Genomic DNA, 72,089 nt, shown 5'->3' with positions numbered 1-72,089 from the left:
TGGAGGTGGGTCAACGACAGGGTAATCCATAGAAATTGTATCTGTGTGCATATTACTCTAGGAAACTGTCCACTGCAGAGAGGAATTATGACATCAGTGATCAAGAGCTCCTGGCGGTGAAGTTGGCATTAGAGGAGTGGAGACACTGGCTGGAGGGCGCCAAGTAACCATTCGTCATCCTCACCGACCATCGGAACCTGGAGTACATACGGACAGCGAGGAGGCTGAATTCATGCCAAGCAAGGTGGGCCCTTTTCTTCACAAGGTTCGACTTCACGCTGACCTATCGCCCAGTTTCAAAGAACACCAAGGCCGATGACCCGTCTACGATTCGGGAGAGGGTCCTAAGTAAGGGGGGGGGGGGGGTGTACTGTCACATATATTGCCGGTATACTAACCACTGGTCCTGGGATCCATCATTACGCGCACCTGCACGTCATCATGAGGCACACCTGGACTCCATTAACTCACTTATTACCTCCCCTATATCTGGCACTCCCTTAGGTTCATTCCCCAGTCAGTATTATTCCTGTGGTTATGCTTAGACGCTACTGCTATGTTGTCTCGTTCCATGTTTGTTGTTTTATTAAACGTTTCACCTGCACCTGCTTCTCGACTCACAGCGTCTTCGTTACAGGATTTATGTAGTACACTGTAGTATACTGTAGGGAATACTATTCTACACACTGTATTGATATGCTAATATTTAATTTGCATATACCCTGCCCATTCCTCTCCCCCTATCCCAATTTGTCCTACCCATGAGTGAGAAACATACATGCCAAGTATATAGACCATATATTGTGTTCCCTACAGGTTATAGAAATGAGTAGAAGCTGAACCTATCCATACAACCCCCAGTCCTACCTACTTAAAAGTTATGGAAAATGTGCTCTTTTAATATTTGTCCAGTAGGTTTCCTCAAGGACAAAGCCCCCACTTCTATGTCAAAGATAATAAAACTAAAACATAATAGTAAATACTACAGTCATGTCTGCAAAAACACTACAGTAAATACTACAATATTCTACAGTAAAGTCCACAAAAACACTACAGTGAATATTATAGTATGTAAACATAGTAATACTACAGCATTTATACCATAGTTTACTATAGTATTTTTTTCATGTGGGAAAGCTCTCACAGATCTCTTCATAATATGGATTAGTCAGTCAAAGTTTTCATTATTCATGAATCCATTAAGTGCTGGCTTTGTGAATGTCTATGGGTGACCAAGTTGTCTCGTAGCAGCAGCTGACTATAAAATGCCGGTGTGGGATAATTTTGTCCTACTTTTTATAGTGAGGTTGCGTCCCAAATGTCACCCTATTCCCTATTTAGTACATTAACTTTGACCAGGGCCCATAGGGCTCTGGTCAAAAGTAGTGCACTATACAGGGAATAGGGTGCCTTTTGGGATGTATCATGAGCATGCCAAGAAACCACCATTGTAACTTATGGTACCCACTCAAGGCAGAAAGCAGCAGCTCCCAAAGACCATATGGGTGAATTGGAGGAACTGTAACCCCTGGGGCTTAATGCTATATTAATGGCGTACAGAATTAAGACATCCTGCTTAAAAAATAGGATTATCTCGATCAATACACTGCAAGGTAACCTGCTACTTTCAAGGGGGTCAGAGTAGGGGTGATAATAGGCTAGTGCACTAAGCTAATGTTATCCCCCTTAGTAATGTAGTCCCCTGTAGCTCAGTTGGTAGAGCATGGCGCTTGCAATGCCAGGGTTATGGGTTCGTTTCCCACGGGTGGCCAGTATGAAAATGTATGCACTCACTAATTGTAAGTCGCTCTGGATAAGAGCGTCTGCTAAATTACTAAAATGTAAACAATATATTTCTTAGTAAGTGTTATTTGGTTTGTTAGTCATTCAGCATTATTACAAGTTAATAAAAACACTAAATTACCTCTGAATTAAAACTTTGTAGTCAGCAAGATATTGGAAGGCCACTATAGAGTGATAATCAAATCGTTGCCTCCTTTACTTTGCCAGAGCTGCAAGTGACAAGGTATATATGGTGGCAAGTTACTCACTGTGCTTTAATGATTTTATTTAGGTAAACCCTCGTGAACTTTGACTGCTTATTTTTGACAAATCCATCATTCATTTTGTGTCTCATGACAAGGTGCTGGGATATTTATGCATTTAACACTATATTTTTCTCAATATGAGTGATTAATATTTAATTTCAAGCTCTACAATAACTGAAAGTTCATTTTCTGATATTGCCAAACTGTGTGCATTAACGAATGACAATGACATCACCGGGGCAACATTCTCATTGAGGGGTGACATATCTCATCAAAGGATAAAATACAGCTGTCAGATTTTGCGCCTCAGGACTCACACTGAGTGACAGTATGAGAAAGTACATCTGAAACTGGGAGGGGAGGGTACATTTGAATTAATGTGGTGTTACAGCACAGCAGATGACATTGCACAAATGGCCGTGCGCATGTGGTTCATCTTCAGTCGCCCGCTGGCTCAAACAACTGTAGCCTATCTACTGACTCTATGGACACCAAAGTTATTTTGGGCATAGCTGGTGGCTTGTTTCCAGTGCCAGAAGGAGTAGCTAAGTCATTCATTTTGTGGGGGGAGCACAGAGCACATTCCTTTCAAATGCATGTTTCAACATGTGACTGTTTTTTCGAAGCTTTGGTGCATTGTTTGACCTGAATGTAACAAATATAATTGGAAGAGTAGATTCTGTTTACGTTAAATATTTTTTTTGAAACCTAGCTATTTCCTATAAACATTTGTTTTGAACCAAAACACTTCGCAAATGAACAATTAAGTTAAATGTTATACTGGCGTCCATTCAATCTCTCCCTTCTCAAAGCTTGTGGATGTTAACGTCATTTGGAAGTGGGGGCTATGCATGTTCCCTAGGGGAAAATGGCAACTTGAAGTCTGCAAGTTTTGATGACAAGATGCAAGATGAACTTCCTCAAATTACTTTCGGTGACCCAACTCTTCCTCTACATTAGACACTGTAGACAATTAGACAATGTAGTTTCCCCCACAAGTTTCATCATTATGAAGCAAAACACAAAGTACCCACAATAGAGGGTAAAGGGAAGTTGTAAAATGTGTGTGGTTTAACATGCTTACTCACCTTATCCCAAAGCTGAGTTCTCCTCTGCTCCCCTGTTTTTTCATGTAATGTGGATGGGCTAACACATGGTGGTGCTTGAGTGTTATTTTACATACTCAACATATCAATAATGACATTTAATGATGATGACAGTGCCTTGTAGTGTATGGTTCACTTACAGTACAATAAGTGATGATTAACTGAAATACTGTTTTTCATTGTATTTTTGTATTATCATTGTATTTCACAATTTCTAGTCCTCTGATTCACTGTATGTAAGTGAACCTGTGTGTATCAGGTTCAGTAAAGTCAAAATATCAGCCAAAAAGCAATCCTAATTCATGGTAACACTAATGAGTCATGGTGTATAATATGAAGAAGACATATGGTGATTTTAATTTCCTTAATCTCTGACAGGAGTAGTTACTGCCCACTCAAAATAAGTATTGCGTAAGGCGTTATAGGCGTTATAGGGTAGTAGGCTACCCGTCGGCCATGAATCGGTTGAATCACCATTATTTACCCTCCTTGTTTTCCTCCTTACTTCTACTGATGTTGCATTCATTTGGTAGTTGGTTGAATTTGTAAAAAGTATACTGACTTGACACCCTCAGCAAGGTTTGAATGTGTCAAGTAAGTCGGTATACAATGAGGTCCATTGAAAAACAAACACGTCTACAGTATTCATGTATTGAGTTGTATGACCTGACACCTTCAGAATGTGTTTTATGAACATACTTTTTTTTGTGTGTAAGAAAGAGGTATTTTTCTTCTGTTGTGTTACAAGGGCAGAGTTACTCTGCTGATCCATGGAGATAGTTACAAATTATCGCCAGCTGCCTTCCCCCCATGAATTATGGATCGCAGTTACAGTGTGTGTGTGTGTGTAGCATGCTTGTTCCAATGGATCCCAGGGTGTCCCAGCCACCCTGCCCCTGTGTTTAAATGATTGGCCTACCTTTCAGATAGATACTGATCCCCACCTGATAGCATCTAGACTAGAACACTACTTAGCACCCATTCTTGTTCCACATCCACTTGTTTTTGACACAATAGTGTTACAAGCGTGGCAAGCAACCCTGGACAACACCTGTGATGTTCGTGTACACAAAGTAAATTAACAAGCCCCAGGTTCACATATTTTTCTCACACTGGATTCCTATCTTATTACTAAGAACAGGTACACCACATCACCTAATACTGTTTCCCACTGCAAGGCACTAGTATATATAGTCATAGTGAGAGTGGTGTCATTACCTAAGACAGAATAACATTATTCGCAAACGTATTATATCAGCAATGTAATTTGGTGACATTTACTATGATAGTGTAACATGTTGGCATTCAAAGTATGACATATGCCCACTGAAAAAGGAAAACACATTCACTAAAGGAAAATATGGGGAGGAACATAGAGATAAGATTGTTTTATCTCTATGAGAAATATGGCTCATTACTAACATGGAGTAACACTGTCCTTTTGTGTGTTAGGAATGCACATGACGCGTGTGACACACAATACAATGAAAAACATCACTGCAATAAACAGGTTAAAGGACATTTCGTGTCCCAGAGATACGTGACCCTTTTGTTAGGTCCTCTGACTTGACAAAAAGGACTATCAGGGGAAAAGGAGATTAGAATGAAGCTGCGTTCTTCCTGTCTTGATTCACCTAACACTGTGGCTGATGAAAAATGTATAAGTGTCAATACCAGACATCACCCCAGTGGTTTGAAATGGAACCCTGTTGGAGGTGATACATGACCTTATTTTGTCGTTAACAGCTGTCAACTCTGAAACTAAATATAGACTGGTTACCCATTTTCTTGTTTGTTTGTTCTATGAGGCTACAAACACTTTGGGTCATTGAAAGGAACTAGCTATAGTATAGATAATTAGCTGTTATCACTAATGTGTCCTGCTGTAGGCTTACAATGTTTCATAACACCTTTATTATAACGTAACAGTAGGTGGATCCAGCAAGTTCAACATTTTACAAAAATGCTATCAGTAGCAAAGACCAAGCATAAAAAACAAGCAAAAAACCATGTACCTTTCATTACATTTTACATTTCTGGTTTGTTTAATAAAATGTGGTAGTTTAATTGAGAAAATTATAAAAGTAAAAAATAGTAAAATTAAAAATGTTCCTCGAATTACTGAAGTCTGTAAAATTATCAACCTATAAACCATACAGTAAATAGAAGGAAAGAAATTAAGTGTTACATAATTTTTGTAACTGTAATAAGTGATTTGCTTCTAGATTTGCCTTCGTAGGGTTAGTCCTCCGAGAGGGATCTGGTTCTGCATCCCAATTCTCTACCCACCTACCCTAAGTGTGCATATGTTCACTTCCCTTCATGGATTTAAAAAGAAAGGGCATGTAGGCCTATGATGGCAATTCCCTCTAGTCTAAACCATGCTTAAACCAATAATTTGCTTTTGAATATGTAGGGAAGAGTGCACGCTTTGGGAGAATGATAGAGGATTGGTTTCCAATGGTAGACTTAAGACCTTCTCCTCTTCGACTGAGGCCTTTAGCATTGTTCTAGTTTAGAAGGACTTCCACCTGATGGCCGAAAAGATGGTGTGGATGAAGTAGAGGAGTGTGGCCACGTAAGAGAACACCTGGGAGAGTAAGAACATATATCAGCTACAATCGGGGGTGATACTGCACAGATAAAGATATTGTAGCAAATTCAGGGGGTATCCCCGACTGGGACTCCAAGTCTGGTCCAGTGACTGTCAACCCAACACCTAGCCATTAGGTCAAGAGATCCATACTCCTTGACAAGGTCACTAGGTGATTAATTGAAATCGCAACAATATCTTCCACCTTTGGATGGGTAACAAACACACAATGAACAGGCACAAGTTTGGGGTACTCAGTACATAATCTAGCCTACAGTTGAATGCCCACAACCCCTACTTAATAAGCAAGAGTACCAAAATGAGTTCAAGCAGTTTAGGAGTGAACAATTCTAGTTAAATATTACCGTATGTAATAGGAAATTATTCTGTGGTCGAATCTGTGACTAATTGAAGAGGATGAAATGCTTTCAATCATTCCTATTACTTTGGGATTGAGGCCTCCTAATGCATTGAGTAAGATATACACTGAGTGTACAAAACATTAAGAACAAAACTGTTCTTTCCATGACATCGACTGACCAGGTGAAAGCTATGATCCCTTATTGATGTCACTTGTTAAATCCACTTCAATCAGTGTAGATGAAGGGGAGGAGACAGGTTAAAGAAGGATTTTTAAGCCTTGAAACGATTGAGACATGGTTTGTGTATGTGTGCCATTCAGAGGGTGAATGGGCAAGACAAAATATTTGTGTCTTTGAACGGGGTAGTAGGTGCTAGGTGTGCCGGATTGTGTCAAGAACTGCAACGCTGCTGGATTTTTCACACTCAACAGTTTCCCGTGTGTATCAAGAATGGTCCACCACCCAACGGACATCCAGCCAACTTGACACAACTATGGGAAGCATTGGAGTCAACATGGGCCAACATCCCTGTGGAACGCTTTCGACACCTTGTAGAGTCCACGCCCCGACGAATTGAGGCTATTCTGAGGGCAAAAAGGGGTGCAACTCAATATTAGGAAGGTGTTCTTAATGTTTTGTCCACTTAGTGTACATAACCAATGGTGTGGATTATGGACTCAACTCGAACCCAGACCACTTTTGAGTTGTGAAAACATCTGACAAATTTTGATTTAGGGACATAACACTCCAAAATCTAGAGACGTTTTCAGACGTCAAAAGAATCCACCCCACATACCATCAGTTGTGTTGATCCAGCTATATGCCTCAAACTAATATGAATGGTGGGAAAATAAGCACAGAATAAAACCTAGAAATTATATGGTGCTTTTTCCCCATTCATTTTGGATTGAGGCATGTAGCTTGATCTACACAACAGATGGCCTGGGAGTCTGGGACCAGGGGTGTAGTGTTGCCAGAGCACGTGGGAGCGGCGCTCCCTCACATTTTTCGATTTGAGAATACACGGAGCAGGTAAATCTATTGCTGGAAAATGTATTCTGATAAATTCTAAATCAATTATATTTAATTACCACTAAAACTGTCATTCTATAGTTTTTCATGTAAACCAAATAAATATGTATAGCAGCCTAGAGGTAAGTAAATGGTGGTTTCTTCCCTGTCTTCTCTCTGGTGGTGGCGAGAATGATGAAGAACTGTAGGCTACGTCTGTGCACTGGAGAGGCCCATCGGAGGCTTGACCACTTTGGCCAATCAGACTGTTAAAAGAAAATATGCAGCTTGGCAGAGTGTGAGAGGGGGTTTAGCCAAATGAAACTTAGCACACCAACAAGCTCTAGGTCCAAATTCATCGTGTGTCTGCCTTGACGTTCACCAAACTCCACAGACCCCCTCTTGTGCAGTGGAACCTAGAACAATATGTGACTACTTGGTTACGGTGACACTGTTCTGCCGAGGACACCCAAACCAGAGTGGCCACGGCAAAGCCCAAGCAGCCTGACCCTCTCTGGAAGTTGCTGCAGCCCTGCTTGGGATATTTAGCCTATAGGCTATTGGTTGAGACGCAGTGCCCGTTCTAGCTTGGTATGTCAGGGTGGGCAATTGGGCCAAGTTGGAGGTAATAATGTATTTATATTATAGTTTATTGAGATGCATGAATACACCACACCAAAAGCTTGATTTAATAGCTTTTTTCAAACGAATTTCCTGCAATTCTACGTAGTAATGATTTGACTTGGTCAATTGATTTGATAGCATGTTTAATCTATGAAAATAAATTATCTGTTTTCTTTTATTATGTTATAGAGTATATTGTAACCATGTGTTCAAGATAATCAAATCAAAGTTTATTTATGATACAGCGTAGCGTAAGCTACACAATACAATGAAATGCCTACTCGCAACTAAAGCTCTTCTAGCAAGCAGTGCAATGACATTAAGCTATATGTATTTGTATTTACATTAGGCTATAGTCCACAAATAGCTATACCACGTAGTCCTTGGGCTTTTAGGCTATAATGTAAATGATTGTTGTTTGTTCCTGAACTGGCCGAATGGCAGAGCTATCCTTCAGCTATCCTTCAACACCACAAGTTAGTTCAACTTCTTTAACATCATTGTGCGATCCTGGCATTGTCCTTTAGGCAGGATATATGCTTTGATTGAAACAAAATACAAAAAAGGCTAATTGTTTGTTAACACCATCTGCTCTAATTCGCTCACGAAACAGTAAGAAGATCTAAATACATATTCCCATTAAACTGCTGATTGAGATTAATCAAATGATTGGCTTGCAGATGCAGTTTGAACATTTCATCGGTAAAAAGTAAAGAATTGTCATTCAAGATTGACAGTGATGATGGCCTATTTTGAAAACAGGTAGGCCTATACCTAACTTGGTGGTTGAGGGTATTAAACATATAACATGTTCGTGAGACAATATGTGTGGGCATAGGCAGAGATTGCAATTGGAGGATGCATTTTATGCATATTCGTTAATGATAGGCTATTCAATAGGTTACATCTGTCAGTACAAAAGGAAATGATGACGTCATTTACATTTTTTGGATGCTCCCTCACCCCCCAAAAAATAGCACTACACCACTGTCTGGGATGTGGACTTATCTCAAAGTAAGACCACTTTTGAGGTCTGAAAACACCTGACACACTTGGATTTGGGAGTGTAATTTCCCTTTAACATGAAAAGTAATGTATTGAAATTGAAATGGATGATATTTGATACTAAGCTGTACAGGACATGTTACAGTGGGAAAGACGTGAACATTTTAGATTGTTTTTGGCATCCCTATATATTTCCTAAGATTTGCTGTTATGGAAGACTTACCACTGCAGAAATGTCAAGTCGATAGTTATAGAGGGTTCCAGCTTTGATATCCAGGGTCACTTTGGCGAGAGCAACAGAGGCGCTGAGGTAGAAGAAAGCTGCCAGGCCGTGGTATGCAAAATCCTGAGTGAGATAGAAAGGGAAGGATGAGGAAATGATTTTCCCTGCGTTTGATTGGATCATGGAAAATGATCTGGGGTGAAACTTAACCAACAATGCAGTGTGACTGCTTTTTAGAGCCAGATGATTATCTTACAGCTAAGAGCACAGGCATGAGAGTGAAGTCTGCTTAAGGCGGCGCTTCATTTCCTTTCCCTAGACCAGTGTTTCCCAATCCATTCCTGGCCGGCCTCCATGGTGTGCACATTTTAGTTCTAGCCCAGCACTAGCACACCTGATTCAACTAATTAAATAATCACCACCCCCTTGATTAGTTGAATTAGGTGTGTTAGTGTGGAAATTAAAATGGGTACACCCTGGGGAGTCCGCTAGGAATGGATTGGGAAACACTAACTTATGAGATCTAGTATTTTCTGAAGAAGTACACTTTTCTTCATCAATACATACATATCTTTATTTTCAGTGGTGATGATGGGTATTGAATATAGTGGACCTCCTCCAAAGAGAGCCATCATAATAACTTTGATTTCATACTCAAGTGCTTCTGGTGCTTTTCCTTCTCTTTCTAGGTCTAGTACGCCAACTATCATGTAATTCATATTAAGTGCAGATTATTTCTCAATTTTGACAAAGCCAGATTCCTGGCTAATTCATTGTGAAAAGTTCCCAGGATTGCCCCCTCAATATGACTTGATTTTTAAAATTAAATATACATGCAATATGACTATTTGTGTGTGTTCCTTGAACTTATCCTTCGTCTGGTTGGTCTATAAACAAAATCGTTCCATGTTGCTTACGTCCCCCCCAAAAAAACTCACAGCGGCTGCCCATCTCCCGCTGTTGCGATGCACTCCGAAGGCGAAGATGCACATCCAGATGAAGGTCATGGTGAAACAGAAGACTGACACGAACATCACCCAGCCCTGTGGGTTGGCGGGCACCACCAGTGTACATGCCACCAGGATCCATACTAGACCTCCAAAGATCTGAAACACAGCATTGGAGTAGAGTAAATGGTTTTATGGTCCATTCAATTAACATTTAAACGAGAAGTAAATTGTTCCACTCAATTAGATTTGCACCTATGGTAATACTGAAAAAACTAAATGTGAATTTCAAATATACAGCACATCCCAAAATAATAGTGGGGAATCCCCTACAGCCAGGGTAAGTGGAAAAATCATGTTAGGTTGTATTTTCAGTGGAACATCCCATTTAGCCAGTGGCCTTGGTAGTAAGGGATACAGTGTATTCCTACAATTATTTTGTTTAATTGGTTTGAAAATGTTGGAGTCTACAGCTTCTGGTGGTTTTTTAGGGCCTGAAATATTAAAGGAATACCTTGCAGATGTTTGACACCCTAGGAACATTCACTTGAACTAATTTGGTGTTGTCAGTGAGTTTGGGGAGAAAACAAAGTTGACATTCCTCAAGCTAAAATGACTACTATAATATCACTTATTTAATTGTTGTAATCAATTATATAACATAGTGAATTAGACAGACTATCATTTACCAGACCTACCTTAGAAAACCAACAATGGCCTGTCCTTCCCTCATCCCTATGACATCAGGTTTATGAAATGTACAATTAGTTGTTTTTCATAATGTCACACCCTTTCTATTATGTCACCCTGACAAGCTCCAGCAATCAATCTGTTGCCTGGTAATGAAAAAGAAGGGTGTGTCTGCATGTTTGTGTTAGAATCCACCTGCCAGGGAACAGCTTATCTTGGAATTAATGCATAGCTTGCGTGCAGGCCAAGTAACTACTAATGTTTATTTGTCTTGTTCATGTAGACTATCTTGTCAGTAGCCTAGGTACCAGTCTGATTGTGCCATCATGCCACTCCTATGACAAGGAGTTGACATGACAGCACAGACAGATCTGTGACCAGGCTATCTTATCAGGGCCAGGCAATGGTAAAGATAGGTATACAACATTCCACCAGTGGTCTGAGATATCAGCATGAATGTGGATACTTGAGGTGATTGTGAAATGTCAGGTAGTTTATCATGGAGAAACACAAACTAATACCAGGACATCTTGAAATCTTCACACATTTTCTAAACTAGATGTGATGGTTTGGTACAAGTACTACTCAGTCATAACAACTGCAAGGCGCACAATTCTTCTGAAAACAACCTGCATTTTACATTATATCAAATAAGTGTTTTAACTGAATGATGACTAGTAGAAAATGCACCCTATACAGTCCTTACAAAACGGCTATGCTCCTCCCCAAATCATGTACTACATTTACACAGGCAGCCCAATTCTGATCTTTTTTTCACTCGTTGGTCTTTTGACCAATCAGATCAGCTCTGAAAAATATCTGATGTGATTGGTCAAAAGACCAATTAGTGGGAAAAAATATCAGAATTGTGCGGTCTGTGTAGACGCAGCCAAACTGGGAAAATTGGTTTGATCAACTTTGTTTCCATTTCATTTAAATGAAATGAAGGCAACGTGGAATAGACATCTGTGCCCAGTGGGTAGAGGCTATATTTTGTTGCAAATTGGAACACACATAAAATGTTCTAGAGGTGCAAGACCATGGGAAGTGCGTCAATTGACATCATTAAAATACTATCACGTTTGTGTACAATATATGCCAAGCAAAAACAGTAAGTAACTGTAACTCACAAGCTCCGGTAGGTAGAGAATGTCTGGAATAGTTGTGCATATTCCTAATCCACTGGGCAAATTTCCCATAGTCTCTGTAGTTGATGCCATGGTTGCTCTCGTTCAGTTTCGCAGACCTCGAATGTAGTAATGGTAGAACAGGTGCAGGTGCTCGTCTTAAGAGAGGCGCAGACTTGAAAAACCTGCTTTCCCATCCTGATACCTAACTGACACACCTGACCAAATAAAGACCCGTTTCGTAGTTTGCATTCACGTGAATTGTAGGCTAACCTACTCAATTGGTCATATCAATGATATATTCAAGAAGTTTGTCTGAACTTGTGGAACCCGCGCTATACATTTTTTTTTACAAGGTTGACTCATTCGTCACAAAAACGGTGGACAAATCAACACGAGTGAGCAACAAGTGATTAACTCCTAATTTTTTAACTAGAGATCGAAAAAAAATGGAGTTTTACAATAGATGCTTTAGTCATTATGTGTGAGAATGAGACAATTGTCCTAAAAAAAAAAGTTGTTAAAATGCCTGATCTATTTAGTCAGTTATCCACAGAAAGGCATAATTATTGTCTATAAAACGGGTAGTTCCTGAAAAACTATATTCCGTTCTATTCAGACTTTTTCCAATATAATAGAATACAATCGCTTTATTTTTCTCAGAGGGATATGTGGTCCGGTTTGTCTACTAGTACAATTAAGATAAATTAAATTGCAGTTTGTCAATTTATCATGCTATAACTGCCAAAATAAAGGAAATACCAACATAACGTTTCTTAATAGAGCGTTGGGCCACCAGGAGCCACCAGAACAGCTTAAATGGGCCCTGGCATAGATTCAAGTGTCTGGAACTCTATTGGAGGGATGCGACACCATACTTTCACGAGAAATTCCATCATTTTGTGTATTTGATGGTGGTAGAAAACGCTGTCTCATGCGCAGCTCCAGAATCTCCCATAAATGTTCAATTGGGTTGAGATCTGGTGACTCACACACACACACACACACACACACACACACACACACACACACACACACACACACACACACACACACACACCTTTAAGCCCCCTGAGATCTCTTCTTCTAGCCATGGTAGCCAAAATAATAGGCAACTGGGCATTTTTATACATGACCCTAAGCATGGGATCTTAATTGCTTAATTAACTCAGTGTGGAAGGACCAGCTTTCAATATACTTTATATCCCTCATTTACTCAAGTGTTTCCTATATTTTGGCAGTTATTATCCATTAAAATGATCCATGGTTTTGTAGGTTTTGTAGGCTATTTATAAACCTAACACTAACAACGTGTAGAATAATGTAGCTGGGATCCTATAAGACAATATCCAATGTCTAATAACTTCAGATTGTGTTCTTGCTGATTTTGGCATGACATTTCATACAATGAAAATAATCTAGTCAAAACAGATTAAAGGGTGTGTTTCAGTTTCTACCTTCATGCAGTAACTGCATCATATGTGGTCTTAACAACCCATGTCATCCTCCATCCCCCCAGCCCATTCTTGCAGGAATTGCTCATGTCCAACCTCTCACTTTCGTGTCTCACAAGCGTCCTCTACAGATGCCCAGATATTTGGTCTATTTTCTCTAGGACTGGTTTGGGAAAGCGGATACCTAGTCAATTGCAGTCAACCGAAATGTGTCTTACGCATTTAACCCAACCCTCAATTAGAGAGGTGCGGAGGGCTGCCTTAATGGATGTCATCGGTGCCCAGGGAGCAGTTGGGTTTAACTGCCTTGCTCAAGGGCAGAACTGTAGATTTTTACGCCTTGCTGGCTCGTGGTTTCGAACTTTCGGTTACTGGCCCAACGCCCTTAACCACTAGGCTACCTGACACCCCATGTTTGTTTGGTGGCCAAACAAGTGGTTTCAACACAATAAAATCAGTTGATAAGGGGTAGCAACACAATAAAATCAGTCAACAAGTCTGGGTTTCAACAAACTTTCACAATCTAAGATTTGTCATCTCTCATTCAGATTATTTAAACTAATGAATATAGCCCTTTGGTTTTTGAAGATTATTACTTATATTAAAGCTGCAATATGTAACTTTTTGGGTGACCCGACCATATTCACATAGAAATGTGAGTTATAGATCTGTTATTCTCGTTGAAAGCAAGTCTAAGAAGCAGTAGATCTGTTCTATGTGTGCTAATTCTATGCTTCCCATTCTTAAATTTAGTTTTTGCGTCTTTTACTTTCGGTTTTGTACACCAGCTTCAAACAGCTGAAAATACAATATTTTGGGTTGTTGAAAATATATTTTCACAGCAGTTTAAATGGTGCAATGATTCTCTACATAAACTGTCACATAAACACATAAACTGAAATTAGGCGAACTATTAGAATTTTAGCAACCAGGAAATGGCAGAGTGATTTCTGTATATTGCACCTTTAACAATGATTGCTGGGAGAAATGGGTGGTTTGGTTTAAGATTCATAGATGAAGCTATGGATGCAAGGACTCAACATCAACTGTCAGATTTTTTTGGGGAAGCTGCAAAGCCATACCAACTGTACAATACACCAGGCATATTAGATAGTTACTCCTGTATGTCTATGGTTGGCCAATAATGCCAGCACAGACAGTGTAAACAGGACTGCCATGGAAACAAGTTACAGTAATAGCTATTTCCTTGTTACTCACCAGAATATATCTCAATCTTATTCCTATAGCTTGGCTCAAAAAGTTATATGTAGTTTGTTTTAATATAAATATTACTTACAGTACCACTGTAGTGTACTGTAGTAATACTACTAGTTATGTCATACAAGAGCCCCAATTTACCCTATATTTTAGATCAAAGGTCAAATAATATAAATTCAAACAACTTTATCCTTTCAAGTTCTCTCTCCCTGTTGCAGGGAGCACAAGTAGTATCCTTTCTGTAACCGAGGAGAGGAGAAGAGGTCACATTCCACCCCTCTCTTTGTGTCACCAGACCAGGACACTAGTAGTCTGCCTATCAACTGTTTCTAGGGGGATCTGGTTTCCAGCAAAGTGATGTAACCAGATCCCTGAAAATTACTCATTTTTATTTCCTATTGTTCTTCTTCCAGATGTGATGATTCAACAATGGCTTTATCGCGTGGGCTTTTCTTCTTGGATTTCATGTTTTTTTGTGTTTTTGTATTTTTATGAATGGGGTCCAAGTAGAGATGAGCAGTAGGTAGAGTAGATGCTCGGTCACATTTATTCTCTGGGAAATGCTTCATGGCTCATTTAGTTTAGCTGATGATTGACCTTGTGACCTTAGAATTATGAGATTCTATCTAACAAAAGGATGATTCAGAGATAATTTGTATACCATATGAGCCTGGGTACTAGTCTGTTTGTGCCATCATGCCACTCTTTGCCATCTTTGTCATACAAAACATGTTTGTCAAGAGAAGGAGTTGACATGACATGAGTCCTTGCCTACCTCCTTTTGCCAAAGATGCACAGGAGTATCCTTTGCGGAAGCATTTTTGGCGATAACCTTAAGATAATGACATGGTTTGACAGTTTAAAATAATTTAGGGACATTCTCTAAAATGTTTGCTTAACACGATTAAATGCCACTAAATCATCATTAAAGTGGGTTTGTTCAATTCATATGGATTAATACATCCTTAAAATGTAACTTAATTCATTCTTTATATTTCAGTATAGTGACAGAGTGAGAGAGGAGTGAATGAGGATGGCCGGATTCATTCAAACACTATGCTCTTCTTGCTTTTTTATTTCCTTTATGACATTTCCTCCCTTCTTTACCTTGAACTCTGTGACGTTTTCAAACGAGGCCAAGGAAAAGTTATAGGAAAGGAAAAAGTCCACATCTCATAAACAATCCGAATGTACCCCAGGTCTGGAGCTAAAGCCTGGATCATAGAGATCCTATTAATTTACTAGAGGTGCTATGTCATTAACCATGAATGTTCCAGAATGGTTGAAAAAGGCAGCTATTTTGGTCAGGGAGAAATCCAAACCAGTCTAATTGGAATGAATGGCAGTAGAGGCATAGGTGATGCACTTTCTGCTTTTACTTATGTAGGAAAATAAAAGTAAGGCATGTGATATATCAGAAATTGTGTAATAAGATTATTGTCAACCTTAAAGATTTCCATATAATTATACAGTTTATCCGGGTTTTATACCACTTTCTGTATAAATATATATAAACAGGCCATAAATGTCTCCATTTTTTTTTCTTGAAAAGCTGTGAGTGTTATTATATGATACAATATCAGTACTTGTTGCATTTACAACTTGTTTAAGTCCTATCATCAATTGATTTCAGCCAGTGTATGGCTGTGGATTGACTGCATTGTTTGAATGGAATATTGGCATATTGGCAGTTATTCAGAATAATTTATAGAATCATTCATCTAAAACTGGCTGGCTGGCTAGCTAATAAACATACATTGCAGATAATCTTCAAAAATGCATTTTTACACAATATCAAGGCGTGACAAAGCATTTTAATCACTTTGTCTGTCATTCTCAGGCCTGAAGGCTGATTGTTGCCTGGTGAAAAATGTGTAGAGTTGACACCAACCTCCCCATTGATCTAACTGGGGAATGATGCAAAACATGATTATTTTTGTTCTGAGGTTTAATAGTGAGTGCATCCCAAATGTTAGCTTGTGCCCTATTTAGTGCACTGCTTTTGAACAGGGCCCATACGGCTTTGAACAAAAGTTGTGCACTATAGGGAATAGGGTGCCAGTTGGGACGAAGCCTGAGTGCATTTGTGTGTGATGTTTGTATGGGCATGTCTCCAGACTAGACACGACACACCAACTTCTCCAGACACGCCACTCTCCAACTGACAAATATACAGTTTGAGGGAACTATTATCCTTTCACACTATCGTGCTGACCCAGCTCAGTTCCACAGTGACTATGGTGGAGGCATAACCAGGCCAACCCAGTACAGTTCAACTTGGCTCAGCCCAGTAGTGTGAAAAGGATATACAGTTGAAGTTAGAAGTTTACATACACCTTAGCCAAATACATTTAAACTCAGTTTTTCACAATTCCTGACATTTAATCCTAGAAAAAAATCCCTGTTTTAGGTCAGTTAGGATCACCACTTTAATTTAAGAATGTGAAATGTCAGAATAATAGTAGAGAGAATGATTTATTTCAGCTTTTATTTCTTTCATCACATTCCCAGTGGGTCAGAAGTTTACATACACTCAATTAGTATTTGGTAGCATTGCCTTTACATTGTTTAACTTGGGTCAAACGTTTCGGGTAGCCTTCCACAAGCTTCCCACAATAAGTTGGGTGAATTTTAGGCCATTCCTCCTGACAGAGCTGGTGTAACTGAGTCAGGTTTGTAGGCCTCCTTGCTCGCACACACTTTTTCAGTTCTGCCCACACATTTTCTATAGGATTGAGGTCAGGGCATTGTGATGGCCACTCCAATACCTTGAGTTTGTTGTCCTTAAGCCATTTTGCCACAACTTTGGAAGTATGCTTGGGGTCATTGTTCATTTGTAAGACCCATTTGCGACCAAGCTTTAACTTCCTGACTGGTGTATTGAGATGTTGCTTCACATAATTTTCCTTCCTCATGATGCCATCTATTTTGTGAAGTGCACCAGTCCCTCCTGCAGCAAAGCACCCCCACAGCATGATGCTGCCACCCTCGTGCTTCACGGTTGGGATGGTGTTCTTCGGCTTGCAAGAGTACCCCCTTTTTCCTCCAAACCAGAGCATATGAGCGGAGTGGAGCGGTGAGAATCTCAGCTCCTCGCTCACGGAGCTGTTCACCCCTCCGCTCCCCCCGCTCAAAGCCACATTAGGCCAGTCCGCTCATTATCGCTCAGCGCTCAACGCAGTTTGCATCGCGCTCCAATCAAATCGCCCCCGCTCACTCCAAAAAAGGAACAAAATCTGCATGTATTTCACTTTTAGCTTAAACCACAGCCTTACTTTATCTCCCCGAATTTGTTTCATACAGACTCATCTCGGATTATCCATTCTGTCTTGAAACGGGGATCTAACACTGACGCTAAAATGAGATGTTAATCAGTATAGTATATTCCATAGCGAATTGACACGTTGTTTGCCAATGTTTCTGCAAAAGCAGCGATGCCCATTGGAAGTGCAGCGTGAGTGTAATCGGTGAGCAGGGATTTGATTTCTGTGACAGCAGGGCGGATCATCCCCAGGTTCCCCAGCTCCTTCTGCATTTTGTCTGTGAGGTCTGCTAGTGGTGTCAGCACACTGACAAGGTGCATTAGCTGCCGTACTTGATTCAGGGTGATGTTAGCAACATTAGACTTGAGTTTGTTTTGCCATAACGGGTCTTTTTGGAACAACCGGATGAACGACTGAATCATCCGCAGCTGGCTGCTCCATCGAATGGTGCAGGCATTTGTGGGGCGGACACCTAATTGGTCGGTTTCCTCTGTGCTCTTGCGTACACTTTTCACCAGGTGCCCGACTTTCACTAACAGCCTATTAATGTTGTCGGGCTTGTTAACGGCGTTTTTGATCGCCAGCTGAAGCATGTGAATGGGGCATCTCAGATGTAAATTTGACAAAGTAAAGTACTGATTTATCATAGTTTCTTGGGGGGGTGTAGCCCGGTTGAGCTGCGCTGGCGAAGTGTTGCATCCCTTCGCGTTCTGGGTCAGGCTTGAGCATGCTTGAGCATGCTTCAGACTCGTGGTGTGAGCGAGCGAAATTTGAGCGGGACATAGGGCGACGCTCCGTCCTTTTAAAAATGCGGCTCTGCGCTCTGTTCAAAATCCGTCCGCTCACGCTCCACGCTCGCTCCCGCTCCACTCCGCTCATATGCTCTGCTCCAAACATAACAATGGTCATTATGGCCAAACAGTTCTATTTTTGTTTCATCAGACCAGAGGACATTTCTCCAAAAAGTACGATCTTTGTCCCCATGTGCAGTTGCAAACCGTAGTCTGGATTTTTTATGGTGGTTTTGGAGCAGTGGCTTCTTCCTTGCTGAGCGGCCTTTCAGGTTATGTCGATATAGGACTCGTTTTACTGTGGATATAGATACTTTTGTACCTGTTTCCTCCAGCATCTTCACAAGGTCCTTTGCTGTTGTTCTGGGATTGATTTGCACTTTTTGCACCAAAGTACGTTAATCTCTAGGAGACAGAACGCATCTCCTTCTTGAGCGGTATGACGGCTGCGTGGTCCCATGGTGTTTATACTTGCGTACTATTGTTTGTACAGATGAACGTGGTACCTTCAGGTATTTGGAAATTGCTCCCAAGGATGAACCAGACATGTGGAGGTCTACAAAACAAATTCTGAGGTCTTGGCTGATTTCTTTTGATTTTCCCATGATGTCAAGCAAAGAGGCACTGAGTTTGAAGGTAGGCCTTGAAATACATCCACAGGTACACCTCCAATTGACTCAAATGATGTCAATTAGCCTATCAGAAGCTTCTAAAGCCATGACATCATTTTCTGGAATTTCCCAAGCTGTTTAAAGGCACAGTCAACTTAGTGTATGTAAACTTCTGACCCACTGGAATTGTGATAGAGTGAATTATAAGTGAAATAATCTGTCTGTAAACAATTATTGGAAAAATTACTTGTGTCATGCACAAAGTAGATGTCCTAACCGACTTGCCAAAACGATAGTTTGTTAACAAGAAATTTGTGGAGTGGTTGAAAAACGAGTTTTAATGACTCCAACCTAAGTGTATGTAAACTTCCGACTTCAACTGTAACTTAACTGGAACCTTTTGGATGACAGTGCTATGTTGTAATATGGTTATTATTAGTCTTATGGAAAATGTTAAACTGGTAATACAAGTAAGATAATTTGCTGTGCAAACACTCCCTTATTAATGTATGGTTTTGTGAATGTGAAGAAAGAAGGTGGGTTGAACTTTTTCATGTTGTGTGTCCATCCCATGTATAGGAAATTATGAGTGACATGGGTTTGGTTAAGGATGTTTTCAATCAAAGTCTAGTTTGACAACCAATGGTCACTGTCAACCTATTGCAACCTATTCTAAAGTCAGCACAACATGTATAGCTAGCCATTGCTCTCATTTGCTTCCATGAAGAACATATAAAAATGGTTTCATAACATGCCCTGGGTATACATTGCCACCTAGTGGTTATTTTTTAGCTTACTTAAGAGGTGTCCCATCTTGTTCAAGCCTTATGGTAAATTGGTGAGCTTCTTCAGAGAGATAGAGTCCCAACTCGGCAGGAAAATCTGTCTCCCTCCAGCAGGTAGCGTTTTTTCGTTGTTTCACCCACCAAGCAAGGAGTTTTTGTATGGAGGTCAATGAGAATGAATGGCTTATTTGCTCTGTGAGGTTTATTTGATCGAATATAAGTTTTACATTTTACATTTTAGTCATTTAGCAGACGCTCTTATCGAGAGCGACTTACAGTTAGTGAGTGCATACATTTTCATATTCCTGTTATGAGTTTACTGATATAAGTAGGACACGTGACATCCTGGCAACTTGAAAAAAATATATATATATATCGGCTATGCATATTCATTATGCATATTCATGATATGAGGCTAGTAGCATAGCATCTCTCTCCATTGAATATTTACATTTACGTCATTTAGCAGACGGTCTTATCCAGAGCGACTTACAAATTGGTGCATTCAACTTATGATAGCCAGTGGGACAACCACCCTATTTTCTTTTTTCTTTTTATATTTTACTTTTATACTATTCCAGGTATTCCTTAAAGAGGTAGGGTTTCAAGTGTCTCCGGAAGGTGGTCAGTGACTCCGCTGTCCTGGCGCCGTGGGGGAGCTTGTTCCACCATTGGGTTGCCAGAGCAGCGAATAGTTTTGACTGGGCTGAGCGGGAACTGTGCTTCCGTAGAGGTAGGGGGGCTAGCAGGCCAGAGGTGGATGAACGTAGTGCCCTCGTTTGGGTGTAGGGTCTGATCAGAGCCTGAAGGTCAGGAAGTGCCGTTCCCCTCACAGCTCCGTAGGCAAGCACCATGGTTTTGTAGTAGATGCAAGCTTCAACTGGAAGCCAGTGGAGTGTGCGGAGGAGCGGGGTGACATGAGAGAACTTGGGAAGGTTGAACACCAGACGGGCTGCAGCGTTCTGGATAAGTTGTAGGGGTTTAATGGCACAGGCAGGGAGCCCTGCCAACAGCAAGTTGCAGTAATCCAGACGGAAGATGACAAGTGCCTGGATTAGGACCTGTGCCGCTTTCTGTGTAAGGTAGGGTCGTACTCTGCGAATGCTGTAGAGCATGAACCTGCAGGATCGGGTCACCGCTTTGATGTTAGCGGAGAACGACAGGGTGTTGTCCAGGGTCACACCAAGGTTCTTTGCACTCTGGGAGGAGGACGCAATGGAGTTGTCAACCGTGATGGCGAGATCATGGAGCGGGCAGTCCTTCCCCGGGAGGAAGAGCAGATCCGTCTTGCCGAGGTTCAGCTTGAGGTGGTGATCCGACATCCACACTGATATGTCTGCCAGACATGCAGAGATGCGATTTGCCACCTGGTTATCAGAAGGGGGAAAGGAGAAAATGAATTGTGTGTCGTCTGCGTAGCAATGATAGGAGAGTCCATGTGAGGATATGACAGAGCCAAGTGACTTGGTGTATAGAGAGAATAGGAGAGGGCCTAGAACTGAGCCCTGGGGGACACCAGTGGTGAGAGCACGGGGTGCGAAGAAAGATTCTCGCCACGCCACCTGGTAGGAGCGACCTGTCAGGTAGGACGCAATCCAAGAGTGAGCAGCGCCGGAGATGCCCAACTCGGAGAGGGTGGAGAGGAGGATCTGATGGTACACAGTATCAAAGGCGTTTGATGTCAATACAGGCGTTTTACGTCAACAACCCTAATCGAATATTCAAAATGAGATAACAATAATTAAGCAATAATGCATGAGGGGGTGAATGCCTTAAAAACGTCTACATGTGTTATGTGTCACGTGTTAGTTTAACTTACTGTTTAGTTTATTATTAAAGATCTCACCACGAACACCTTACAAACGTCTACATGTACATGATTTTGTAAAACATATTTTTCATTGCCAGAGTAATCTAATCAATTTCATTTGTCGATTTAGCTCAAATAGGCATATCACCTCAATACAAAAATTATTAGGCTAGTTGATGTCGCAGCCAGCCACCATTACTGTGTAGATATGCCCATTTCTCACATCAATACAACGGCTTCTTTGTTGGAGGTAGCCCTAATCAGAAATAAGAGGTAGCCTAGGGCTCTAGTGGTGCATTTAAAACAACTTGGAACTCGGCAATCTATGACTTCCGACTTAAGTGCATTCAAAACAACAGGGAACTCTGAAAAAAATTAGCTCAGACTGGGATTTATTTTTATTTCTTTACAGTTATCCAACTCGGAATTCCAATTCAGAAACTCTGGCATCTTTCACTGACCTGAAAATCACTGATCACTGTCATGATTTTACCTCGTTTTTCCCCCAGACTTCCCAGTTTACCGGTTTAACAGACACAATTACTGTAATCATGCAATCCTTAGGCTATACATTTCTGTGGAGATGTCTTATGGTTAAAAGCAGGGCTCGAATTGAGGAGGTATGTGAGGATATAGGCTTAACCCTTGTTATAGAGACGGGCAAAAAGCATATGCTACCACTTGTTTGCTTAACCTTAGAAAAAACAACGGTCCAGATTATATGTAAAACCATCTAGGCTATAAGAATGATTAACTCCACGATTATTTCCGCATTGTCCACTAGTCTATAGAAGGTCTTGCGCCGCCACAACATCACAGGAAAATGTGGTTGGTTTATTAAATGCTCCGCAATTTGGAATATTAGTGGTAGGCTATGGCTACCACAAAATACCAAAAAGATAAACAGTTAGACCCATACCGATTCTAACAGATAAACACTTTTTTATTCGAGAATCGCATTGAATCAGGCTATTCATTTCAGTGCAGTTGCGTTCTTACGCAGAACCTTAGTCTATACGGAACCAAAAACACCCCAGCCTGTTTTGATCACAGATCATGATGAAACATGAACATTCCAGAAGTTTGTCATTGATTTAGCCCACAATCGCCTACAGATTTGATACACATGAAGACCTACAGTGCCTTGCAAAAGTATTCATCCCCCTTGCCGTTTTTCCTATTTTGTTGCATTACAACCTGGATTTTAAATGGATTTTTATTTGGATTTCATGTAATGGACATACAGTGGGGAAAAAAAGTATTTAGTCAGCCACCAATTGTGCAAGTTCTCCCACTTAAAAAGATGAGAGAGGCCTGTAATTTTCATCATAGGTACATGTCAACTATGACAGACAAATTGAGAATTTTTTTCTCCAGAAAATCACATTGTAGGATTTTTAATTAATTTATTTGCAAATTATGGTGGAAAATAAGTATTTGGTCACCTACAAGAGATTTCTGGTTCTCACAGACCTGTAACTTCTTCTTTAAGAGGCTCCTCTGTCCTCCACTCGTTACCTGTATTAATGGCACCTGTTTGAACTTGTTATCAGTATAAAAGACACCTGTCCACAACCTCAAACAGTCACACTCCAAACTCCACTATGGCCAAGACCAAAGAGCTGTCAAAGGACACCAGAAACAAAATTGTAGACCTGCACCAGGCTGGGAAGACTGAATCTGCAATAGGTAAGCAGCTTGGTTTGAAGAAATCAACTGTGGGAGCAATTATTAGGAAATGGAAGACATACAAGACCACTGATCTAATCTCCCTCGATCTGGGGCTCCACGCAAGATCTCACCCCGTGCGGTCAAAATGATCACAAGAACGGTGAGCAAAAATCCCAGAACCACACGGGGGGACCTAGTGAATGACCTGCAGAGAGCTGGGACCAAAGTAACAAAGCCTACCATCAGTAACACATTATGCCGCCAGGGACTCAAATCCTGCAGTGCCAGACGTGTCCCCCTGCTTAAGCCAGTACATGTCCAGGCCCATCTGAAGTTTGCTAGAGTGCATTTGGATGATCCAGAAGAGGATTGGGAGAATGTCATATGGTCAGATGAAACCAAAATAGAACTTTTTGGTCAAAACTCAACTCGTCGTGTTTGGAGGACAAAGAATGCTGAGTTGCATCCAAAGAACACCATACCTACTGTGAAGCATGGGGGTGGAAACATCATGCTTTGGGGCTGTTTTTCTGCAAAGGGACCAGGACGACTGATCCGTTTAAAGGAAAGAATGAATGGGGCCATGTATCGTGAGATTTTGAGTGAAAACCTCCTTCCATCAGCAAGGGCATTGAAGATGAAACGTGGCTGGGTCTTTCAGCATGACAATGATCCCAAACACACCGCCCGGGCAACGAAGGAGTGGCTTCGTAAGAAGCATTTCAAGGTCCTGGAGTGGCCTAGCCAGTCTCCAGATCTCAACCCCATAGAAAATCTTTGGAGGGAGTTGAAAGTCCGTGTTGCCCAGCGACAGCCCCAAAACATCACTGCTCTAGAGGAGATCTGCATGGAGGAATGGGCCAAAATACCAGCAACAGTGTGTGAAAACCTTGTGAAGACTTACAGAAAACGTTTGACCTGTGTCATTGCCAACAAAGGGTATATAACAAAGTATTGAGAAACTTTTGTTATTGACCAAATACTTATTTTCCACCATAATTTGCAAATAAATTCATTACAAATCCTATTTTTGGAAAATTTCTGGATTCTTTTTTCTCATTTTGTCTGTCATAGTTGACGTGTACCTATGAAGAAAATTACAGGCCTCTCTCATCTTTTTAAGTGGGAGAACTTGCACAATTGGTGGCTGACTAAATACTTTTTTCCCCCACTGTACACAAAATAACAGAAAAGTGGTGCGTGCATATGTATTCACCCCCTTTGCTATGAAGCCCCTAAATAAGATCTGGTGCAACCAATTACCTTCAGAAGTCACATAATTAATTAAATAAAGTCCACCTGTGTGCAATCTAAGTGTCACATGATCTGAATATATATACACCTGTCCTGAAAGGCCCCAGAGTCTGCAACACCACTAAGCAAGAGGCACCATGAAGACCAAGGAGCTCTCCAAACAGGTCAGGGACAAAGTTGTGGAGAAGTACAGATCAGGGTTGGGTTACAAAAAAATATCAGAAACTTTGAACATCCCACGGAGCACCATTAAATCCATTATTTTTAAAAATGGAAAGAATATGGCACCACAACAAACCTGCCAAGAGAGGGCCGACAACCAAAACCCACAGACTAGGCAAGGAGGGTATTAATCAGAGAGGCAACAAAGAGACCAAAGATAATCCTGAAGGAGCTGCAAAACTCCACAGCGGAGATTTGAGTATCTGTCCATAGGACCACTTTAAGCCGTACACTCCACAGAGCTGGGCTTTACAGAAGAGTGGCCAGAAAGAAGCCATTGCTGTCAAAGGCGACGAGTATGCGGTGAGCGAAGTCAAGCGCATGACACAGAGCTACTGGCAGACGTACTTTACTAGTCAGTAAAGGACATACAAAACAAAACCTCCTAACAGGGAGGAAAACGAATACACGCATACGACAACAGCAATGCCGACCTAACGAGACACAAAACAATAACACACAATTACCAAACGAGAGACATGGGTAAATATAGGGACTACAATCAAACATAATAGCATACAGGTGTAACCACTCAAGACAGAACAAGACAAACACCGAAACATCGATCGGCAGCAGCTAGTACTCCGGGGACGACGAACGCCGAAGCCTGCCCGAGCAAGGAGGAGGAGCAGCCTCGGCAGAATCCGTGACAGTACCCCCCCCCTTGACGCGCGGCACCAGCCGTGCGCCGACCCCGGCCTCGGGGATGGCCAGGAAGACGCGGAGCAGGGCGAGTCGGATGACTCCGGTGGAAATCCGTCAACAGGGAGGGATCTAGGATGTCCCTCCTAGGGACCCAGCACCGTTCCTCCGGACCGTACCCCTCCCACACCACGAGATACTGCAGACCCCCCATCCGACGCCTCAAATCCACGATGGAACGGACTGAGTACGCCGGAGCCCCTTCGATGTCTAGTGGGGGCGGAGGAGCCTCTCGTATCTCATTCTCCTGGAGTGGACCAGCTACCACCGGCCTGAGGAGAGACACATGGAACGAGGGGTTAATGCAGTAATTTATGGGCAGTTGTAACCTATAACATACCTTGTTCAATCTCCTCAGGACTTTAAATGGCCCCACAAACCGCCGACCCAGCTTCCGGCAGAGCAGGCGAAGGGGCAGGTTTCGGGTCGAGAGCCAGACCCGATCTCCAGGTGCATAAACCGGACCCTCACTGCGGTGGCGCTCGGCGCTCGCCTTTTGCCTACTGATAGCCCGCTGCAGATGGACATGCGCAGCGTTCCATGTTTCCTCCGAGCGCCGAAACCACTCATCCACCGCAGGAGCCTCGATCTGGCTCTGATGCCAGGGTGCCAGGACCGGCTGATAACCCAACACACACTGGAAAGGCGTAAGATTAGTGGAGGAGTGGCGAAGTGAGTTTTGGGCTATCTCTGCCCAGGGGATATAACCCGACCACTCCTCCTGCCGGTCCTGGCAATAGGACCTCAGAAACGTACCCACATCCTGGTTTACTCTCTCCACCTGCCCATTACTCTCAGGGTGAAAACCCGAGGTAAGGCTAATCGAGACCCCCAAACGTTCCATAAACGCCCTCCAGACTCTAGAGGTGAACTGGGGACCCCGATCAGACACTATATCCTCAGGCACCCCGTAGTGCCGGAAGACGTGAGTAAACAAGGCGTCGGCCGTTTGTAGGGCTGTAGGGAGACCTGGCATCGGAATGAGACGGCAGGCCTTAGAAAACCGATCCACAACGACCAAGATCGTGGTATTCCCCTGGGAGGGGGGAAGGTCCGTGACAAAATCCACCGATAGGTGAGACCACGGCCGTTGTGGAACGGGTAGAGGTTGTAACTTCCCTCTGGGCAGGTGTCTAGGTGCCTTACACTGAGCGCACACCGAGCAGGAAGAAACGTAAACCCTCACGTCCTTAGCCAAGGTGGGCCACCAGTACTTCCCGCTAAGGCAGTGCACCGTTCGACCAATACCCGGATGACCAGAGGAGGGTGACGCGTGAGCCCAATATATCAGTCGATCACGGACCTCGAGCGGCACGTACTTCCGCCCATCTGGACACTCTGGGGGAGTAGGGTCGGTACGTAACGCCCGCTCGATCTCCGCATAGACCTCCCACACCACCGGTGCCACTAGACAAGACTCCGGAAGTATGGGAGTGGGCTCAATGGACCTCTCCTCTGTGTCATATCGCCGGGACAGGGCGTCTGCCTTAGCGTTCTGTGACCCTGGTATATACGTGAGCTTAAATACGAACCGGGCAAGAAACATGGCCCACCTAGCCTGACGAGGGTTCAGTCTCCTCGCTGCCCGGATGTACTCCAGGTTATGATGGTCAGTCAGAATGAGGAAAGGGTGTTTAGCCCCCTCAAGCCAATGCCTCCACACCTTCAGGGCTTGAACCACCGCTAGCAGCTCCCTGTCCCCCACGTCATAATTGCGTTCCGCCGGACTGAGCTTCTTGGAATAAAAAGCACAGGGGCGGAGTTTTGGAGGCGTGCCCGAGCGTTGAGACAGTACAGCACCGATCCCCGCCTCGGACGCATCCACCTCAACTTGGAACGCCAAAGAGGGGTCCGGATGTGCCAGCACCGGAACCGAGGTGAACAGGTCCTTCAGATGTCTAAACGCCCTGTCCGCCTCAGCCGACCACTGCAAACGCACCGGGCCCCCCTTTAGCAGGGAGGTGATGGGAGCTGCTACCTGTCCAAAACCCCGGATAAACCTCCGGTAGTAATTGGCAAAACCCAAAAACCGCTGCACCTCCTTAACCGTGGTGGGAGTCTGCCAATTACGCACGGCTGAAACGCGGTCAATCTCCATCTCCACCCCTGACGTAGACAACCGATGTCCCAGGAAGGAGATGGACTCCTGGAAAAACAGGCATTTCTCCGCCTTCACATACAAGTCATGCTCCAACAGTCTACCCAGCACCCGACGCACCAGGGACACATGCTCGGCTCGTGTAGCGGAGTATATTAGAATGTCATCAATATACACCACTACACCCTGTCCATGCAAATCCCGGAAAATCTCGTCCACAAATGATTGGAAGACTGAAGGAGCATTCATTAAACCGTATGGCATGACGAGATACTCATAGTGACCCGAGGTGGTACTAAATGCTGTTTTCCATTAATCTCCCTCCCTAATGCGCACCAGGTTGTAAGCGCTCCTGAGATCCAATTTTGTGAAGAATCGCGCCCCGTGTAATGACTCCGTCATACTCGCAATCAGAGGGAGAGGATAGCTGTATTTAATGGTAATCTGGTTGAGACCACAGTAATCAATACACGGGCGCAAACCTCCAATCTTCTTCTTCACAAAAAAGAAACTAGAGGACGCAGCGGAAGTGGACGGCCGTATGTATCCCTGTCCCAGAGATTCGGTGACGTATGTCTCCATAGCTGCCGTCTCCTCCTGAGACAGAGGATACACATGACTACGAGGAAGTGCAGCGCCTGCCTGGAGGTCTATCGCACAATCCCCCTGTCTATGAGGTGGTAATTGAGTCGCCTTCTTCTTACAGATGACGAGTGCCAAATCTGCATACTCAGGAGGAATGTGCATTGCGGGCATTTGGTACGGACTTTCCACCGTCGTTGCCCCTACGGAAACACCTATACACCGCCCGACACACTGATCAGACCATCTCTTGAGAGCCCTCTGTTGCCATGAAATGTTGGGGTCATGAGATATTAACCAGGAAAGCCCCAACACCACGGGAAACGCAGGAGAGTCAATCAAATACAACTGTATAATCTCCTCATGACCCCCCTGCGTCTTCATCTTAAGTGGCGCTGTGACCTCCCTAATCAATCCCGACCCCAAAGGGCGGCTGTCTAGGGCATGGATGGGGAAGGGCACATCAACTGGTATAAGGGGAATCCCTAACTTATACGAGAAACAGCGATCGATAAAATTCCCAGCTGCGCCTGAATCGACTAGCGCCTTATGCTGGGAGTGAGGAGAAACCTCGGGAAACACCACTTTAATACACATATGTACAACAGAGAGCTCTGGGTGAGTTGGGTGCTTACTCTTACCTGGAATGACTCATCAGTGCGTGGCCTGCTGCCTCGATCCCTAGGAGACCCTCCCCAGCACCGAACCGCAGTGTGTCCTCTGCGGCCACAGTTGGTGCAGGGGATGGCCTCTCTCCTGGTCTCTCTCCTCCTCTCTCTAGCACCAGCACGCCCGAGCTCCATAGGGCTCAGCTCGGAGGTGCTGGGGGATGGAATGGACGGCCCCAACTCCGGACGTCCGCGGGTAGCCAACATCGACATGTCCACCAGCTGATCGAAACTTAGGTTGGTGTCCCTGCAGGCCAACTCTCGGCGAACGTCCTCCCTTAGGCTGCACCTGTAGTGGTCGATGAGGGCCCTCTCATTTCATCCCGCATTGGCAGCCAGAGTCCGGAAGTCCAGTGCGAACTCCTGCGCGCTCCTCCTCCCTTGTCTGAGGTGGAACAGACGCTCACCCGCCACTTTCCCCTCTGGGGGATGATCGAAAACCGCCCTGAAGCGGCGGGAGAACTCCGCATAGCTGACTGTAGCGGCGTCTATTCCCCTCCACTTGGCGTTGGCCCACTCCAGTGCCTTGCCGGACAGACAGGAGATGAGGGCAGAAACGCTCTCGTATCCCGAGGGCGCCGGGTGGATGGTTGCCAGGTAGAGTTCCACTTGGAGCAGGAAACCCTGACACCCGGCTGCGGTGCCATCATAAGCCCTCGGGAGCGAGAGCCGAATCCCACTGGACTCCGGAGGTGGAACGATGGGTATGGCTGATGGTGGTGGTATCGTTGGAGGAGGTGTGGGCAAACCTCCTCTTTCCCATCGCCTCAAGGTGTCCATCACTCCTTGCATGGCGGTGCCAATATCCTGGATCATGGCCGCTTGGTGGATAACGCGCTCCTCCAGTGATCCCGTTGGCACCGCCGATCCTGCTGATTCCATGAATGGTGTGTTATTCTGTCAAAGGCGACGAGTATGCGGTGAGCGAAGTCAAGCGCAGGACACAGAGCTACTGGCAGACGTACTTTACTAGTCAGTAAAGGACATACAAAACAAAACCTCCTAACAGGGAGGAAAACGAATACACGCATACGACAACAGCAATGCCGACCTAACGAGACACAAAACAATAACACACAATTACCAAACGAGAGACATGGGTAAATATAGGGACTACAATCAAACATAATAGCATACAGGTGTAACCACTCAAGACAGAACAAGACAAACACCGAAACATCGATCGGCAGCAGCTAGTACTCCGGGGACGACGAACGCCGAAGCCTGCCCGAGCAAGGAGGAGGAGCAGCCTCGGCAGAATCCGTGACAATTGCTTAATGAAAAAAATAAGCGATCACGTTTGGTGTTCGCCAAAAGCCATATGGGTGACTCCCCAAACATATGGAAGAAGGTACTCTGGTCAGATGAGACTAAAATTGAGATTTTTGGCCATCAAGGAAAACGCTATGTCTGGCGCAAACCCAACACCTCTCATCACCCCGAGAACACCATCCCCACAGTGAAGCATGGTGGTGGCAGCATCATGCTGTGGGGATGTTTTTCATCGGCAGGGACTGGGAAACTGGTCAGAATTGAAGGAATTATGGATGGCGCTAAATACATGGAAAATCCTGAGGGAAACCTGTTTCAGTCTTCCAGAGATTTGAGACTGGGATGGAGGTTCACCTTCCAGCAGGACAATGACCCTAAGCTTACTGCTAAAGCAACACTCAAGTGGTTTAAGGGGAAACATTTAAATGTTTTGGAATGGCCTAGTCAAAGCCCAGACCTCAATCCAATTGAGAATATGTGGTATGACTTAAAGATTGCTGAACACCAGCGGAACCCATCCAACTTGAAGGAGCTGGAGCAGTTTTGCCTTGAAGAATGGGCAAAAATCCCAGTGGCTAGATGTGCCAAGCTTTTTTGTCTTATTTCTTGTTTGTTTCACAGTAAAATATATTTTGCATCTTCAAAGTGGTAGGCATGTTGTGTAAACCAAATGATACAAACCCCCCAAAAATCAATTTTAATTCCAGGTTGTTAAGCCACTGTATATTTAATCTGGATTTGACAAACAATAGCCTGACTAGGATCCTGACTTTTCCCCACATTAGATTTACCAATTAGGCTAAATGTATGCTATTAATAAGCTTTTGTTTTCCTATTAATTTGCATAGGCTAACCACAGTTACTTACCTTACAGATCACAAAGTAAGCTATTTTCCACTCCATTCATATGCAAATACATTTGATTCATACACTGGCTTGTCTGGCGGCATGTTTTTATTTTAAACAGGCCTTCCCTTATCTACACTGAAATAATATTATTTCAGTAGTTCTCTATTATGATTTTAAAAATCAAAGCTCATCAGTACACCCTTGTGGTTGAATATATATTTCATTTACGTTTCATTTACGTAATTTAGCAGACGCTCTTATCCAGAGCGACTTACAAATAGGTGCATTCACCTTATAGCCAGTGGGATAACCACTTTACAATGTTGTTGTTTTTTTTTTGGGGGGGGGGGGGGGGGTTAGAAGGATTACTTTATCCTATCCCAGGTATTCCTTAAAGAGGTGGGGTTTCAAATGTCTCCGGAAGGTGGTGAGTGACTCCGCTGTCCTGGCGTCGTGAGGGCAGCTATATCTGTTGTATGTCCTAGAATACAATGAATAATATTGAACAAATACCACCAAAGGATACATTACAATTTACAATAATGAACACCTTGTGAAACAGCTGTGAAAACCAATCTGGCAATATTTAAGATTTAAATATATAAACGTTTATATATTGTGTCAATTTACTTTCACAGATTTTTTTTGTACACTCACATGGCAATCATAGACTGAAATACTGAATTCTGGTGTGTGGAATAGAGAGGTGGAGGATGCTGTGTGGATGGGAGGTTCTGCCTGTCACTTGTTCTCAACAGGCAGTCAGGCTCGGAAGGGGGACTCAAGAATGAAAAGTCCAGGCGCTGCTGCTCTCTTTGTTCAGAGTGTTTTTAGCTAATCTGTTTATCTCACATTATGTGCCCAGTATGATAGTTTTCTTGCGCTTTCTTAGCAGATAATGACAACATGACAATAACAGTAGCTGATATAATGAAAAGTTGGAGAGTGGTTGGTAATGGAGGACATCAGGTGGATCCATGTCTGGGTGTTAGGCAGAACCCCTAGGTCCTGGAGAACAGGAGCAGAGTAAAGGGAACAGGGTAGGAGACAGACGTAAACAAGCAAACACACAGGTTACAGGTTTATCAGGTATGTAAAAATACAGTTATTGAATGATTACATTTAAATGTTTGATTAGACATGCAATAATGTTAATGGCAGACAGAAAAGAAAGGATACCTGTCTGTAATTGTTTATGTCAGTGGGGTTGTTGAGGGAGGTAAGGGATGGTATGGTCCCTGGAAAAGATAAGAGAGGAGTTGTGAGAAAAACTCCAGGGTGGTGTCATGACCACTGGAGTCATACACCTTAACAGTACCTACCTGGAAGCATCGGTTACTTAACATGACCCAGTGGTTAGCCTTGAGATTGACAATTTGGAGAAAGCCCTGGGCCAGTGTTGGTACTGCTGACAGCATGACGATGCCGCCCACCATGAGGAAGCAAATGCAAATAGTCATCTGAGATTTTCATATTCACCTTAACAGATGGTGACCCCAGCTAGGAGCAGCAAGGTTTCCCAAGTCTCGCCTTCCTTTCGTCCTTCTTCCAAGCCAAGTAATTCGCCCGGATCTCGAAGCACTTGGTCCCCTTGATTCTTCTCCAAATCAAATCAAATTTTATTGGCCACATGCGCCGAATACAACAGGTGCAGACATTACAGTGAAATGCTTACTTACAGCCCTTAACCAACAGTGCATTTTTTATATTTTTTTATAAGTAGAATAAAACAAAAAAAGTGTTGAGAAAAAAAGAGCAGGAGTAAAATAAAATAACAGCAATTATATCTCATATTATTACAAATACATCTCTTACATACAGTGGGGGAAAATGTATTTAGTCAGCCACCAATTGTGCAAGTTCTCCCACTTAAAAAGATGAGAGAGGCCTGTCATTTTCATCATAGGTACACGTCAACTATGACAGACAAATTGAGAAAAAAGAATTCAGAAAATCACATTGTATGATTTTTTATGAATTTATTTGCAAATTATGGTGGAAAATAAGTATTTGGTCACCTACAAACAAGCAAGATTTCTGGCTCTCACAGACCTGTAACTTCTTCTTTAAGAGGCTCCTCTGTCCTCCACTCGTTACCTGTATTAATGGCACCTGTTTGAACTTGTTATCAGTATAAAATACACCTGTCCACAACCTCAAACAGTCACACTCCAAACTCCACTATGGCCAAGACCAAAGAGCTGTCAATGGACACCAGAAACAAAATTCTAGACCTGCACCAGGCTGGGAAGACTGAATCTGCAATAGGTAAGCAGCTTGGTTTGAAGAAATCAACTGTGGGAGAAATTATTAGGAAATGGAAGACATACAAGACCACTGATAATCTCCCTCGATCTGGGGCTCCACGCAAGATCTCACCCCGTGAGGTCAAAATGATCACAAGAACGGTGAGCAAAAATCCCAGAACCACACGGGGGGACCTAGTGAATGACCTGCAGAGAGCTGGGACCAAAGTAACAAAGCCTACCATCAGTAACACACTACGCCACCAGGGACTCAAATCCTGCAGTGCCAGACGTGTCCCCCTGCTTAAGCCAGTACATGTCCAGGCCCGTCTGAAGTTTGCTAGAGTGCATTTGGATGATCCAGAAGAGGATTGGGAGAATGTCATATGGTCAGATGAAACCAAAATAGAACTTTTTGGTCAAAACTCAACTCGTCGTGTTTGGAGGACAAAGAATGCTGAGTTGCATCCAAAGAACACCATACCTACTGTGAAGCATGGGGGTGGAAACATCATGCTTTGGGGCTGTTTGTCTGCAAAGGGACCAGGACGACTGATCCGTGTAAAGGAAAGAATGAATGGGGCCATGTATCGTGAGATTTTGAGTGAAAACCTCCTTCCATCAGCAAGGGCATTGAAGATGAAACGTGGCTGGGTCTTTCAGCATGACAATGATCCCAAACACACCGCCCGGGCAACGAAGGAGTGGCTTCGTAAGAAGCATTTCAAGATCCTGGAGTGGCGTAGCCAGTCTCCAGATCTCAACCCCATAGAAAATCTTTGGAGGGAGTTGAAAGTCCATGTTGCCCAGCGACAGCCCCAAAACATCACTGCTCTAGAGGAGATCTGCATGGAGGAATGGGCCAAAATACCAGCAACAGTGTGTGAAAACCTTGTGAAGACTTACAGAAAATGTTTGACCTGTGTCATTGCCAACAAAGGGTATATAACAAAGTATTGAGAAACTTTAGTTATTGACCAAATACTTATTTTCCACCATAATTTGCAAATAAATTCATTAAAAATCCTACAATGTGATTTTGTCTGTCATAGTTGACGTGTACCTATGATGAAAATTACAGGCCTCTCTCATCTTTTTAAGTGGGAGAACTTGCACAATTGGTGGCTGACTAAATACTTTTTTTCCCCCACTGTATAATGTAAAAAATGGTTGCCAATACTTAATTGTAACATCAAGTTTGGATGGAATGTTTAACTAATAGACCTGTTTGTAAAACAAGTTCTCCCACTTTTTGATGTGCCCCTCCCTATACCTACAGTACCAGTCAAAAGTTTGGACACATCTACTCATTCAAAGGTTTTTCTTTAATTGTACTATTTTCTACATTGTAGAATAATAGTGAAGACATCAAAACTATGAAATAACACATATGGAATCATGAAGTAACCAAAAAAGTGTTAAACAAATCAAAATATATTTTATATTTGAGATTCTTCAAAGTAGCCACCCTTTGCCTTGATGACAGCTTTGCAAACTTGGCATTCTCTCAACCAGCTTCATGAGGAATGCTTTTCCAACAGTCCTTCACTCTGTGGTCCAACTCATCCCAAACCATCTCTAAATAAATCAGTGTCACCAGCAAAGCACCATCACACCACCTCCTCCATGCTTCACGGTGGGAACCACACATGCGGAGATCATCCGTTCACCTACTCTGCATCTCACTAAGACACGGCGGTTGGAACCAAAAACCCCAAATTTGGACTCATCAGACCAAAGGACAAATTTCCACCTGTAATGTCCCTTGCTCGTGTTTCTTGGCCCAAGCAAGTCTCTTCTTATTATTGGTGTCCTTTAGTAGTGGTTTCTTTGCAGCAATTCGACCATGAAGGCCTGATTCACGCAGTCTCCTCTGAACAGTTGATGTTGAGATGTGTCTGATACTTGAACTCTGTTAAGCATTTATTTGGGCTGCAATCTGAGGTGCAGTTAACTCTAATAAACTTATCCTCTGCAGCAGAGGTAACTCTGGGTCTTCCTTTACTGTGGCGGTCCTCATGAGAGCCAGTTTCATCATAGTGCTTGATGGTTTTTTCGACTGCACTTGAATAAACTTTCAAAGTTCTTGACATTTTCCGTATTGACTGACCATGTCTTAAAGTAATGATGGACTGTCGTTTCTTTTTGGTTATTTGAGCTGTTCTTGCCATAATATGGACTTGGTCTTTTACCAAATAGGGCTATCTTCGGTATACCACCCCTACCTTGTCACAACACAACTGATTGGCTCAAATGCATTAAGAAGGAAAGAAATTCCACAAATTAACTTTTAACAAGGCATACCTGTTAATTGAAATGCATTCCAGGTGACTACCTCATGAAGCTGGTTGAGAGAATGCCAAGAGTGCGCAAAGCTGTCATCAAGGCAAAGGGTGTCTACTTTGAATAATATAAAATATAAAATATATATTGTTTTTTTTGGGGGGGGGGTTACTACATGATTCCATGTGTTATTTCATAGTTTAGATGTCTTCACTATTATTCTACAATGTAGAAAATAGTACAAATAAAGAAAATCCTTGGAATGAGTAGGTGTGTCCAAACTTTTAACTGGTACTCTATATACCAGTTTACATAGTAGTGAAATAGGCATTAGCCTCGACTCCGGAAGACTAATGCCCATTTCTCCAGAATGATAATACAGCGTTGATAGGTATGTTATTGTGAGACTACATAAACAGGGACAGTGTATGTACACGTAGTTAGTTACTTATACTGAACAAAAATATAAATGCAACATGAATACATTTTAAAGATTTTACTGAGTTACAGTTCATATAAGGAAATCAGATCATTGAAATAAATTCATTAGGCCCTAATCTATGGATTTCACATGACTGGGATACAAATATACATCTGTTGGTCACAGATAATGACAACAAAGAAAGGTAGAGGCGTGGATTAGAAAACCAGTCCGTATCTGGTGTGACAACCATTTGCCTTATGCAGCGCGACACATCTCATTCTCATAGAATTGATCAGGCTGTTGATTGTGGCCTGTGGAATGTTGTTCTACTCCTCTTCAATTGCTGTGTGAAGATGCTGGATCTTGGCAGGAACTGGAACACGCTGTCGTACACATCGATCCAGAGCATCCCAAACATGCTCAATGGGTGACATGTCTGGTGAATATGCAGACCATGGAAGAACTGGGAGATTTTCAGCTTCCAAGAATTGTGTACAGATCCTTGCGACATGGGGCCATGCATTATCATGCTGAAACATGAGGTGATTGCAGCGGATGAATGGCATCGATAAAATGCAATTGTATTTGTTGTCTGTAGCTTATGCCTGCCCATACCATAACCCCACCGCCACCATGGGACACTCTGTTCACAACGTTGACATCAGCAAACCGCTCGCCCACACGACGCCATACACAAATTGTTAGGTATTACTTGTTAGACATTACTGCACTGTCGGAGCTAGAAGCACAAGCATTTCACTACACCCGCAATAACATCTGCTAAACACGTGTATATGACCAATACATTTGATTTGATTTGATGATTTACACGTGGTCTGCGGTTGTGAGGCCGGTTGGACGTATTGCCAAATTCTCTAAAACGATAGAGAAATTAACATTCAATTCTCTGGCAACAGTTCTGGTGGACATTCCTGCAGTCAGCATGCCAATTGTACACTTCCTCAAAATTTTTGACAACTGTGGCGTTGTGTTGTGTGACAAAACTGCACATTTTAGGGTGGCCTTTTATTGTCCCCAGCACAAGATACACCTGTGTAATGATCATGCTGTTGAATCAACTTCTTGATATGCCACACCTGTCAGGTGGATTAATTATCTTGGCAAAGGTGAAATGCTCACTAACAGTGATGTTAACAAATTGGTGCCCCACATTTGAAAGAAATAAGCTTTTTATGGAACATTTCTGGGTCTTTTTTATTTAAGCTCATTTATTTTAATAGATTTGCTAAGATTTCTAAAAAACGTTTTTTGCTTTATCATTATGGGGTATTGTGTGTAGATTGATGAGGGGGGAAAAACTATTTAATCAATTTTAGAATAAGGCTGTAACGTAACAAAATGTGGAAAAAGTCAAGGGATCTGAATACTTTCCGAATGCACTCTATACACAGTATACATACTGTATATTGAGTGCACTCTATACTGTGTATAGAGTGCATTCGGAAAGTATTCAGATCCCCTGACTTTTTCACAATTTTGTTACGTTACAGCCTTATTCTAAAATTGATTAAATTGTTTTTTTTCTGTCCATGGGTTGAGGGGTTTGATAGATTTAGGCAAAAAAATTGATGCTGCTCCCTTATTTCTATTTGATTCGGGGTGGGTGAGGGGTTGTACTAGTGGTGTGTGTGTGTGTGTGTGTGTGGTGTCCAAGGCTATTTGTTCCCCCTTCTTCCTCACTCGCATGTTATAGATGTCTCTGAGGGATTCCTGGTTTGCTCTGGTATGGTGGTAATAGCTACCTACACACACACACACTATTTATATATATATATATATATATATATATATATATATATATATATATATGTGTGTGTTTATGTGATTATACAGTGAGTTCCAAAAGTATTGGGACAGTGACAATATCTTGTTGTTTTGGCTCTACTCCAGCACTTTGGATTTGAAATGATATAATTAAATTGCAGACTGTCAGCTTTAATTTGAGTATATTTTCATCCATATCGGGTAAACCGTTTAGAAATTACAGCACTTTTTGTACATAGTCCCCCAATTTTAGGGGACCAAAAGTATTGGGACAAATTCACTTATGTGTATTAGTCAAAAGTTTAGTATTTGGTTCCATATTCCTAGCACACAATGATTACATCAAACTTGTGACTCTACAAACTTGTTGGATGCATTTTCTAGTTGTTTTGGTTGTGTTTCAAATAATGTTGTGCCCAATAGAAAGGAATGGTAAATAATGTATTGTGTCATTTTGGAGAGACTCTTATTGTAAATAATAATATAATTTTTCTAAACACAATGTAGATGCTACCATGATTACGGATAATCCTTAATGAATCGTGAATAATGAAGAGTGAGAAAGATACAGAGGCATAAATATCATACCCCCCCCCCAAAATGCTAACCTCCCCTGTTATTGTAATGGTGAGGTTAGCATGTCTTGGGGGTATATTTGTGCGTCTGTAACTTTCTCACTCATCATTGTATCATTTCATATCCTGGAGTACAGAACCAAAACCCCATTAAAAAAAATCCCTGTCCCAATACTTTTGGAGCTCACTGTAAGTGCCTGATTAACCAAAATACCACTTGTAAAGATCGTGAACCACTCTGTACTCCTTATGTGTTCCCACATGGTCACAGGCATCACAAATAGCTTGGGTGAACTCTTGATAATGTTGAATTAGATGGCGCTGAGCAGAGAAGTGTTCACGCCACTGAAAGTAGTGCAGATATGCCTCATCATCCTTGTCCAACTTCAGGAGGAATTCTGCCAGGGCTTTCGCATCTGGAAAGTCGTTAACATGGATGAAGGAATCTCCTGGGACAAAGTCCTCATAGTTTTGTCTGGGTGGGCCCAGTACTACTGGTACAGTTCCTGCTGCAAGTGGTCCGTTTAGCTTCTCAGTGATGTAGTCTCTGTGGACTGAGTTCTCAAAGGAAAGGTAAATCTTACAGCTGGAGATGGTATCATAGTAGTTCTTATAGTTCAAGAAACGGCCAAAGGCCTTGCCAAAGACTTCCACCTTAATGTATTTGACAAGTTCTCTGTAATAGTTATACATTTGGCCTGATCCAGTGGCAGGGTTATTGTTACCCACAATCCAGCAAACTAATTTATATTTTTTGGGCAGCACAAAATCCTCCCCCTGGCCTTTCCTTGCAGTCAAGCGCCAACGAATAGGGATGTATGCGTCCTGCCGGTAACTCAAGGTCAAATTGAAAAGGTTCTCTAGACCAGATAGCCTATTTGTGTTTGTAGGGGATTCAACATGGAACCAGATCCACTTCTGGAATGGTGGCCGGGGTGATCGAGGCAAGTTGGATAAATCTCGCTTGATGGATTTGTGAAAGATGAGCACCCCGTCTGCCTTGTTGTACATTGACCTGTCATCAGTCAGGAGACAGCTATCAATGTTGAAGAGAGTGGCGCAATCGCTTAAGTCAAACCTGATGTGTTCAGGCCAAAACCACAACAGCATAATGGGCTTGTCTGGTAGGGTCTTAGCCAAGGAGCTGTTGTGCTGGCCTTGGGGTCGCTCTAAGTACTGAGGTGGGAAAGCAGGCAGGGGAGGGCAGAACAGAGATGGAGCCGAGCTGTAATGCATTAAAAACAGCGTCACAAATCCTCCTAAACCGATAATCGATACCAGAATGACATGTAAAACTCCAGTAAGGTAAATAATAGACAGCATTTTGGCTCCTGTAAAGACAGAGAGAAAATGTATCATTAGGAACTTGTCTGATTGTAACAATGGGAGAAAGTCGTAGTACTTTGCTCTCATCCTGTACCTGTAAGACAACTTTCTCATAATACCAATAATGAGCATGTAAACAAAGAGCTATTAAGGCTGAAAATGTTTCAGTCCACAAATCAGATTTATTCTACTTCCAATGAGGAAACATTATTTCAGTACATACCTGGCTACATCAGGAATCTGTTTCTATGTAATTAGTTAATAATGAACATTTCCTCTTTGCAGATCCTGTTGGAACTACATACATTTACAGCAAGTACCGGAAGCATTGGGCAAGTTCATTTTGTGTTGCCCTGGGTGGGTGGAGATTTCACTTAAGGACCAATGGAATGGTCTAAAATGTACAAACTCCAGCCATGGAAAACAAACTCGCCCATTCTCATTCAGGGAAAATGTGTGGGGAGGCGGGGCTAGGCATATTGTGTTACTTCTTCTTCAGCCACAGCCAATAAACAGTGACGTCAGAAGCGGGGAGAATTTATTTTAATATTTTCCCTCAATGAGGGGCACTGTGGTCATTGGCTCCACCTGGAGGCAAATACAGAGTAAAGACAATAAACAAAAAATACAGGGCAAACATAATATAATGGCAAACGATAGTAAGATTAATCCAAGGTGGTTGGTTGTACCTCGTCAAGGTGGTTGGTTGTACCTCGTCAAGGTGGTTGGTTGTACCTCGTCAAGGTGGTTGGTTGTACCTCGTCAAGGTGGTTGGCTGAGCGTCTTCTACTCCTCTCCGACCTTGCTGAAGCATCAAGTATCTTTGTCTGGAAATTTCTTCTGCGGATATTTAAGCGTCTGCTAAATGGCATATTATTATTATTATTATTATATTTAGTTCAGAAATTTGTTAAGGTTTAAAATACAATCAATCACTTATATAAAATGTCCACATTAAAGGGAAACAATCTGTTTAAGGAAAGATAGTGTAAACTAATTGGGCAACTATATAGTGATTGAAGTTAATTCTCTTAGCCCACTGGACACACTGCGTCATTTCAACGTGGAAATGTGGGTCATATTTGGTTGAGACGTTGATCAATGAGATTTCAACCTTTATTGACCGTCTCAAAGAGAAAGTCAGAAGTGTGTTGAATTCCCAATGTGTTATCACTGCTCTTTCAACCATTTAAAAGCACAACAAAGTTCAAATGGGAATACAAAGTGAAATGTTGTATTTATACAACAATTTACATTTTATCACTTTGCTTCATCTATATAATAGCACAACCAAAAAGATTGCAGTTGAGATTATATTAAAAGTACATAGTCCAAGTAAGCAATGCTGTTCGGGATTCTGCGTAGATTATTATAGCATTTGTGAAGATCTCTACAGACCTGCGACCTTTGCATGCCATCTTGAGCATGCAAGCTTTCTATGATTACATAAGAAGACATTTATAGTTACAGTAACCTCAAAATGTGGCCATGGATGTGTTATTCATGTTAAGGTTGAATAAATACTGTTATATTAGTTTGTAAAATAGCTTTAACTTTAAGCTATTTACTGTATTACAAAAGTCATATTAAATTGTGTTTGGTTGACAAGGAACCAAATATCAACATTTAAAGGAGATGTATCTAATTGCCATCGATAAAATGCAATTGTGTTCGTTGTCCGTAGCTTATGCCTGCCCATACCATTACCCCACTGCCACCATGGGGCACTCTGTTCACAATGTTGACATCAGCAAACCGCTCACCCACATGACGCCATACACCTGGTCTGCGGTTGTGAGGCTGGTTGGACCTACTGCCAAATTCTCTAAAACAATGTTGGAGGTGGCTTATGGTAGAGACATGAACATTCACTTCTCTGGCAACAGCTCTGGTGGACATACCTGCAGTCAGCATGCCAATTGCCTGCGCCCTCAAAACTTGAGACATCTGTGGCATTGTGTTGTGTGACAAAACTGCATGTTTTAGAGTGGCCTTTTATTGTCCCCAGCACAAGTTGCACCTGTGGAATGATCAAGCCGTTTAGAGAGACTCAGAGCTAGAAAATTGTATATCATACACTACAGTTGAGGAACAATGGGAAAGTAATTCTGTTTTGAAAGTTGATAAACTTGTAAACTCACTTTTGAGAAAATGGCCCTTGAATGTTTTGGTAAACCTACTGGAGAGCTCTTCTTTGTCTACACATTTTACATTTTACATTTCAGTCATTTAGCAGACGCTCTTATCCAGAGCGACTTACAGTTAGTGAGTGCATACATTATTTTTTATATATGTTTTTTTTCTTCTTTTTTTTCATACTGGCCCCCCATGGGAATCGAACCCACAACCCTGGCGTTGCAAACGCCATGCTCTACCAACTGAGCTACATCCCTGCCGGCCATTCCCTCCCCTACCCTGGATGACGCTGGGCCAATTGTGCGCCGCCCCATGGGTCTCCCGGTCGTGGCCGGCTACGACAGAGCCTGGATTCGAACCAGGATCTCTAGTGGCACAGCTAGCACTGCGATGCAGTGCCTTAGACCACTGCGCCACTCAGCATCGTTCCCACCCTCTTCAGCCTTAGCGAGACCCATCTCTTTAAGGATTCACATGAGGCCATGTACTAAACGACCAAAGATTTCAAGACTAGGCTGGTTTATACTACGGGTGTGTTCCTAAATTCAATCTGGAGTGCCAGATTGTTCGTTCAGAGCGGAGCGTTCAGAGCACACACTGGACGCTCTGACCGAGGAGTAGGGTTGATCTGAGCATTCTGACAACAGCAGTCAAGCACCCAAGCTAACTGGCTAATGTTGGCTAGCTTGCCAGCTACACTACCGTTGAAAAGTTTGGGGTCACTTAGAAATGTCCTTGTTTTCGAAAGAAAAGCAATTTTTTTGTCCATTTAAATAACATCAAATTGATCAGAAATACAGTGTAGACATTGTTAATGTTGTAAATGGCTATTGTAACTGGAAACTGATACTTTTTGATGGAATATCTACATAGGCGTACAGAGGCCCATTATCAGCAACCATCAGTCCTGTGTTCCAATGGCACGTTGTGTTTGCTAATCCAAGTTTATCATTTTAAAAGGCTTATTGATCATTAGAAAACCATTTTGCAATTATGTTAGCACAGCTGAAAACTGTTGTACTGATTAAAGAAGCAATAAAACTGGCCTTCTTGAGACTAGTTGAGTATCTGGAGCATCAGCAATTGTGGGTTCGATTACAGGCTCAAAATGGCCAGAAACAAAGAACTTTCTTCTGAAACTCGTCAGTCTATTCTTGTTCTGAGAAATGAAGGCTATTCCATGCGAGACATTGCCCAGAAACTGAAGATCTCGTACAACGCTGTGTACTACTCCCTTCACAGAACAGCGCAAACTGGCTCTAACCAGAATAGAAAGAGGAGTGGGAGGCCCCGGTGCACAACTGAGCAAGAGGACAAATACATTAGAGTGTCTAGTTTGAGAAACAGACGCCTCACAGGTCCTCAACAGGCAGCTTCATTAAATATTACCCGCAAAACACCAGTCTCAACGTCAACAGTGAAGAGGCAACTCCAGGATGCTGACCATCTAGGCAGAGTTGCAAAAGGGTTTTCTAATGATCAATTAGCCTTTTAAAATGATAAACTTGGATTAGCAAACACAACATGCCATTGGAGCACAGGACTGATGGTTGCTGATAATGGGCCTCTTTACGCCTATGTAGATATTCCATTAACAATCAGCCGTTTCCAGCTACAATAGCCATTTACAACATTAACAATGTCTACACTGTATTTCTGATCAATTTGATGTTATTTTAATGGACAAAAAAATTGCTTTTCTTTCGAAAACAAGGACATTTCTAAGTGACCCCAAACTTTTGAACGGTAGTGTACTTCCAGACACAAATGAGAGAACAGCTCACTCTGACCATTTTACTCGCCCTAGCAGAGCTGGTTAGGCTGTTTTTATGTTATCCAGAGCGTTGGTGACTGTAACGGTGCTGCTGGCAACAATTTAATTGCGCTTTTTTGCCAACGTGTACTGACACCGGCAATATTCAATGGGTGTTGAACGTTCGTAAATTCGTAAATTATTCTGCGCTCTGGCACACAGACGAGAGTGCTCTGAAATTGGAGTAGATAGCCAGAGCGAATTTACCAGCTATGTCTATAGACAGTTGTCGCAGTGACATCATTAACATTCTATTGAAATGGATACTTGCATAGTGGAGTCTTTTGTTTAGACATGTAGCTAGCTAAACAATGAACCATAAACCCAACTCATAACGTTACTACCCTGCATTAATCTGCTGGTAGCTAACCAACCAGGTTCAATGTTAGCTAGCTAGCTAACATTAGGCTATAACTAGAAATGCAACTGGCTCTAAGATACGAATAATATTACTACACAGATCATACATGTAATGTTAGCTAGCGAGCCAGCCAGCTAACGTTAGCTAGATAGCTAACAGTACGCTTTAACTTACATTTTACATTTTAGTCATTTATCAGACGCTCTTATCCAGAGCGACTTACAGTTAGTGAGTGCATAGATTTTTCATACTGGCCCCCTGTGGGAATCGAACCCACAACCCTGGCGTTGCAAGCGCCATGCTCTACCAACTGAGCTACAGGACGGCAACTTGAAATGAAAACAACTTTCTGACAAAATTAGAAACGTGCAATATCTGAAAATGTAGCTAGCTAGACTATTTTATCCGTATACATGGATGGACGCTTCTCCCTCTCTGTCACGGATGCCATGGTTGCCCTTAGTTTGAAGATGTAATCCGGAGACGTGTTTTATACAATAGCCTTCTGTGTGTTCTCTTTTCGACTCCCTCTGCATATTTGCAATCAAACGCCAGAATTTTCTCTGCAACACTTTTGCAGTTCTACTACGTGATATCTTTCAAAAAAAGCTGGTTAGAAAGGATTACCTATAAGTCTGACCAGCTCATGTTATAGACAGAAGCGTGCTACATGGCAGACCAATCCGAACTCATCTCTCGGCATGTCCAGCCCAACCATTATCTCAGCCATTCATGATCTCAGCCAATTATAGCTAGCGGGAAGATTCCTGTCTTTTTCCATGGCTAAACCAACTAGGTTCGTAATTTAACAATTGTATTTGTATTTACAGATGGTATACAAGTTTGTTATTAAGGCAAATGAAAGTTCACATGTTCCAGAAGGCATTTCTGCAAAATGTTTACGTTCAAAAGGCTCTCCTGTGAAGTAGTGACACGTGACATACGCCTAGTTTCCTGAAACAAGTCACATTTGGTCCGGACCAAAAATCTACGTCTGTGGATGTTGAAATCAAGGCCGGTCTGGACTGCACAAAAAACAAAAACGTCACTGTCAGTCCATGCTTAGTGGGGTAGTAAACCCTACCTGCTTACAATGAGAGCAAGATCATTTGTATTTGTCTTTATTTGCAAGTCAAGCACCGATCATCATTTCACAAGCGTATAAATAAAGCCGCTAAAATTGTATAAAAATACAAAATGGCTGGAATATGAAATGGTTTGATGAAAACATGGCTAATGTTATCAAAAGCAAAGGAAAGCATTATTGATCGAAGTTACAGGGATGCTGGCCCATGTTGACTCCAATGCTTTGCACATTTGAGTCAAGTTGGCTGAATGTCCTTTGGGTGGTGGACCATTGTTGATACACACAGGAAACTGTTAAGCATGAAAAACCCAGCCGCGTTGCAGTTCTTGACACACTCAAACTGATGCGCCTGGCACAGTGGCGGCTGGTGAAAAATATTCTCGGTGGGGCTGTGCCATACTTTTTTTTTCCTGTAACCATCGCGATATATTTTAACACAAACTGCAGGACAGCAGTGCTCAGTGAAACATTCAGTAATTATTTAATGCCAATATTAAAAAGTTGAGGCATTCTTACACAAAAACATATTACACAAACCCAAGCCTTTCATTTGCATTTAAAGTGAACTTTTCACCATTGGTAGTAAACAGGCAACGCAACAGGCATGCTGTCAGAACAGAGTGGAAAGTGGACAATAACATGAAATTATTATAAAGTTTATAGGAAATCTTACACTGTATAAAAGGATGTATAATATAGAAATGGATATCAAGTGGATGAACTCAAACCTTTGACTGGAAGAATAGCATACAGTATTTTATGATCATACTAAATGTGACTAATTGTTAATGTGCTCCAGAACTGCAACAATTAATTGATACAAAACAACATATATACAGTAATATTAGCAAAGACACTATTAAGACTTTCTAGAGTACCATATATAACTGGATTTTTTATGCTAAGGTCAACTATATACAAAGAAACATGCGGCCAGAGCTGCTCTGTGTGTGTGTGTCTGTCATCTTATTTGTACAGGAATTTTGCCCGTCTGTCCTTCTGAGTGGCAAACCTCTCAATGACCCTTTGATTAAAGTCAGGAATGTCCCTGACAAGTTTCTTCTCCATGGAGAGCATGGCCAGAGCGTTCAGGCGATCCTGTGTCATGCTGTTTCTCAGGAAGGTCTTGATCCTTTTCAGTGTAGAGAAGCACCTTTCTGACTCAGCAGTTGTCATGGGTGTGGTGATGAGGATCTTGAGGAGGCTGGCAGTCTCTGTGAAAGTGCTCTGAAGGTTGTTCTCCATGAAGAACTGGTACAGGGGCACTGCACCACTACAAGCCTTGAACTCACTGTTCTCATAGATGAGGGACAGTTCGGTTTTGAGCTTGGCCTTGTTCAACATGGGGTACGCCTCCACGGTTGTTTCAAGCGCTGTATCGGGGAACTTCACACTGTGTTGTGGGAACAACTCTCCGTGCAATAGTGTTGCGCTGATGAGGTGCTGGGTGAAGGAGAACCTCTCTTTGGCATGACTCAGGATGGTATCACATACCTGTAAAAGATACATCATCAGCTTTAATTTGCAATTAAGCTATTTTGATGCAAGTGATCCTGACTGACACATGCCTATGTCCAACTCAAGTATATGATTACCAAGGTGCTGATTGTTCAGGGTTTTGGCTACATACTACCAGGCCTGAAAAAAGTTCTAGGGGGAAACACTGACAATTACATCACAACTTACCTCTATAGCCAACCTCTGTTGTTCTCCTGGTCCCAGCATCCTCCGTCGCTTGATGGGCTGTTGCTGCTCGTCAGATGCGCTGTCCCCACACAAAGAGGGAATTGAGGCCCTGGGTCCAAAAAATAAAGTTTAATTTGATAACTTGCAATCAGACTTCTTAACTCACTGTAATTCCCCCTCAACACACAACCAGTGACTTTTATATATATATATATATATATATATATATATATATATATATATATATATATATAGACAGACAGACAGACAGACAGATAGTGTGTATATACACACAAACTATGTCTAGTAACTGCTTTTAACCTGTGATGTACATAATTAACTGATGTTATTACGTTTTAAAGCCTTTTTCTATTACATTTGTGAGAGGGATGCAACATCATTTTGTTCTGCTGTGCACTTAGCAATAAAGTTAATCTTCAATAACAACTAGGCCTCTTCTAGAAATTGACCTGGTGGACACCTGAATAATTATTACAAACTGTGTAGTACTTTCCTGCATTATTATCAACGTCTGATTGTGTCTTCTCTTTCCTTTTAAAATACTAAAACAAATATAATTGTGACGGCTCTATGATAATCACTCACTTTGATGACCAGACACATTTAGGCTTTTAAACTGTTGTAAGTGAACTATTCATCTTTCTAACAACATCTTTATCAGCCAATAGTAAATATAGTTATTTACCTGATTGTTAGCATGCTGTCTGTGAACCTCTGGACAAGTGCTTTAATGAAGACAGGGTCGATGTTCCTCTTCTGCAGCTGGCTGAAAAGCATGTCCACATTTGGCATGATCTTGTGGAACAGTGCCAGGAAAAAACAGAAAGCCTCGTCTTCGAGCATCCTCACAAAGCCCCCCGCCTCTCTGACAGTCGGGGCATCAAAGTTCCCAGAGTCTCTGATGGTCTGGAAACACGTTAGGAGGTCATCCCTGTACTCGTACACAGTGTTTACAGCGCGACTGTGGAAGTTCCACCGTGTTGTAGAGGCTCTGGGGAGTCTATGCGCAACCACTTCGTCAAGCACGGTGGTTCGCTTGGGAGACCTGGAGAAGAAAGCAGAAAATCCTGCAAGGTCGGAAAAGAAAGTGCCGATCCTGGGGATGCGTGAAGTAGCCTGCTGCATGATGAGGTTCAGCTGATGTGCATAGCAGTGGACGTAGTGCGCATTTTCGTACACATCCACTATTTTACGCTGCACTCCGCCGGTGGCTCCCCTCATCACACTTGCTCCGTCGTAAGCCTGGGCAATAAGTTTGGCCTTTTGTCCATGTGAGAGTATGGTGCTGAGCCTCTCCAGCAGCGCTGTAGCGATGGTGTCGGCGGTTGCGTTCTCGATCAAAATGAACTCGAAAAAACGCTCTTGGACGTTACTTTTAGCATCGATGTAGCGTATCACAAGCACCAACTGGCAGTGGGTGGAAACGTCAGTCGTCTCGTCAGCTTGAATGGCGATAAAATCAGCACTCTTTACTTCCTCCAGGATGTAATCCTTAAGCACTGACAGCATACAGTCCAACAGCTCGTTCTGTATCGTCTTTGACGTGCCCTTAAAAACGGTAGCTGTCTTCAGGTGCTCCTCCAGCACACTGTCGAGGGAGGCAACAAAATCCACTAAGCCCCGGAAAATGCCGGGGTTGTCCGAGGAGTCAGTCTCCTCGTGCCCACGCAAGGCCAACTCAAAAGCCCCACAGAACTTCACACAATCGATAATTTTGGATAGAATGTGCCTGTTTTTATCCACCTCCTCATTGTGTTTCCTCACCGCAATCCTGTGGCCGTCATCCAGCTGCGTAGCAATGTTCACCCTTCCTAATACAGCTAGCTTTACAGAGTTGTCCATGTGTGCCCTGGTGTTCTCATGTTTCTTTACCTTCTCTGACAGGTGCTTCATATCCCTCACTCCGGTACCTGTCCATGCTGAATCTGACCCCGTCGTTTTAAAAAGCAAGCACGGAAAGCAAAATAAAGCATTAGCATCAGTGCACCCAGCTAGCCAAGCCTTCCTGGTGTACCAGCTACGGGAGAAGCCGCGCATATACTGCTTCCCTTTCTCGCTAGCCTGCTGTCTGATTGAGAGGTCAGGTTGATCTGGGCCCAGCTCTTTCACCCGAACTTTCTCTGACAAAGTTCTCCTCTCAAACGGATCTTGGAGGAGAGATTTCACCGAGTTAGGGTTGGGTCTTGGAGGAGTAACGTTTGCGCTCGCCATTGTCGTCTAGTAAAAATGGCGCCACTGGAGCCCGGTCCTTATTTTATCAGGGGCGAGCTTGGGGCGATAAAATAATCGCCCTCCTTGGATTCGATTTAAGATCGCTGATTGGCTACATTTTATGTCATACATTCATATCTTAAATTAGCAATTGGCTTAACTGCTACGTAGACCCGCCTCCTCGGGGCACTTTCTGTATCGCCCAGAGCTGACGAGGCGTTTGACAGGCAGAGGAAAGGTTGCGAATATGATTTTCTATCATATCTTACACATATTACTGTGTGCATTCCATATTTCAAACACACAAATATTGACATACTGATGTTTTTATTATTATTATTATTATTTTTATTTATTTTTTATTTTATTTTTTTAAATTATTTTATTTAAGGGGGCGGCGCCCTAGCGCCCTCTATCGGCCAGCCGCCACTGGCCTGGCACCTACTACCATCATAGCTGTGGGAAGTAGTTTGGGATTGTATGTTTTATTTTTTCCCACACTGGAGCATATGGTCTGCTAATACAGGACTATTAAAGGCCCAGTGCACTACTTTTATGAAAATATCCCCCCCCCCCCCCCCCCCCAAAAAAAACGATGATATATATTATTTTGTGTGTTTTTTATTCTGATTTTTCAGGGGGTTCTGCAGCACACACATCACCCCTACTTCCCGCGGCTATGACTAACATACACCATTCAAAGGCACTTCAATATTTTGTCTTGCCCATTCACCCTCTGAATGGCACACATACAGAAGCCATGTCTAAATTATCTCAAGGCTTAAAAATCCTTCTTTAACCTGTCTCCTCCCCTACATCTACACTGATTGAAGTGGATTTAACAGGTGACATCAATAAGGGATCATAGCTTTCACCTGGATTCATCTGGTCAGTCTATGTCAGGGTTCTTCAATTCCGGTCCTGGAGGGCCGAAACACTTCTGTTTTTTATTTCTACCTGGTAGTTAATTGACCTGGTGTCCCAGGTCTGAATTATTCCCTGATTAGAAGGAGAGGATGAAAAACAGAGGTGTTTCGGCCCTCCAGGACCGGAATTGAAGAACCCTGGTCTATGTCATGGAATGAACAGGTGTTCCTAATGTTTCGACCACTCAGTGTATAGCATCAGTTTAACTTTTAAATGATGTTTTCTCTCATTCGAGTGCTGTACGGACCTTGAGTTCTCACATTCGGCCAACTCCACTCAGGCCATAAAGTTTCCTTCCAGCGCGGTCCTCTCTTCTCCGCTATTTCCGCTAAAATTGTCACATGACAGATAAAAATCATGGCATAAGGCATTCACTTCACAATCTTTCTGTGATCGTTGAAAAAAAGACTGTAGGCTACTCCATCCTCCGATTACGACAGGAGGTAAAAATGTTAACATGCCTCCAATTCGTCAAGAATGTTTGATATTTGAGGAATGTATATGTAGCAGACGCAGTAACGTGCAGGAAAACAGGAGTTATAATTATTTGGGGACGACTCCCAACTCAATCACGGGATATCCTGCTAACTGGAGCGAATAGTTGATCTAGGCCTACGAAAGAGGAGAAAAGTACATTTTCAAGGGAAATGTAATGCTCAAAACAATGTCTGAACCAGATAAAAAGGAAATAACTCCAGAAGAGGCGCCTGAAAATGGAACGCGGATAACAAACATTGGAAATACATCTAAAACTGTTAATGGAAAGACAAAGGATGTAAGTGATACTTTGTAGCCTATTGCTGACATATCACTTATTGGTGCTCCGTTACATTTCCAAGTCGATACATTATATAGTATTTTCTTTCTGTCTCTGTCACTGTCTCATCACATGACCTCCTACTTAAGTTGTTTGCGTTCGTGCAGAGTACCGTATGTGCATAGTTTTATAAAGTTGTTCTAGGTTACTGTAGGCTATGTGTATTGTTCGAAATCATGATAATAATGCATAAAATAGTCATGCATCAAAAGTGCATCAACTATAGGCTCGCTTACTGGCATGGCAATAATCAGTTTTGTCTCAGCCAATACATCACGCTTGTTTTTCCATTAACGTGTAAAGTATACATGTAATCAACATGTTTGTATTTCCCTGTATTGCGCAGAGCCTTTGCCCCTTGAAATTAGAATTTTGGTTCATTACACACTACTTAATTATCTTCTGTGATTTAATGTGTTGCCTTGACACTTATCAGACTATGTACATTATACATAGTCAATGTCCCTATTTGCTCTATTGCTTTGACATCAACACGGATCCCACCCATATGGATTCATATGATCATAAGCTGTACCCATTACATGACTTGACCTGTTGGGATCACACACTTCATTTTTCATCCAGCGCCTGTATTTTTCATGCATTTTACAGTAGGAGTGCTGATTTGGGATCACAGTTTTGGCTTTTACATGGACAAGTGGGAGCTGATCCTAGATCAGCATTCCTACCTTGAGACACTTAATACAAAACAGTAGGGTCTATATGTATAATCTAGATATGGCTATGATATTGCATATATATTAAAGCTTTATTTGTGTAGAATATTCACCAGCTGCTTTTCTTGTCTGTGGGGGTGCTCCAGGATTTTGACCTTGCAGCAGTGTACCTGTCAGACGCCCAGTATAACAGGAACATATTTTTTGACACAACACCTCAAGCTATAAGGTAGGTAGAGATGGTTATGTTTAATGATGTTAGGTTATAGTTGTTGCCAGAGCATTCAACTTGTTGAATACATCCAAATAGACAGAGCATGTATTAGAATAAATAAAAATAGATAGAATCTTGTCACTTGTAGCTTAAGGATAGCAGTAGAGGTAGTCCTGCAATCATAGGCCGTGTTTGTAGTTGTGTGTGTAACAGTATAAAACATAAATTTAAAAAAAGACAGTCATCAGAAAGAGAGAAAGAGTGGGATATCTATGGTTGAAGATATTGGATAATTCAACTGACATATGGATTCTGGTTGTTGTTTTTTCTTCCACAGATTGTACTTGCTCTATAACCACTGGGGGTTGCAGATCTTGGTGTATGCCTTCATCATAGTGGACCTGGCTTTGGCCATCTTTGAAGACCCAGCAGTTGTTCCTCTGCCAATATGGGTAGATATCCACAATGATATTCCTCTCAGCTTGGTGCAATTCTCAGTCTTTTTAAACGCCAATGTTTTGGCCCAGAGATAATGAAGCATTCCATGCAGTATGCTGGAGTGTTTGTCTCTTGAAACCTTTACTAATAACCCATTTTCTTTAGGCTTGTTTTATTGCTCTTTTCATGTTTTAAATCTATCCACAGTTGTCCAACAGTTGTATTATGTGTAGCACTGTGTGTGACCTCTGTTTTTTGATGAGAGTACCAGGGTCGTGTTCAGTAGGCCTAGGGCACGTTGCAGAAATGTTCTGAAACAGAAATATTCTTATTGGACAAGTTCATGTAGCCCCTCTGTTTCAAAGCATTTTTTCCTGTTTGCGCCAAATGAACACCACCCCAGTCAAACTTGGTTGAATTGCTAACAATTGGTTGTGCATATGTACAGTGGGGGAAAAAATGTATTTAGTCAGCCACCAATTGTGCAGGTTCTCCCACTTAAAAAGATGAGAGAGGCCTGTAATTTTCATCATAGGTACACGTCAACTATGACAGACAAAATGGTGGTCCTCTGTAGCTCAGCTGGTAGAACACGGCGCTTGTAACGCCAAGGTAGTGGGTTCGATCCCCGGGACCACCCATACACAAAAATGTATGCACGCATGACTGTAAGTCGCTTTGGATAAAAGCGTCTGCTAAATGGCTTATTATTTTTATTATTATTATTATTATTATTATTATTAAAATGAGGAAAAAAAATCCAGAAAATCACATTGTAGGATTCTTAATGAATTTATTTGCAAATTATGGTGGAAAATAAGTATTTGGTCAATAACTAAAGTTTCTCAATACTTTGTTATATACCCTTTGTTGGCAATGACACAGGTCAAACGTTTTCTGTAAGTCTTCACAAGGTTTTCACACACTGTTGCTGGTATTTTGGCCCATTCCTCCATGCAGATCTCCTCTAGAGCAGTGATGTTTTGGGGCTGTCGCTGGGCAACATGGACTTTCAACTCCCTCCAAAGATTTTCTATGGGGTTGAGATCTGGAGACTGGCTAGGCCACTCCAGGACATTGAAATGCTTCTTACGAAGCCACTCCTTCGTTGCCCGGGCGGTGTGTTTGGGATCATTGTCATGCTGAAAGACTCAGCCACGTTTAATCTTCAATGCCCTTGCTGATGGAAGGAGGTTTTCACTCAAAATCTCACGATACATGGCCCCATTCATTCTTTCCTTTACGCGGATCAGTCGTCCTGGTCCCTTTGCAGAAAAACAGCCCCAAAGCATGATGTTTCCACCCCCATGCTTCACAGTAGGTATGGTGTTCTTTGGATGCAACTCAGCATTCTTTGTCCTCCAAACACGACGAGTTGAGTTTTTACCAAAAAGTTCTATTTTGGTTTCATCTGACCATATGACATTCTCCCAATCCTCTTCTGGATCATCCAAATGCACTCTAGCAAACTTCAGACGGGCCTGGACATGTACTGGCTTAAGCAGGGGGACACGTCTGGCACTGCAGGATTTGAGTCCCTGGCGGCGTAGTGTGTTACTGATGGTAGGCTTTGTTACTTTGGTCCCAGCTCTCTGCAGGTCATTCCAGAACCCCCCGTGTGGTTCTGGGATTTTTGCTCACCGTTCTTGTGATCATTTTGACCCCACGGGGTGAGATCTTGCGTGGAGCCCCAGATCGAGGGAGATTATCAGTGGTCTTGTATGTCTTCCATTTTCTAATAATTGCTCCCACAGTTGATTTCTTCAAACCAAGCTGCTTACCTATTGCAGATTCAGTCTTCCCAGCCTGGTGCAGGTCTACAATTTTGTTTCTGGTGTCCTTTGACAGCTCTTTGGTCTTGGCCAAAGTAGAGTTTGGAGTGTGACTGTTTGAGGTTGTGGACAGGTGTCTTTTATACTGATAACAAGTTCAAACAGGTGCCATTAATACAGGTAACGAGTGGAGGACAGAGGAGCCTCTTAAAGAAGTTACAGGTCTGTGAGAGCCAGAAATCTTGCTTATTTGTAGGTGACCAAATACTTATTTTCCACCATAATTTGCAAATATATTCATTAAAAATCCTACAATGTGATTTCCTGGATTTATTTTTCTCAATTTGTCTGTCATAGTTGACGTGTACCTATGATGAAAATTACAGGCCTCTCTCATCTTTTTAAGTGGGAGAACTTGCACAATTGGTAGCTGACTAAATACTTTTTTTCCCCACTGTAATCTTTTCCTGAATTGATAGTAGCCACACGTTTTTTTCTCCCTCAGGTGACCTCAGTGATCGAGCTTGTCTGTCTGGCAGCCTTCACTGCTCGGCTCGTGCACTACGCCAAAGTCATCCCCCGGGAAAGGTTTTGGAAAGACCCCAAGAACATCTGCATCTTTGTTATCATTTTGGTAGGAGCAACTCAACTACTGCAATACAATTATTTTTAGGTGCAGGAATAATGCACAGGGGAACAGCGGACCTCTAATTTCTTATCTTTATTATTTTTCAGCCCTGGTATACTCAAGTTTAAGGCGTGCATATTACCCTCATGTTCTTTAGTGCAATACAATATAGGACAATACAACTTTATTTCTCCAACTACTACATCGGAAATTCCTTGTCTGCTCTGCTCCTACCTCTCCTCACAAGACATGAACACTAGGGTCATTGGGATCCAGTGCTTTTGATTCAGTATGCATCTCTATCAAGGTACACATACCTAAATAATACATTTTAATTTATTAGAATGATTTTATCCAGCGACAGCTTATACATATTCTGTATATATGAACAATGCTGGAATCAAACCCACAACCAAGGTATTACTAACATGTATTAGTCTGGGTCGTTGAAAGAAATCGCATACTACTTTGGCCAAGAAGGAATTGGGAAACTCACCCAGTGACTCGGTGTAGCAGCATTTGAAGTAACTGTATTACAAGTTGAGAATGTGCTGAGAAGTGCTTTGCACATTGTTGTGAATAAACCTTTAGCCCAAAGTTTCCCTGTGTCAGTGATTCTCAACTCCTAGTTACTTCCTAGTGTTAACGCTATAACTCGGTTTGATTCTGAATAAACAAATGACTCATTTTGAGTGCACTGTTGTACACCGCTAACTCCTGTATTGACCATATATGCAAACATGTATTGATAGCAGTAGATATAGATAGTATATGGCAGCTATAGATGGTGAAACATATTTCAATGTAAATTGTATGACTGGGGTGGTGTTGACTTTTGATTGAGCAGTGTGTGGAAAAGTGGAGCCCAATGTTGGAATTGGTCTAGCTTCAAGCCGTCATGCTACTAGACCAATTCCAACTTCCAACACTGGGCTCCACTTGAGTTAGTTTCTGTGTGAGAATTGCTATGAAATAATAATAAAAATGCTGAATTGCAAATCAACCACTAGCCATTACTCTCACCCACTTCAGGATTGGATAGATGGAAACAATATGACTACAATACAATAACTACACTAAATCTATACAATCTACTTTGATCTCCAGGAGTCGTTAGAGGTCAATTTTGGAATTTAGCATACAACTTTGAGTAACTACTCCCCCATTACAAAGAAACAAACAGGGTACTAATTGAAGTTTTTCCCTTTCTCAGCTCTCACTTGTTGACATGATCATTTATGGGGCGTTGAAAGCCACAGGTTTCTACGCTGTCCGCTGGTCGCGGGTACTGAGGCCCCTCCTACTGGTCAACATCACTGAGGGACGACAGGTAAAAACTCTCTCTCCTTTTTTCTCCGTCTCAGTTAATGTATTGTCTGTCTGTCACACACACAAACATCATCTTCCCCCTGATTCAGGGGGGTTGGGTTAAATGCGGAAGACACATTTAGGTTGAATGCATTAAATTGTGCAACTGACTAGGTATCCCCCTTCCCTTTTATCACTCACTCACATTCTCTCTTTTTTCCTCTAGCTCCGGAGAGCATTCCGAAGCATCCGAAACGCACTGCCTCAGATCCTCTATGTCTTCCTGCTCTTCATGTTCAGCGTGCTCATGTTCTCACTCATGGCCCTCAAACTCTTTGGGAAAAGGTAAGTCAGGATCAGGAATGTCCTGTAGTCATATGGGCATATGTTTGCCAGCATTGTAAGCTCTAGAACAGGGGTGATCATCTTGTCTTCAGAGGACTGGTCTGAGTGCAGGCCTTTGTTCCAGCCAAGCAGTAACACATCTGATTCAACTAATCAACTCATATATATCAATACTTTTTATTAGTTGAATCAGGTGTGTTCATGCTGGGTTGGAACAAAAGCCTGCACCCATGCCGGTCTGATATATAGTTGGCAAGCAAATAATTATTACCAAATGCGTAGCACTTCATAAAGTTGCACTGAAAACTACTGTAGTTTCCTCTATAAGAGCAGGTCTAGGATCAGCTATTCTATCCCAATTCCCAAACCTAATCTTAACCATCAGAAAGAAAAGCAGTGCTCTGAGGGGCTATGTCATCCTACACCAGCCTTGTGTGGTTAGTAGAGCACATCCATCCATACTTCCTGTTTGCAAAGAGGGAGGGGACTAGGATCAAGTTGCCCTTAGACACTCATCCAGGGTCATTTCTGCAGTTGACTGGCTAATGGTGAAGGTTCATGTTTTTGAGGGGGGGGGGCATTGTTGTTGGACGTAATGCAAACCAGATTTGTGCTGCTTCTTCCTCCCTAGGGACCTTAAAACAACAGAGGGACGCCCCTATTTCACCAACTATCTGGAGATTGTCTTTGATCTCTATGTCCTAGTCACTACTGCCAACAGCCCAGATGTCATGTGAGTACCCTGGATATATCCACTATCCAACCATATTCCTTCTGCTTTTTATTATGAATTTATTGTGATAATTTTATATTTATGCTTTTTGTTATGAAATCTAATAAGATGTGAATGCTTCTTTAAAGCTAGAATCCTTAATTGAAAAAATAACAAAGCTGTCACCACACCTCTGGTAAAAAGCCTAGGAATGGGCATGAAGAAATGTAACCACTGTCAAATTCCTAGACAGAGCTATGGATGCAAGGGCTGACCATACACTATATCACAATTATAGTTTTAACCATGTTTTGAAGCTAGACAGTATTTGTTTACATTGTTTCTACTCCAATGTTTGTAAACAATCTTATATTTTGGGTTCTGATGGAGTATGACAGTTGGACTAAGCTCATGAAGTTATTTCTTTAAGAATCAATGGGTATATATAATTCATTTATAAGTCCAACAATGGATGTAGCATTTAAGGATTATAGCTTTAACTGTATGACTTTTAATTTGTAGTGCAACTTTAAGTGCAACGTCCCCTTTCTATATACACTCAGTGGCCAGTTTATTAGGTACACCCATCTAGTAGCGGGTCGGATCCCTCTTTGCCTCCAGAACAGCCTGAATTCCTCGGGGCATGGAAACGTTGCTCAAGGGTCCTAACGCGTGCCAGGAAAACATTCCCTACGCCATTACCCCACCACCACCAGCCTGTACCGTTGAAACCAAGCAGGATTGAGCCATGGACCCATGCTGCCTACTCCAAATCCTGACTCAGCATAACGCAACAGGAACCAGGATTCGTCGGACCAGGCAATGTTTTTCCACTCCTCAATTGTCCATTGTTGGCGATCGCGTGCCCAATGGAGCCGCTTCTTTTTGTTTTTAGTTGATAGGAAAGGAACCCGGTGTGGTCGTCTGCTGCAATAGCCCATCATTCTCAGTAAACCCTAGACACTGTCGTGCGTGAAAAGCCCAGGAGGACGGACGTTTCTGAGGTACTGGAACCGTCGCGACTGGGACTGACGATCATACCACGTTCAAAGTCGCTTAGGTCACTTGTTTTGCCCATTCTAATGTTCAGTCGAACAGTAACTGAATGCCTCTATGCCTGTCTGCCTGCTTTATATAGCAAGCCACAGCCACGTGACTCCCTGTCTGTAGGAGCAAACCATTTTCTTGAACGGGTGGTGTACCTAATAAACCAACAACTATTTTGCTGGGAGTAGATTATGCTTGCATTGATGGTGACACGTGGTGGTTTTTGCCTACTGAAGTTGAATAAACTGGTTGTTAGTCGCTCTGGATAAGAGTGTCTGCTAAATGACTAAACTGTAAAATATCTCATGAGTAATTTAATTGTTTAATCTTTAATATACAGACACTTACGTGGACAAATCTTGATGTATTTTTGTCTTTATTTCCCCACGTAGGATGCCAGCGTACAACTTCAGCGTTTTCTTTGCCGTGTTCTTCATCATCTATATCCTCATCAACACGTACATCTTCATGTCGGTGTTCTTGGCGGTCGTGTACAACAACTACAAAAAGTACCTGAAGGTAAAGTGGGCGGACAAGACAATGATATAAGCAATTTCTTCGCAGATTTGCTCCTTTTGTTGGTTCTGATATGGTTTGTTCCATTCTGTGTAGCGCGTGTCTGAATGAGCTAGTAGAACATCGCATAACTTTTGTAGGTTGTTGCTTAAAGGTAGCTATTTTGAGTGCTTCTGTTATGGGTTTATTATGCAATTCAATATTGGTGACTTTAAAATGTATGTAGCCTTGGCTTGTGCGAGACGGAATGGCTCATAGAAGCAGGAGCCTATCTCCTGTGTCTGTAGCTTAAGGCAGCTTGGTGTACAAGTACACCCCCCAAGAAAGGACGCTGGTCTATCACAGGGCCTTACACTCAAATCTCCGTAATGCTAAGTGCCAAGCAGAGACCCATCAGGTCCCATTTTTACAGTCTTTGGTATGACTCCGCCGGGCATCGAATTCCTAACCTTCCAATCTCAGGGCGGACACTCTAACCACAAGGCCACTGAGTTGGTGAGAAAAGTGAGTGGCTGATAATTGTGTGGTGTCAAAAAGGACTCATTATGATATCTACAGTGGGGAGAACAAGTATTTGATACAATGCCGATTTTGCAGGTTTTCCTACTTACAAAGCATGTAGAGGTCTGTAATTTTTATCACAGGTACACTTCAACTGTGAGAGACGGAATTTTAAACAAAAATCCAGAAAATCACATTGTATGATTTTTAAGTAATTAATTTGCATTTTATTGCATGACATAAGTATTTGATCACCTACCAACCAGTAAGAATTCCTGCACTCACAGACCTGTTAGTTTTTCTTTAAGAAGCCCTCCTGTTCTCCACTCATTACCTGTATTAACTGCACCTGTTTGAACTCGTTACCTGTATAAAATACACCTGTCCACACATTCAATCAAACAGACTCCAACCTCTCTACAATGGCCAAGACCAGAGAGCTGTGTAAGGACATCAGGGATAAAATTGTAGACCTGCACAAGGCTGGGATGGGCTACAGGACAATAGGCAAGCAGCTTGGTGAGAAGGCAACAACTGTTGGCGCAATTATTAGAAAATGTAAGAAGTTCAAGATGACGGTCAATCACCCTCGGTCTGGGGCTCCATGCAAGATCTCACCTCATGGGGCATCAATGATCATGAGGAAGGTGAGGGATCAGCCCAGAACTACACGGCAGGACGTGGTCAATGACCTGAAGAGAGCTGGGACCACAGTCTCAAAGAAAACCATTAGCAACACACTATGCCGTCATGGATTAAAATCCTGCAGCGCACGCAAGGTCCCCCTGCTCAAGCCAGCGCATGTCCAGGCCCGTCTGAAGTTTGCCAATGACCATCTGGATGATCCAGAGGAGGAATGGGAGAAGGTCATGTGGTCTGATGAGACAAAAATAGAGCTTTTTGGTCTAAACTCCACTCGCCGTGTTTGGAGGAAGAAGAAGGATGAGTACAACCCCAAGAACACCATCCCAACCGTGAAGCATGGAGGTGGAAACATCATTCTTTGGGGATGCTTTTCTGCAAAGGGGACAGGACGACTGCACCGTATTGAGGGGAGGATGGATGGGGCCATGTATCGCGAGATCTTGGCCAACAACCTCCTTCCCTCAGTAAGAGCATTGAAGATGGGTCGTCGCTGGGTCTTCCAGCATGACAACGACCCAAATCACACAGCCAGGGCAAATAAGGAGGGGCTCCGTAAGAAGCATCTCAAGGTCCTGGAGTGGCCTAGGCAGTCTCCAGACCTGAACCCAATAGAAAATCTTTGGAGGGAGCTGAAAGTCCGTATTGCCCAGCGACAGCCCCAAAACCTGAAGGTCTGTATGGAGGAGTGGGCCAAAATCCCTGCTGCAGTGTGTGCAAACCTGGTCAAGATCTACAGGAAACATATGATCTCTGTAATTGCAAACAAAGGTTTCTGTACCAAATATTAAGTTCTGCTTTTCTGATGTATCAAATACTTATGTCATGCAAATTAATTACTTAAAAATCATACAATGTGATTTTCTGGATTTTTGTTTTAGATTCCGTTTCTCACAGTTGAAGTGTACCTATGATAAAAATTACAGACCTCTACATGCTTTGTAAGTAGGAAAACCTGCAAAATCGGCAGTGTATCAAATACTTGTTCTCCCCACTGTATAACCAACTCATCACTTTCCCTAGGTGGGTGTTAGTAGTCTAAAATCTCCTTTGCTTCATCTTCACTGATCTGAGGTTATAGGTCAAGTGAAGTCACTTCACCCATGTGCATTGGGGTGAAGTTTCCTCTAGGTACAGGTCTAGGATCAGATTCCCCTCCCCTCACCCTAACCTCAACCATTTGTGGGGAAAATGCTACACTGACCCAAGATCAGCGTCTAGGGGCAACTTCATCCTACTCCTATCCTATGTACCCAATCAGGAAGAAGTACGGCTGCTCGTCAGGGCCAAGAGGCACAAGATGGTGCGTGCCTTTGGCGTGCTGCAGGAGAGGAAGGGAGAGGAGGAGCCTGTGGTAAGCCAGGCCTGTTGGAACCAGCTTGTGCGGTTGGTCCAGCCGGACATCAGCAACGCCCACAGGGAGCTGCTGTGGAGTGTCTCCGACGACAACAATAAAGGCTGCATAGGTGAGTGGGTGGAGTCTACGTCACACAGAGACCCACACGAAGATGTTACATGCTGACTAAATTGCGGATTGCAGATGACTGCCAGATCTCACAACACCTGGATAGGTGTTTAATATGTCAGCTAACATCCACATCATATGATATAGCCATCTGAAGCCCGAATTCCCAGTCACTGACATAGTACAGTGGAACGCGACCATAGTGTAACCCAAGCAGCACCTTCTTTGAGCTGAAGCCTTAATTGATTCATTTCATCCATCCATTCACCTGTGCAGGAAAAGTGGCATTTGTTCAGCTGGCGGACCTCCTGAACATCCAGGTGATCATGATGAAGTCACGGCCTCACCCCCTCCAGACATGGCTACCCTCTCTCTATCTCTCCTCCCCCAGTCGTCTAGTCTGCCGCATGGTCCAGCACAGGTGAGTGCAGCCAATGAGTGTAGATGTTACTCAGCAGACGTACAGGGAAGAGGTTTGGGGGAGCGTGTGAAAGTATCTGAAAGTGTGTATATATATGAAAGTAATTCAGTGTTTCTCAACCAATTCCTTGGTAAACCTCATAATGACATCTTTTTTAACTAGTTCTTGTTTGTAGTGATATAACTCCAATCACTTTTGCCCGCTATTTACTAGATTCCTTTCAGCGTCAGAGCCGTGGTATAGTGGTAACATATACAACTCCCTACTGGAGACCAGGGTTCAATCCCTCCCTCTACCCTTCTCACTGTTTCTCCCACTTGCGTGTTTAAACACCTAAAAATTACTTTACAAAATCTAAACTTCATTTTCGTTGATGCATACATCAGTTTGCTAGACTCCTTTCTTTGCATAAGATAACTTTAAGAACCATTTGGTACATTTTGACTTTAGTATTTGACTGGTCATTGGTATTTCCAGTATTTGTGTTTTTTCCTGTGGGAACAATAAAGTTTATTTTCCATGTGAGCCTTGAAACTTTACAAGAGTTGTAGAATGTGTGTTAATTTTATGACGTTTGTGAAAGATGACTTATAAACGTTCACAAGTCACTACATTATATAATGCTATACCTCTAAAATATAGTCCAGATAGCTAGAACATGGTTGACATGAACATTGTTGACTTGAACATGGTTAACTTAAGACTAGAGTGTGGGGCAGCTGTAGTGTGTCTGTGTGCGCTTATATACGTGTAGGTCTCATGTATATCTTTGCGTGTTTCTTTCCGTGTGTGTAATATCCAGGGCGTTTGTGTACACCTACGACCTGATCATCCTGGTTAACGCAGTGTTCATCGGCCTGGACGAGGACGACCCGCTGATAGCCAACGTAGAGTGGGCTTTCCTGGTCCTCTATCTCCTAGAGATCCTCCTCAAACTGTACAGCTTTGAACCCCGCGCCTTCTTCTCCAGACACCAGTTCTGGAACTGGTGAGAAGCCCAAGCATTTTTGTCCGGTTACGCGGGCAGCGATTTAAGCCTAGTCCTGGACTAAAAAGCATGCTTACTGAAGAATCTCCATTGAGCTTTCTTTTTAGTCCAGGACTAAGCTCAATCTGAATCTGGGAAACCAACCCCTTATGTAGCCAGTAGTAGTATACAGTGGCTTGCAAAAGTATTCACCCCACTTGGCATTTTTCCTATTTTGTTGCCTTACAACCTGGAATTAAAGTTTGGGGGGGTTTGTATCATTTGATTTACACAACATTCCTACCACTTTGAAGATGCAAATATTTATTTGGGAGTGAAACAAACAAGAAATAAGACAAAAAAACAGACAACTCGAGCATGCATAACTATTCACCCCCCCCCCCGGATGGGTTCCGCTGGTGTACAGCGATCTTTAAGTCATACCACAGATTCTCTATTGGATTGAGGTCTGGCCTTTGACTAGGCCATTCCAAAACATTTAAATGTTTCCCCTTAAACCACTCGAGTGTTGCTTTAGCAGTATGCTTAGGGTCATTGTCCTGCTGGAAGGTGAAACTCCATCCCAGTCTCAAATCTCTGGAAGACTGAAACGGGTTTCCCTCAAGAATTTCCCTGTATTTAGCGCCATCCATCATTCCTTCAATTTTGACCAGTTTCCCAGTCCCTGCCGATGGAAAAACATCCCCACAGCATGATGCTGCCACCACCATGCTTCACTGTGGGGATGGTGTTCTCGGGGTGATGAGAGGTGCTGGGTTTGCGCCAGACACAGCGTTTTCCTTGATGGCCAAAAATCTCAATTTTAGTCTCATCTGACCAGAGTACCTTCTTCTATATGTTTGGGGAGTCTCCCACCTGCCTTTTGGCGAACACCAAACGTGTTTGCTTATTTTTTTCTTTAAGCAATGGCTTTTTTCTGGCCACTCTTCCATAAAGCCCAGCTCTGTGGAGTGTACGCCTTAAAGTGGTCCTCTGGAGAGATACTCCAATCTCCACTGTGGAGCTTTGCAGCTCCTTCAGGGTTATCTTTGATCTCTTTGTTGCCTCTCTGATTAATGCCCTCCTTGCCTGGTACATGAGTTTTTTTGGTGGGCGGCCCTCTCTTGGCAGGTTTGTTGTGGTGCCATATTCTTTCCATTTTTTAATAATGGATTTAATGGTGCTCCGTGGGATGTTCAAAGTTTGGGATATTTCTTTATAACCCAACCCTGATCTGTACTTCTCCACAACTTTGTCCCTGACCTGTTTGGAGAGCTCATTGTTCTTAATGGTGCCGCTTGCTTGGTGGTGCCCCTTGCTTAGTGGTCTTGCAGACTCTGGGGCCTTTCAGAACAGGTGTGTGTGTGTGTGTGTGTGTGTATATATATATATATATATATACACACATACTGAGATCATGTGACAGATCATGTGACACTTAGATTGCACACAGGTGGACTTTATTTAACTAATTATGTGACTTCTGAAGGTAATTGGTTGCACCATATCTGTGGTACGTGCATATCTGAATACATATGCACGTACCACTTCTCCGTTATTTATTTTTTTGAAACAAGTTATTTTTTTTAATTTCACTTCACTAATTTGGACTATTTTGTGTATGTCCATTACATGAAATCCAAATAAAAATCCATTTAAATTACAGGTTGTAATGCAACAAAATAGGAAAGACGACAAGGGGGATGAATACTTTTGCAAGGCACTGTACATAGTATAATTTGTTGTTTTCCCTTCAAATACTTTGAGCATTTGATTGAGCCTGCCTGGAGTGCCATGCAGGGGATGGGCAGGGTCTGCACTTTTGTGACTATTCCATTGGTTCCATTGTGTCAGGCAAGCTCAATCAAGCACAGCTAAAGCACAGAAAACCAATACTATTTGAACCCAGGTCTGGTCAATATTAGAAGCAATGTTTTATGTTCCCCTTATGCCATGTAGATGCACCATCCCTAATTCTGTGACCAAGGCTTGCTTACTTAAGAGTGGTACTAGCGGATTAGGTATATGATGATTGAATTGCAATGAAAGGAGACCGCTTCTGCTTGGTTTAATTACTTGTGTAGTAATATCTTCCTTACCACTATCCACACAGGTTTGACACCATCATCGTCATCACTGCCTTAATAGCTATGATCATCAATTCAGCACTGAAATTATGTAAGTAAAACCTAAATCTGTGTCAGGGAAGGGAAAAGGGATACCTAGTCAGGTCTTCCGCATTTAACCCAAACCCTCTGAATCAGAGCGGTGTGGGGGGCTGCCTTAAGTGACGTCCATGGCATCGGCGCCCATATTTCTAAGTTTGAACATCTAAAACCAAAATGGGCCATGTTCCTGGACACAGACCAAACCTAGTCCTTGATTAGAATTACATTATATTCTCCATTGAGCATGGTTTTTAAGTCCAGGATTAGGCATAATCTGTGTCCGGGAAACTGGCCCAATATGTCTTTAAATCTAGCACATTGTGTTATCATGGATGACTTCCGCTCTTTACTCACAAACAGTAAAGGTTATTTTTCTTTGTTAAGGGCTCTGCAGCAGTGTGCCTGCATTGCAACCATCAACGTTTTAGGCCTACATTTCCGATTGTAGACCACCATGCCATTGAGACAGTATAAAAAATGACAGTTAAGTTATTAAGGCAAATACAATATACAACTTAATTGTCCATTTTGTCTGGGGTTTACTGTTCCCCATGAGCCCCCTTCTGGTGGTGATGGCGGCTCATTGTTAATGTTGGCTGCTGTTGACCATTGAGCTAACATTGGGGTTTTACATTATTTCAACGATGTGCTGGCTCTGGGGAGCAGGAGTGGAAGGTCACCCATAGTAAGCCTCTCATTGGTTTGTTGGAGTCATCCTATTGTTTCTGTTGCCCATATCTTTGTCTTTTTCATGTATTATTTTAAACCTATTGAAGATTGTCTGTTGAATGAGGAGTCGTCATCATGTTTCATTTGAAAATGAGCAAAAGTACAATGAAAGACAAAAATAAGATGGTACTTTATTAATGTTTTTTTTTATAGATGACTCTTGATAGATACTCAAATTAAATTATTGAAAAATCAGTATAGTATATAATTTTACATTTGAGTAATTTAGCAGACGCTCTTATCCAGAGCGACATACAGTTAGTGAGTGCATACATTTTCATACTGGCCCCCCGTGGGAATCGAACCCACAACCCTGCCGTTGCAAATGCCATGCTCTACCAACTGAGCTACACGGGACTACACATAATGACCTACATTGGTAGTGGGTGGCATACTTTGGCGATAGATGAGGTTTTTCCTACTTTTAGGAGCTTGTTGAAAAGCGCTATAAATCAAACATCTGCTTCCTATGTTGACTTGGGATAATGTTTATTTTCCTTGTCCTTTTTTCATTATGCTGTCTGGTACACTCTACTACAGCCTGTTTTGGAACATCGGTAACTTGCAGCATAGAACACATGCATGTAAAATGATTTTGCCCTCCGAGTCTGCCTTGCGTTCATGTTGTGATGTTCATGTGTTTTGTCCCAGCTGGAGGCTACACCAGCCGTCAGATCCTGGACATTGTGTTCATCCTGCGCATCCTGAGGCTCATACGAGTGGTGGACAGCATCAAAAGGTTAGGAGGTCAAGGACTTCCATTTCCTGTATGAACTGGGTCTGGTGTGTGTGTGCGCTCATGTACGCATGCATGTAAGAGAGTTTCAAAATAAAGATGTGAAACATTATCAAACCGTTTCCCTTAACTGCCAGAGCTAGTATCTGCAGTAGCTACTGTGACAAAATGAATTTGCAGAAAGACCTATACAAGTCAGATATGGTTGATTTGATATTCTCATTCATAGACTTGGAACTCATATTCTTCCTGATCTTTCTCCCTCAGGTTTCGTGCCATCATCAACACCCTCATCAAGATTGGACCGACGATACTCACATTCGGACAGCTCATCGTCGTAAGTTGTTTGTGTGTAGTTAAGTAAAATTTACACCAAGAAGGGAATGTGTTTATTAAGGATATTTATGGACCAAAGTGTGACCCTATTCCTGCATATTGAGCTTAAAGTGCCAATCAGCAGTTGAAACAATACCAAAGTGTACTCGCCACTGTTTCACTAAAAAGCTGAGGGATAGGGCTGGAGAAATGTAACCACTCTCAAATTCATAGACCAAGCTATGGATGCAAGGACTGACCATCCATGATATTGTAATTATAGTTTTAATCATGTTTTGAGGCTATACAGTGTTTGTTTACATGTACTTTGTTTACAAACATTGGAGTAAAACAAGCTTATATTTTGGGTTCTAATGGGGTACGACCGTTGAACTAAGCTCATGAGTTTGACGCTTGTAAGGGAATCGGATGATTTCAAATGTCAAGATGAATCAAATTCCCAATCTATCAGCTGTGTATATCCAGCTATAATATGCCTCAACCCCAAATGAATGGAAAAGATAAGCGCCACACAATTGTAGTTCTTATCTCTTTCCTTCATTTTGGATTATGCCATACAGCTGGATCTACAAAACAGATGGTCTTGGTCATTGACTCATATTTAAATTACACTGAAAACATCAGACAATTGATTTTGGAGTGAAATGTCCCTTCAATATTTAATCCTGTGTTGCAACTGATGACTGATTGACTACATAGTTGTCCCATATACAGTACATTCGGAAAGTATTCAGACCCCTTGACCTTTCCAAATTTTGTTACGTTACAGCCTTATTGTAAAATGGATTAAATAGTTTTTTCCTTCATCAATCTACACACAATACCCCATAATGATAAAGCAAAAACAGGTTTTTAGAAATTGTTGCAAATTTATTACGAATAAAAAACGGAAATATCACATTTACATAAGTATTCAGACCCTTTACTCAGTACTGTGTAGAAGCACCTTTAGCAGCGATTACAGCCTCAAATCTTCTTGGGTATGACGCTAAGTGTGGCACACCTGAATTTGGGGAGTTTCTCCCATTCTTTTCTGCAGATCCCCTCAAGCTATGTCAGGTTGGATGGGGAGTGTCGCTGCACAGCTATTTTCAGGTCACTCCAGAGATGTTCGATTTGGTTCAAGTCCCATCTCTGGCTGGGCCACTCAAGGACATTCAGAGACTTGTCCCGAAGCCACTCCTGCGTTGTCTTGGCTGTGTGCTTAGGGTCGTTGTCCTGTTGAAAGGTGAACCTTCGCCCCAGTCTGAGATCCTGAGCGCTCTGGAGCAGGTTTTCATCAAGGATCTCTCTGTACTTTGCTCCGGTAATATTTCCCTCAATCATGACTAGTCTCCCAGTCCCTGCCGCTGAAAAACATCCCACAGCATGATGCTGCCACCACCATGCTTCACCGTAGGGATGGTGCCAGTTTTCCTCCAGACGTGACACTTGGCATTCAGGCCAAAGAGTTCAATCTTGGTTTCATCAGACCAGAGAATCTTGTTTCTCATGGTCAGAGTCCTTTAGGTGCCTTTTGGCAAACTCCAAGCGGGCTGTCATGTGCCTTTTACTGAGGAGTGGCTTACGTCTGGCCACGCTACCATAAATAACTGATTGGTGGAGTGCTGCAGAGATGGTAGTCCTTCTGGAAAGTTCTCCCATCTCCACAGAGGAACTCTGGAGCTCTGTCAGTGACCATCGGGTTCATGTTCACCTCCCTGACCAAGGCCCTTTTCCCCCGATTGCTCAGTTTGGCCGGGCGGCCAGCTCTAGGAAGAGTCTTGGTGGTTCCAAACTTCTTCCATTTAAGAATGATGGATGCCACTGTGTTCTTGGGGACCTTCAATGCGGCAGAAATGTTTTGGTACCATTCCCCAGATCTGTGCCTCGACACAATCCTGTCTCGGCGCTCTACGGACAAATCCTTCGACCTCATGGCTTGGTTTTTGCTCTGACGTGCACTGTCAACTGTGGGATCTTATATAGACAGGTGTGTGACTTACCAAATCATGTTGATCAATGGAAGCAGGATGCACCAGAGCTCAATTTCGAGTCTCATAGCAAAGGGTCTGAATACTTATGTAAATAAGGTATTTCTGTTTTTTATTGTTAATAAATTTACCAAAAATTCTAAACCTGTTTTTGCTTTGTCATTATGGGCTATTGTGAGGATTTTTTTTGAAATTTGTAACGTAACAAAATGTGGAAAAACGGACTGGGTTTGAATACTTTCTGAATGCACTGTATTTCTCAGGTGGTCTATTACATATTTGCCATGGTGGGAATGGAGCTGTTCAAAGGGAAAATCCGCTTTTTCGAGGCTAACTCCACTGATCCAGATAAGGCATTCTGTGGAAACCCCCTGCTCAAAAACTCAGCATTCGCCAAACACAACTACTGCAAGAACAACTTTAACAACGTGGTTTCCTCTTTTATCCTCCTACTGGAACTCACCGTGGTCAACCAGTGGGATGATATCCTTTTCAAAGCATGGGAAAATACATTGAGATATTAAGCTAAAACAATACTTTTTATGTGCTCTTGTGAAAATGTTGCTCCAAGATAGAAATCTTGAATCGGAATTGTAAGGTAAGCAGTGTTCACTGACTAAAACAGTCAAAAATAAATTACTTTACAGTAGGTTGGTAAGGAATACCTGGGATAGGATAAAGTAATCCTTCTACCCCCCCCCCCCCCCCCCCCCCCCCCAAAAAAAAAAATTGTAAAGTGGTTATCCCACTGGCTATAGGGTGAATGCACCAATTTGTGAGTTGCTCTGGATAAGAGCGTCTGCTAAATGACGTAAATGTGCCCTTGAGCAAGGCACTTAACCCTAATTGCTCCTGTAAGTCGCTCTGGATAAGAGTGTCTGCTAAATGACTAAAATGTCAATGTAAATGTGTGTAGAGGGTTAAACATACGTTGAAATTGCAATATAACTCTCTTTACTAAACAGTCTTCGTAGCTTATTTCAGGATCCAGACAACTGGGTAATTTCTCAGTGTTTCTCAAAGTTGCCAGGCTAACTTGACCATTCCTGACCATTCAGTGGAGAATTGTTACTATTTTATTATTTTCTTTAATGTTGGTCCCACTGCTGTCCAGCGGTTTCACCACAGTCACTCACATCTCAGCCAGGATGTTCTTCGTCCTCTTCCACATTGTAGTCGTCATCATCATTATCAAGTAAGAACAAGTCTCCTTTTTGAAATACTAAGAACCAAACAAACTTTTCTCAATGATACTCTATTGCTGAATAAAACATCGACCCCTACACCCCAGGCACTCCTGTAGATCTAAAAGGATTAGACAAGTTTAAGCAATATGGTAATAACTTAACTTTGCCTTTTGATTTGCTTGGTGGAATGTCCGCCATATTGCTTATACCCATCCAATAGTTTCAGATCTCCAGTGCCTAGGGGGCAGTGATAGGAATCAATTTGGAACCCAGCATAGTATGACTTTGTATTTGATAACTCACTCAATTCTCATAAAGAGCGAGTATCACATGCCTTTTTTCCTCAGTATTTTCATTGCTTTCGTCCTGGAAGCCTTCTTCGTGGAGTACACCGTGGACAGAAGTAACCTACAATCTTCTCTGGAAAAGAAAATTGAGGAACTGGAATTGGGCGTCAAACAGTACGTGCCTGATAGTTTTGCAATTGGAGAATAATTTGTTATGCCTTGGGTGGGCTTGATTTCGTATTGAGTCAGAGGGGTGAAAGTGTAGCATGCATAACTTCCTGTAGCCATGAGTCATGTTCCAAGCTAAACCACATACAGTATTCATGATGCACTGCCTTCAAATAAAGGGTTTGCTAATTGTTCATGTTAAAACAAAGGGTTTGCTAATTGCTTATTGGCCAGTAGATGTGGCAGACTGGGGGTGTGTTCAGTGAGGTGAAACGTTCAGAGCGTTGCAGATAGAAATGTGATGAATAGTTGATATGATTTCCTATTCAACATGACAATCATATCTACTCAATCTACGCAAAACATTTCGATCTGAACGTTCTGTAATGGTGTGTCCTCCTGAACAGCCATGTTTATCTTGTTTTATTGTGCTTTCTCTTTGTGCTAATCAGAGAGAAACTGGATGGAAACTTGGTGGATGCCATGGAAACGAACGACAATGATATGGGCACCTCTGAGTCGACCAAGGGAAAACCTGCACTCATGTTCAAGATCGCCTCTAAAAGTAAGCTTTGAGGAGAATTCATTGTAGCACTGTCTGAATCACCTGTATGGTGGTATGATACATTTTATACCTTGGAAATCTATGAATGTGTATGGAAATATATGCATATGGCAATTAATGCATTTTCAAATATTATGGCTGCTATAATATGCTATACAATGTTATGAATTCTGAATGCACAATCAATGCATCATAGAATCACATCGAATCATCATAGCTATACAGTATGTGATGAATTATGATTTACTACCTGGAAAAGGGTTATCAAAAACCTGGGTTGTTTTCAATAGGAAACAGCAAAAGATTTAGCAAAGGAAAATGTAAATCTGCGTTTTTGTTGGACAAGTTCAGGTAGTAGCCTACCTGAAAAGGGCCTTTTAACAATCTGTACTGACATCAGCTTTCTGCCTGCTTCCTCCCAGGATACAAAACTGTGGACGGTTTGTTACAGAGGATGTTTGAGGCGGACCTAGACCCAGAGGACTTTGCAGAAGACGAAGATTTCGTTCCCAATAACACATCGAATCTGAACTTCACAAATCCAACCTTTGATTCTGTATAGCCGTGGTCAGAAAGGGAATAAATACTCTAATTTAGCTTTCTGTTTTTATACTGAAATGCCTTATATTATCATGCCTAATGTATCATAAAAAATACTATATTTTATGAAATATTTCTAGAGGTTTATGTAAAACACAATTCACACTATAAACGGGTAACATTCCTCAATGTGATATTTAGCTCGCTATTTTTTCTCTTTCATATACTGCTTTTTGTAAATATCTTGACAACACAATTCACATTCATCAAAAATGAGATTTTATTCTTGTTTGATGATCTCTGTGTGAAGTTATACTCAAAGGAACAGCATTTGATAATCTATCATGAAGGGAAAACTGAAATGATATAAACTGGAATATCTACTGAGGTAATTTGCCGCAGCATAAAAGGTTGTTTCTATTGTCTGTTTCTTCTATTGGGAAATCTGACTCAAATACATGCTGTATGTAGAGACTTTACTCTGAACGATTTATATTGTCATTTATGGACAGTTTCCCGGATACAGATCAGGGCTTATCCTGGACTAAAAAACAAGTTCAATGGAGAATCTCAATTGAAATGGGTTTTTAGTCCAGGACTATGTTTAATCTGTGTCCAGGGAACCAGCCCTCGAAGTTCAGTCACATCCAACCAACCAACCTTCGATACAAACATTACTCTGTTGGCCTATGTACATCATTATTTCTCTATTAATAAAGCATACCAGCTAAGGATAAAAAAAAAAGCCTTTCTTGTGATGTATTATGTGCGACCAAACTAACATTTCATGTAACCAAGCATTAATTTACCAAAGACTGGTTTGCTCTGACATCATCAGTACAGGCACTTTCTTCACTTTTTCAATTAAGCTTTGGCTGTTTGGTGCATAGCCTACCCTACCTGACATGTGCAGAGTCTACTATGATTGGAAACGGTTGGAAAGCTACAGTGCCTTCAGAAAGTATTCACGCCACTTGACTTTTTCTACTTTGTTGTGTTAAAGCCTGTATTTAAACTAGATTACATTTAGATTTTTTTTTGTCAATGGCATACAAACAATACA

General features: G+C 42.2%; 4 protein-coding genes across 4 annotated transcripts; 1 reads left to right on the top strand and 3 right to left on the bottom strand.

Annotated features, from left to right (window-relative positions):
- Positions 1-4,405: 4,405 nt before the first annotated feature.
- Positions 4,406-12,077, bottom strand: LOC311130600 (myelin and lymphocyte protein-like). The gene is made up of 4 exons (XM_084163383.1): positions 11,740-12,077; positions 9,911-10,078; positions 8,973-9,095; positions 4,406-5,744 (listed from the first exon to the last, which is right to left on the bottom strand). The coding sequence occupies exons 1-4, from the start codon at positions 11,827-11,829 to the stop codon at positions 5,670-5,672; spliced, it is 456 nt and encodes a 151-aa protein (XP_084019509.1). The 5' UTR covers positions 11,830-12,077; the 3' UTR covers positions 4,406-5,669.
- Positions 12,078-38,500: 26,423 nt separating this feature from the next.
- LOC311130186 (4-galactosyl-N-acetylglucosaminide 3-alpha-L-fucosyltransferase 9-like) lies at positions 38,501-39,622 on the bottom strand (the record flags this gene model as incomplete). Its single annotated transcript, XM_084162881.1, has 1 exon — positions 38,501-39,622. The coding sequence occupies one exon, from the start codon at positions 39,620-39,622 to the stop codon at positions 38,501-38,503; it is 1,122 nt and encodes a 373-aa protein (XP_084019007.1).
- Positions 39,623-45,481: 5,859 nt separating this feature from the next.
- Positions 45,482-48,656, bottom strand: LOC311131213 (zinc finger MYM-type protein 1-like). The gene is made up of 3 exons (XM_084164065.1): positions 47,415-48,656; positions 46,709-46,817; positions 45,482-46,516 (listed from the first exon to the last, which is right to left on the bottom strand). The coding sequence occupies exons 1-3, from the start codon at positions 48,620-48,622 to the stop codon at positions 45,989-45,991; spliced, it is 1,845 nt and encodes a 614-aa protein (XP_084020191.1). The 5' UTR covers positions 48,623-48,656; the 3' UTR covers positions 45,482-45,988.
- Positions 48,657-50,420: 1,764 nt separating this feature from the next.
- On the top strand, positions 50,421-71,761 carry LOC311130801 (two pore channel protein 2-like). Its single transcript, XM_084163599.1, has 19 exons — positions 50,421-50,642; positions 51,508-51,590; positions 51,913-52,027; positions 54,291-54,419; positions 55,627-55,743; positions 55,948-56,066; positions 56,698-56,799; positions 58,218-58,344; positions 60,746-60,950; positions 61,226-61,370; positions 62,173-62,358; positions 64,451-64,515; positions 65,886-65,973; positions 66,238-66,307; positions 68,543-68,762; positions 69,384-69,474; positions 69,814-69,927; positions 70,374-70,486; positions 70,909-71,761. Exons 1-19 carry the CDS (start codon positions 50,520-50,522, stop codon positions 71,046-71,048), a joined length of 2,352 nt encoding a protein of 783 aa, XP_084019725.1. The 5' UTR covers positions 50,421-50,519; the 3' UTR covers positions 71,049-71,761.
- The last annotated feature ends 328 nt before the right edge of the window (positions 71,762-72,089 follow it).

This window comes from Coregonus lavaretus, assembly GCF_964263955.1.
Source record: "Coregonus lavaretus genome assembly, chromosome: 6".
Taxonomy (NCBI): Eukaryota; Metazoa; Chordata; class Actinopteri; order Salmoniformes; family Salmonidae; genus Coregonus; species Coregonus lavaretus.
Note: the sequence above shows the minus strand (reverse complement) of the source record. Positions and strands in the feature narration are given on the sequence as shown.

What these genes read in the sequence shown, in the direction of transcription:
- LOC311131213 (XM_084164065.1), bottom strand. Translation starts at nt 48,622, where the DNA reads ATGAAGCACCTGTCAGAGAAGGTAAAGAAACATGAGAACACCAGGGCA. An exon ending in GACAGCATGCTAACAATCAG is followed by an intron (nt 46,818 to 47,414) that starts GTAAATAACTAT and finishes TTTTGGACCCAG; the next exon opens with GGCCTCAATTCCCTCTTTGT. An exon ending in AACAGAGGTTGGCTATAGAG is followed by an intron (nt 46,517 to 46,708) that starts GTAAGTTGTGAT and finishes TATCTTTTACAG; the next exon opens with GTATGTGATACCATCCTGAG.
- LOC311130801 (XM_084163599.1), top strand. Translation starts at nt 50,520, where the DNA reads ATGCTCAAAACAATGTCTGAACCAGATAAAAAGGAAATAACTCCAGAA. An exon ending in CAATTCAGCACTGAAATTAT is followed by an intron (nt 64,516 to 65,885) that starts GTAAGTAAAACC and finishes GTTTTGTCCCAG; the next exon opens with CTGGAGGCTACACCAGCCGT. An exon ending in GTTCAAGATCGCCTCTAAAA is followed by an intron (nt 70,487 to 70,908) that starts GTAAGCTTTGAG and finishes GCTTCCTCCCAG; the next exon opens with GATACAAAACTGTGGACGGT.
- LOC311130600 (XM_084163383.1), bottom strand. Translation starts at nt 11,829, where the DNA reads ATGGCATCAACTACAGAGACTATGGGAAATTTGCCCAGTGGATTAGGA. An exon ending in TTCTCTACCTACCGGAGCTT is followed by an intron (nt 10,079 to 11,739) that starts GTGAGTTACAGT and finishes GCTGTGTTTCAG; the next exon opens with ATCTTTGGAGGTCTAGTATG. An exon ending in GCGGGAGATGGGCAGCCGCT is followed by an intron (nt 9,096 to 9,910) that starts GTGAGTTTTTTT and finishes TATCTCACTCAG; the next exon opens with GATTTTGCATACCACGGCCT.